This window comes from Leuresthes tenuis, unplaced genomic scaffold, assembly GCF_036924035.1.
Source record: "Leuresthes tenuis unplaced genomic scaffold, fLeuTen1.0.hap1 SCAF_4, whole genome shotgun sequence".
Lineage (NCBI taxonomy): Eukaryota > Metazoa > Chordata > Actinopteri > Atheriniformes > Atherinopsidae > Leuresthes > Leuresthes tenuis.
The window spans coordinates 12,632,834-12,704,922 of NW_027325358.1; the positions used below are offsets into that span (position 1 = coordinate 12,632,834).

General features: G+C 39.1%; 4 protein-coding genes across 5 annotated transcripts; 1 reads left to right on the forward strand and 3 right to left on the reverse strand.

Moving 5' to 3' along the window:
• Positions 1 to 11,850: 11,850 nt before the first annotated feature.
• gtpbp1l (GTP binding protein 1, like) lies at positions 11,851 to 22,367 on the reverse strand. Of its 2 annotated transcripts, XM_072384623.1 has the most exons (15): positions 22,293 to 22,367; positions 21,820 to 22,010; positions 20,402 to 20,513; positions 18,412 to 18,592; positions 17,740 to 17,923; positions 17,486 to 17,650; positions 17,209 to 17,332; positions 16,675 to 16,789; positions 16,382 to 16,526; positions 15,615 to 15,797; positions 15,243 to 15,378; positions 14,927 to 15,105; positions 14,644 to 14,790; positions 14,134 to 14,184; positions 11,851 to 13,541 (listed from the first exon to the last, which is right to left on the reverse strand). In XM_072384623.1, the coding sequence occupies exons 2-15, from the start codon at positions 22,006 to 22,008 to the stop codon at positions 13,428 to 13,430; spliced, it is 2,025 nt and encodes a 674-aa protein (XP_072240724.1). In that variant the 5' UTR covers positions 22,009 to 22,010; positions 22,293 to 22,367; the 3' UTR covers positions 11,851 to 13,427. The 2 variants fall into 2 exon arrangements, with proteins under 2 accessions (XP_072240724.1, XP_072240725.1); XM_072384624.1 differs by lacking the exon at positions 14,134 to 14,184.
• On the forward strand, positions 22,001 to 26,510 carry lgals2b (lectin, galactoside-binding, soluble, 2b). Its single transcript, XM_072384626.1, has 5 exons — positions 22,001 to 22,015; positions 23,436 to 23,510; positions 25,101 to 25,174; positions 25,304 to 25,475; positions 26,149 to 26,510. Exons 2-5 carry the CDS (start codon positions 23,508 to 23,510, stop codon positions 26,296 to 26,298), a joined length of 399 nt encoding a protein of 132 aa, XP_072240727.1. The 5' UTR covers positions 22,001 to 22,015; positions 23,436 to 23,507; the 3' UTR covers positions 26,299 to 26,510.
• Positions 26,511 to 28,431: 1,921 nt separating this feature from the next.
• Positions 28,432 to 29,688, reverse strand: uts2r4 (urotensin-2 receptor 4). Its single transcript, XM_072384625.1, has one exon. The coding sequence runs from the start codon at positions 29,544 to 29,546 to the stop codon at positions 28,473 to 28,475; it is 1,074 nt and encodes a 357-aa protein (XP_072240726.1). The 5' UTR covers positions 29,547 to 29,688; the 3' UTR covers positions 28,432 to 28,472.
• Positions 29,689 to 31,855: 2,167 nt separating this feature from the next.
• Positions 31,856 to 50,345, reverse strand: LOC140305672 (arf-GAP with dual PH domain-containing protein 1). Its single transcript, XM_072384630.1, has 11 exons — positions 49,933 to 50,345; positions 47,202 to 47,332; positions 45,355 to 45,446; positions 43,108 to 43,190; positions 42,917 to 43,029; positions 40,530 to 40,676; positions 38,939 to 39,022; positions 38,767 to 38,829; positions 35,702 to 35,773; positions 33,691 to 33,922; positions 31,856 to 32,371 (listed from the first exon to the last, which is right to left on the reverse strand). Exons 1-11 carry the CDS (start codon positions 50,009 to 50,011, stop codon positions 32,343 to 32,345), a joined length of 1,125 nt encoding a protein of 374 aa, XP_072240731.1. The 5' UTR covers positions 50,012 to 50,345; the 3' UTR covers positions 31,856 to 32,342.
• Positions 50,346 to 72,089: the final 21,744 nt, after the last annotated feature.

Below are 72,089 nucleotides of genomic sequence, written 5' to 3' on the forward strand. Positions count from 1 at the left end.
GCACTGGGAAGCGGCTTCGGCTGATGGCTGATGGCTGACCTTCACAACTTTGAGATTACAACACAGACGGGTCTTAAATTGTCAGTTAAATCATCAGAACAGTACAAGTGGTGGAGAATAGATTGGCTACACTGCCTTAACATACACAGATGCAAAAACATTGTGGATTTTTTTAAATCAATCACAGTTATAATGGATGGTGCTAAACTAAAACCGCAGCAACATTGCTACTTTGAAATAGAGTCAACAGAGAAGTTGTTTGGTAGACTAAACATGCCACGATGTCCCTGTCACAAAGTAATATTGGGAACATATTCTTTGTAGATCTTAAATGCTTATCTGCTAAAAGAACCAAACAGATCTATATTTTAGGAGTTTTTCATTGTTTATGTTTCAGCTGGAATGGCGTTTTATAGCAGTATCTTGTCAGGAACCCTTGAAATCACAAATCGATGCATAGGGGAGACCTTTAGTCTCAATTTTCAATACACTAGGTGAACATAGTGAAACTCTGTCTTGACCAGTGGTGGATCTACAATGTCACAGACCAAAGGATCTTCAACAGTAATAAAAAACGTAATGTTTTGCATATTGATTTCCACCTGAACGTCTGGTTCATCTATAGACTTAAAGGATCGTCGAAGCACCAAATATTGAGGGCTAATATCCAGTTGTGCAGTGGTCCCAGAGGACATCTGAGGATAAAATCATACGAGAACAAATGCAGAGCACATGACGTCATGAAGAAAGAAGAGAGAAACCATTTGACACATGCAGGAAGAGAAGAGATTATGAGTAAAAGATTCAGACTTTGGCTTGGACTTACAAAGAGATGGATGCAGAGTTAAATCTTGGCTAGAGCATCTGTCTCCTATTGGCCCTCCTGCTCCCTGTGTCTGGATGCACCTATTGAGTTGGACGAGAGTGGGCAGACACTAGTGTGGTGTGTGTGTTTATGAAAGACAGAGAGAGAGAGAGGCAGGAAAAGCAGCCGTAGGGATGATAACAGCTGAATCAGAGTGAAATGTTAGCCAAAAGTGGGAGCTGCCCCTCTGTGTACTGAAGCAACGTAAATACATCAGACAGCTTTCAATTCTCATTTTCTTTATCCCATATCTGTTACTGTGCTCTTTTATTTTGCTTACTGCTGTAGATAAATTACACACACACACATCTACAAAATTATATATTCAATAGCTGCCTTTACAGTATTAGCTTTACTGGAGATAATACTATTCCATGGAACGATGCCAGACTGGTGACTTCACAGTCAAACACACCCAAACACCAAAGGCATGTGACCGACTGCATTCTTATGTAGGTGAATGTAAATGAATCCTGACACAACAATGACACCTGCTGGTCAAATAAGGACTTCTTTACCAAAAAATGCACTTCTCACTCCTCTGCCGTCATTAAGAGTCACATTAAGAGTTTATACGTGATACACCCCAGTTACACACAGACTGTTTTTAATGTATTTTAATGACAGGAAAAGTACACTTTGATTATCTATTAACAGGGCTATTGTTATCGCTCGCATTTTGCAATTATCTCATGGTTTTATTTCTTCATGTTCACTACTGCAGCTCCTGACAAATCAATTTCAAATCTCTTCACCTGTTTCAAAATGTCTGAGCTTCATTTTGAATGCAGAACGTGCAAATGATTGCAAATGAAGAAACTGTGTAGCTCCGGTCAAAGAACATTTACTCTTCAAGACAGGTAATCAGCCAGTTAACCACGCAATATTGAAACTGAGAGTGGGAGTGTGCATATGTGTTTACTTTCCAACTGGGTGCTCTGAAGAGCATAAATTATTCAAACTCATCCAAGCTACATCTTTATACCTTGCTATCAATAAAAAAGGATATGGCAAATTGTTTTATAGGATAATTTACAGAAATGATTGCAAATGCATCCCATGTGCTCGAATTAAGAATAAATAGGAATTTCTGAGAAGACCGACTGATATAAATATGATTCTCCTGTTTAATATCCTGGAAGCTGAGGTGATGATGGTCTGAATAATGAAAGGCATAAATGAGTTTGTGACAAAACCTCCATTTTAGTCTTGACATCAAGACATGAATTTGACTTCATTGGGCAAATAAGTAAAACCAAAACTACTATAATTCCTGTCAAGATAACATATTTCTAAATCACATTTGACTTTAATTCATAATAAAACCTCTGAAAGAAGAGAGACCTTAAGTGCATAATTGGTTGTGAAATTCCTGCTCGTTTGAGAACCAAGTCTCTGTCCTTGACTGCGTGAATGTGACTTCCACTGGTTTTATGCTGAGTGTCTCATTTCACCAGCTTAGATCCTCTTTCATCGGCTATTCCTTCCAAATCAGCACATTTGGCTTCATTTATTGATGCCACATACTGGCTTAACATGAAAGGAAATATTTCTCAGGTATTGAAAAGAATAATCCTGAGTGTCTTATTATCTGATGTATGAAATAGATGTTTTATCCCTTTTTTCCCAAGTCGAAGTCAAGAGTTGTTTGTATGCTCACCTATGCTTTTATTGTATGTTCCCTGAATTACACAATTGATTATTCTGGTGAGGATGCAGTCAAAAGTTCAGGAATGGGGCATATAGAAAACTCAGTGATGAAATCTACAATTTTCACTTAATTTTGAAAGATAAAATAAGAAACTTGTTTAGATATCAGCTCCTCAGCTAATAAAATAATTTTTGTTAGATAAAACATTTTTCATTAAAAGACATTTCAAAGGAGGCTGGGGACACTGAGTCCAAATGCAGCCCAACAGAGACTGGAAAGTTTGTGGGACCCCAGAGGAAGCTATCAGGCACCAGATAGGCTGAGATAAGTAAACAGCTCTGCAGCAACGGGGCTCTGGGGGTGGAAGAGACTTGCCTTGAGTTCTTTAAAAGGGAAATCCAGTATTTTTAAACCTAGATCTTATTTCTGTTTTCTACTCACTAAGAACAGTTTGGCGAAAGTCGGCGTCCTTCGGAAGCCATTTAGATAACTCGCGATCCATATAACGGAGTGAACGGGGCAAAAACGATGCAGCCTCTAAATAAGGCATTATATGTCATTATTTCACAGCACCCAGCCCTTTAAGGCCCTGGGTGCTGTTTATCTGTCTTGGTGGACGTGCATATATAACATTGCATGGAGGCCTGGGACAATACCTCCAGACTGGATGAGGGTGTATTCCAACTATAAAAAGATCCATTACTCTGCCTACCTGGGAAGGTCTATGCTGGGTCCTGGAGCTGACTTTAGCAGATAGTCAAACCTCAAATTCAGGTGGAGAGATGTGTTTTTTTTTGTCCTGGTCATGGAACAATGAACTAGCTCATTACCATTGAAAGGATTCTGGAAGACTGCCCAACAGTCTTCAGGTGCTTTTGTGCACTTGGAAAAGTCTTTTATCCCTAGTGTGGTCCTGTGAGGGAATATTTTGGAGTATAAGATATCAAACCCTCTACAAGGGGCAATACGGCTCTTGTAAGACCAAGCAAAAAATCTCCAGCAGACACCGGGACTGTATGCAGCCCACTGTGAAGCAGCTGGGATAAGAGTTAGCATCAGATCTAAGGTCATGGTTCTTAGTTAAAAAATGGTGGGCTCCCTCCCCCGGGAGGAGTGATTAGTTGCCTTGTGTGGAGCCTTGGGATCCAGTTCAAGAGTCGGGGTAGAACAGAGTGGGATGTTGACTGATGGACTGGGGCGGCATCTGAAATTGTATTATATCAGTTTGTCAAGGTGAAGAGAGAGCCGAAGGTGAAGCTGTCAATTTACCAATCAATCTTCATTCCAATCCTCATCTACGGTCATTAACTGTGGATACATGCAGCCAAAATGAGCTTCCTCTGAAGGGTGTCTAGGCTCATCCTTAGATATAGGGTGAGGAGCTGGGTCATCCAACAGGGGCTTACAGTAGAGTCATCTGTAAGCCCCAGCTAAGGGAAATGTTTTAGACCTGTCCCACTGGGAGAAAGCCTCAGAGCAGACCAAGGACTTGCTGGAGAGATTATCTGGCTTGGGAACTCTCTTGAGTTAGACCTGATCACCATACAAAACAAAATTGATCAATCTGAATCATGACATGATTATTTTTTTAAAATCACTGCCTTAATGTAAAATGTTTCAGGATGATGAATTTTTCTCTATTTTAGAAACGATTTCATGATTGCCTTGTTGCTTAGCTGAGACAGAGTAATCGTTTTATTCTTGAGTTGTCAAACTCTGCCATTATTTCAAAGCAGGTAAGTGTTTCTAAGACACTCAGGGTGTCCTTTGATGTTAGTGGCAAAGTTCTATGGTCATGGTAATATTTCATGCTTAGAAGAAGAGTTTCCTAATTACTGGCTACATTTATATACACAGCAGTATTCTGATATTAACCTCAGTAAGACATTACTCTCAGCTAGACACTGCCGTTTAAAAGCCTTTTCTAATCACAGTAACCTGAAAAACGTCACATTCAGAGTAACCAATAATCAAGTTAAGCTGTGTGGAGTACACAACCTCTCACTCTAAATCCTAGCAAAGTTGTCAAGCCATAGTTCTCACACTGCTAAGTTACCATGTAGCTGAGTGACTTCTTGTGACCTGAGCGGCTTCTTTTCTTTTCCCAAATTGTCATTTGTTTAGGGCTTCTTTTAAACTTGTTTCTGTCATAACATGTGTAAAACACTGACTCCGGTGGAGTTCAGTGCAGAAAGTCAAAGTTGCACTAAGCTAAACATCCACTTGTGTGGAAAGGAACACACTCAAGTGGGCTACTGCTGCATATTTTGATGGATTAGGGTATAATTCAGACTTTAAATGGTGAAATCATTGCAATGGCATAGGGGAATGTAATGTGGGCCTGAGTCAATAATTGGACTATGCTCTGTAATATGTAAAAAGGAAAATGAAACAAAAATATCATTGTTGCAACTCTGGTACACCCTATAATCAGAATATGTTTCTTATTCAGACAAAGTCAGTAGTCACCAAATTGCTGTGCATGTACATATAGCCAATGAGGGGTTATATCTACATGAGGATGTAGGAGTAGGTGTCAGAAGAAAAAGATTGGACTGGATTCCCCTGTAAAATTTGGCTAATTTGGCTTACACACCTGTTAATAATTTTAACCCATCGTACTGAGAAGAGCTGATGGTCGTGACAGAGATTAGGCTCCAAAGATGTGAAATGGGCACGACAGTTTAGGGAAGGACATTCACAGAATGAAAAAACTGATATGTACCAAACTGTCCTCATTTCTAAAAGTCTGTGTTTTTACCTGTCCACACCTCAAAACTGAACACGAGTATCCTCAATACATTCCCCCTGGAAGAGGTTTTCTGTTTCCCCAAAGCTAAAACCACATCTATTTATGTATGAAACGCCAAAACCCCATATGTTTTAAAATATGTTTGTACATGAGAAACAGACCAAAAACTCAAATAAATTTTTTTCCAAAATGTTGCTTCTTTTACAGTTTTTTCTCACCTTACTTCTTTCATTTAGCCTCCGACTTATCTTCTGACCGTTTTTCTGAAACCATATTGTTTACATCATCATTTTTTTGGACACAAATGTTCCTCATTGTTCTCTTTTTCTAACTCATTCACTATCTCATTGTCTCTCTCTTTACACCCACACAGTTTTTGAATCAATACACTATTTCTTCTGCCCGTTTTACTGCCAGCTTATTTCTCTCCATCTGTGTATCAGTCTGTTTGTGCTTCCTCCCCGCACAGCATAAACCAGTTGGTTTGCCCACCCTCCATCCCTGTTGCTCTGGCAAATTGTCGTGTTTGTCATACAAACATTTATCCAAAGCAGTTTTTCACAGGAGCCAGACATTGCTTAATTGGCTGAATTACAACACAATACATACTATAGAGTCAAGTGACTAATGCCCTCTTAAAAACAAAAAAAAAAGAACATTGTATGTGTAACAGAGAAGTTAACTTCTTCATGAAAATGAAGCAGAGTTGACACAACAACAGTGGAAATGTCAGTTCCCTGGAGCTAAACTTCCTGTCCCAAGGCTTTTTGATGAAGCTACCCACAGACAACTTACAAAACAGTGGCCCAAAGCACACAATAATAATCAATACTGAGCTTAGTGACTGTCAGTGTGAGTGATTGTTTGCAGCCCTGGATGTTCACAGAAAACAGAATGCTAAAATACTTTGGAATGCATAATGGGACTGCATGGTCTATAAGGGTGATAGAGATAACAAAATGATCATTTAGCAAATGAAGACGTACATTTTTGTTTTTCTTATGTTAAAGCAGGACTCATGTGTTAAAACAGAGGGCACAAAAACATGCATGACTCCACATAGAACCCACATTCAATAAGGGATACATGTGGATATATGCAGAGTATCTGCAAAGCATTGCAGTCTATTTGGGAATGACTGAACATGAATATTGGATGAACAAAGATGTTCAGGGTTGACACAGCATCTGAATTTCAACAGGGAAAGAAGGACAGGGTGGTAACAGTGGCCATGCTGACAAACATGATGACAATGACACCATCTTGAAGCAAGCAGAAATAATTGTCTGTGTCAGCCTTGTGTCCAAACATTTTTGTACCCGCTGATGCCTGACTTTGTATTTGAATAATGGAAAGGTTTCTGTGCAACATCATCAGAGAGGTGTGTGTGTGTGCAACTAGGGGGCAGGGAGCAATGCTCATCACGACTTGTTTGTCAGGCTCCTGGAGAGGAGGAGACGAGGCAGGTGCAAGCGGCCAAAATTGTTAGAAATTGTTCGAATTTCCAAAGGGAATACAGCCCTTTGCAAAGAGCTGAAAAAGATTTTGGATCAAGAGCAGTAAAAGGCCGCAGTGCCAACTACTCCAGATGTATAATCCTGATCCCACATCATGGGATTGTATTTCTGGTAACTACACAGAGAATACCTAAGGATTAATCAGCACAGATTTTCCTTTATAGAAAAATTTGGCTTTCTTATGACTGAAATGCATGTTTCATGTGCATGTGTAGGTTCTCTATGGGTATCCCAGCTTTCAGAAACATGAATGTTCAGCTAAATGATTATCCAAAACTGACTTTAAGAGTGAGAATGAGCATGCATGATAGTTTCTTTCATTTGTCTCTTTCTTGGCCCTGTGATGGACTGGACAACCTGTCCAGGATGTACCCTGCCGCTGAAAAGATGGCCGCTGGTTTAAGTGAAGCTTCCCCCACGACCCTGAATTGGCAACACCAGTTATAGAAAATGCATCATCAAGATCGTTATCTGTAACAAGTCCAGAAACTCTGTGCAGGTATGGCGTTGCATCAATGCCCTTAAAGGCAACATCTTTCCCCTGAACATCCATGCATGCTTTAAAAGGACAATTGTTAAAAAAAAAAAAGAAAAAGCGAGGTAGATTAATGAAACTCTATTGGCACGAGCAACGAGAATAAATAAATGCTAAATGTTCACACATGGTAAATTCTCCTAACAAACTGATTTTCACTTGAATAGAAAAAAAAAATCATCATTTAGGAGGTGATTATCTAATGAGGCACAATTAGAAAGCCATTTACTTTGCAAACCAGTGGAGAATTCAAGGGGTTTCTCAGTCATTACTAATGAGTTGTGAGTGCTTTAAGATGAGGCTACAAGACGCAGACAACCGCACTATATTTAATCTTTTCTAAAGATGTGAAAGTCTTAAACTGTGATGTTTGCCTTATGAGAGAATGGCAAGATTACGACATTATAGTTCCACATCTTTTAAAGTCAACAGGAACAAGCTTTCGTCAGCCTTGCTGATGCTCATCAGTGAAAGTGAAATGATTCACATTGTTCCTTCGGCTCTCTGAACACCTACTGTAGCTGACCATCGACCATCTGCCACATCTAACCACCAGTGAATGTCTGTCGCTTCTGCATTTTTGGTGTGCACAGAAGGTAAATGGCCAACTTTGTCATAAGGCCTGAGGAAGCTTGTGGTTTTGTACTCAAAACTTATCACAAAAAGATGATTTTCATAATGGCTCTGAGGAGCACCATTTGGTTTATAGCTGACTGCATCCAATCTTGTTCAAAACCTTAATGTGAACACAAACACACACTGCCGGCGCTAATTAAAGGAATTGGCCTCTCGTCTCCAGAATATGCTCATAACAAAATTCAAGCGAAAGCTCTTTGCTTCATCCACTCAGGGCATTTAAACTGTTTTTACTGTTCATTAACTTCCTAAAACTGCAGACATTTAACAGTGAATAAATCAAACACACAGCCTCACGCTTTAATCAGCAATGTAGCCTGATGGGGTTCTTGTTATGAAATTCAGCTTTGTGCCTTTCTTTCACTCAAATTGTTTTGTTTGTTTTTTTATCTAAACATGCTGTAATCTCTGTAAATCTTTGTTAGAATAATTGAGCTGTTATGGGAATTCCATTCTGGTTTAGTAATTTAGTCAAACATTAATGCTACGCACACTGAATGTGAATGCATGGCTTTGTTTTAAACCACACAAACTCTTCCTGGTTTCAAGACATGTTTAAAATGCATCATTTTCAAATTTTGTCTTTTAAAAATGACTCTGCTTCCTCATCTGAAGGCGTGTCGATAAGATTGAGGAGGTCCTCGAAGTATTCAGGTCTCACTGTCATTGCCCATGTGAGCATTGAAGTTCCCCAGCAGAACGAGGGAGTCTCCAGCAGAGGTGGGTACTCTGAACTGCCATTTGGTGCGTAAGCACAAATAAGAGTCAGGATCCGTGCAGACGTGTGCATCTGTAAAAGGCTGGTTCCATTGTTGAAAGAGACTGTTAATTTGATGTGTTCCTACTAATAAAGGTTGTAAACACAGGTCTATAAAAGAAGCGATCATTTTTTTGAGGTTTTTCGTTGTTTTTTTTCTAATTGAACTGCTGGAGCTGTCATGTACTAGTTTTAAATTCTGAGACTAAAAGTCAGCAATTCTGATCTTTATAATCCTGAAATTGGCATGTAAGGAGATATTAAAGCACTGTTTCCAGCAGATGATTTGTTGCAGATGCCAAGGTGTCATCCCTCTGCTGAACCCATTCTTTGCCTCTTGCAACAAGTGAGAGTATCACATGTAAGAAATGGCATCTAGAATACAGTTGAGAAGCATTGCAGCATACAATCCTGGATTCATGTCTGGATTTTCTATAGTTTACCCTAACAACAACATATAAATCAATAAACAAGCGTGACAAACAACCTGAAAAACCACGCAGCCTGAACGGTTCTGCATATCTTTCAGGTGGCATGGCTCACTGAGAGGCCCTCACACCTCAAACAGTGTCGTTTCAGCCAATAAAAGCAGAGGAGACAGGGTGACACGCTGCTGCTGGAGTTTGATTCTATTCAGGGAGATGGATGAGCACGCAGAGGGAGTTTAGGTTCAACTGAGAAATGACGCAAGGGTTTGTTGTTAATTCTTCTTTAAACTATGAAAGTGCTACCTTGAAATACTCCCCCCTACATAATAACTGACTCACTGCTCTGCATCAGAGGCAACCTGAGAACAGTTTGACAGGTTTACAGAGCAGCTCTTTGATTGGATTTCCACAAAAACGATCAGCTGTTACGGACAACTACATTAAGTCCAATGGCATTTGAAAATGATTGTGCCACGGAGACTGACTCTTTCCGAACTACTAAGCAGATTTGGTCGAAAGTCATCAGCAGTGGGTGTGCAAAGTTTCCTTAGGCCATAGAGGAAGAAAAAAAAAAGATTTTGAAATATGACTCTACAACTCTCACACACACACATACAACTGCACATTTACATTAAATCAATTATTTACGAAGAAAGCAAATGATAAATCTGCAGTCTTTCCTTTCACACCCCAACACAAGACAATCAAGACCTAAATCCAGTCTCAAATCAAGACCAATGAGCAACATGTCAAATCCAAATTCATCAACTTTTGAGTTCTAACATTTTAAAATGCCATTTTAACAGCAGAGTAATCACTTATCACATTTGCACAAATCATGACCGCCTTTAAAATTCTTATTTCATATGTTCAGACAAGTTTATTGTCAATTTTCACGATACACCTTCATTTCCAGTTACTATAACTGCAGCTGTGCATCATGAATAATTGCTGTGTGAGACCTCTCTAAATATTTAGAGATTGTTCTTTTTCTCTGGCACAAGATTATCCCACAGGCTTCCACAGTGAATCATCTATAGATCTGTGTCTCCCACCTGATCATCTCCACAGACTCCACACTGTACAGGCTGTGCAATCATCTGCTGCACTTCAGACAAGAGCCGCCGTTCGTCCGGCATAGCCTCGGTGAGATGTTTCAGCTGCTGGTTTATAATCTTATATATCTTCGCTTGTGACTCTTTCAAGCGAGCAGCTTTTGTTCAGCTCGTGACTACTGAGATCACCAAATAAAACCGATTAGTTTTCTCAGCTTTATATTGAATAACTGCTTCATTATCATGCCCCATTAGTTGTCCATACACATGCGTCTAGTTATAAAGGATGATCGAGATTTGTAAAAGTCAATCATATGTATCCATTGCTTTATAAAATTGAAGAAAAGCATGTGTATGCACAAAGCGTGGATACACTTCTTTTCGATGTGGAGGAAATTCGATAAATGAAACTAGAGTTCTATTCTTGCTACAGTGTAGGCTGAGGCCAATCACCTATACGCCTTATTTAAGTTTCAATGAACTTAGGAAACTCACGCATCCATACTTTGCTTTGCAGCCACGGTGCTTGCAACTACACAGCCATCAACCATTCAAGATTCTTCTAGATTTCCCTGTCAACTCATTTGTTCAAATTAGCTGCATCTGTTGGTTTATTCAAGAGCACAACTCCATTATGGAGGCTCTTAATGAACACAAAACTGAACTCTGATCAAAGTTAAAAAAAAAAGAATTCATTTAAACAGGAGATGCCGAGCAAAGCAGTTGGCATTTACAGGGTTTTTGCCAGAAGCCAAGCCAAACTGACAGCTTGCAGGATTGAACCAGAGCAAAATCCAAGAGGTGAACAGGGCAGGTGTTGTAAGATTGGAGGTACTAGAGGCGACACTGTGCCAAGAAAAATCAAATAAAAGCCAGACATTACGACAGGAACATTTTTTTTTTTTTTTTTTTTGCTTTGGTAGAAGGCTGCAAGGCCCTTGCAATAGCATGATTTATGTGTATGGAAAAGAATCCAGAAGAGGAAGCGGGTGATGCTGACCTGGTCAGGGTAAAGACAAAAAGGCCAGGTTGGGATGTCAGAAATTTGCTCACAAGACTGTTACCGTAGCGTTTGTTTTTGTTTTTTTTTAAACCTCGCACCAGCTGATATGGGACTCATTTTTAAATCCATGATAAAATATATCAGCACAATTCTTTCACCAGGGGAACAGCCAAAAATGGTTGCATATACTGCCTCCAACAAGCAGCCAAGTCTTCCACCTGCTGGCAAGATGTAAGAGGCAGCCGGACAGGCCCCTAGAACAAGGAAGGAGGAGGGTTCCAGTCAGGGGATTCGACAGAAGAAAAACAGCTTTTCATGGCATCTTTATTTGAAATGCATTTACAACACAAACTGGCACCACTTAATTTAAACTGCATCTTTTCTTTTTTTTTCTATCCTCAGGGTTTTTTCCCACAAAATTAGAATTTTTGTACATCAGACATAAAATTTGTCTCTTCGACAAATAAAAATTCCATGCACTATGGGTGAAGTTGCAACGGAAAGAAGGGGGGAATATTCCAGCAGTATAACAGGTTCATGTTCCGTAAAACTTTGACACATCTTAGTTGCGTTGCCAATATAAATCGAACTGCCAGAGAAATCGGCAAACTATTGTGAAAAAACAGTTAAAAGGTGTCGTTTTTTTCCCCTTGCTTTAGATCAGTGTTTTATGTCGGCCTTCAGACATGATGAGATGACTTGTACACTACCAACCTCTGTTTACATCCATCACAGAAATGGTATAAAGTTTGAGAACTGTATCCAAAACTGAATGACAGAAACCCCTCATATCGGTACATTAGCTAAAAAATATAATAGTTTATCGCTGGTCATGTGAGAGACATTTCCTTCTTGTGTTTTACATGTTTTGAACTGACCCCTGAAGCTCTGAAATTTGTTTTACAGCCACTTATATATATAAAATTCTTTTTTTTTTCTTTACAGAGTACAAAAAGTAAGGTGTAACCTAAACTTAGTTACTCAAACATGTTCTTTCTTGGCATTTGACATGATTTATTTTTTTTTGGCCTCATATTAGTGAAATGCACGACATTTCTGCATTATTTGGTTATCATGCCGATCGAACTGTGCTCATGGGTTTCTGCCGGATTGGCCTATTTTTGAGCAAACAGAGCAGAGATGAATAGGACTTGCACCATGTTAAACATGACAAAAGCCACGAGACTTGTGAAAAAAAAAAGAAGGGGTCATTTAGCCCTTTTTTTTGTCTGGCTGCAAGAATTAAATCTAGTAAAACTGTAACAGAAGCGCTTAGATAAACGGATTCTGTATAAAATTGATAAAAATGGCCAATTCTATGGCATGATTGAATGTTGGCATTATGCCATTATGAGCCATTTCTTCTCCATGCACAGGTAGATGTTATGTAAGAAGAGATGTGATGTATTAATAGCTACAACTTTAGGGAAGGAAATTAAATTCTCTTAAAATGGCCGCAGAATTCCCATCATCAACACCATGACTCCATTACACCAAGAAGATCTTCAGCAGGGTTTTCTCAGAGAACTGTAGCTACCATCAAAAACAATGGGAGAAGAAACCAACACTCCAGCTACGTCTAATCGACACTTTGTCGGAGCTTTCCAAGCCCCCACCTCAATATGGTATCAGTTCCCTTTCAGGTCAGCTCCGATGCACATTTATAACCGTCAATTCTGGGACAAAGAACTTTCAAAGAAAACACTTAAAGCACAATCTGCCTCCTCGAGTTTATGATGCAACAATGTGTCGATTCCAATCCTCGTGCCATCCAAATGGTAAACCAATGACAGGTGGGGGAGAGCGGAAAGGGGATGTATAAAGAGGAAATAAAGTACAGCGAGAGAGGAAAAGGGTTTGGAGGCTGGAGACAGGGCAGCGGAAGTGACTCCTGTCTCTGCCGCAAGATCAAATTAACTAAAAGAAGGTGAAACATTTGTATTAAAAACAGAGTGCTATAGGACATAACTTGCAAACTAAATTAAATTTCAAACGTAATGCCTTCTTTAGCCGTTCACAGATGATTACCTCAACACAGTTTTCAACGAACGCAAGTGGAAAATAATTCTCTCCCTTGTGTGAAACAGCTGAATCGTTTCTTTTTATATCAAAGAAGCAAGTGATGACAAGCCAGTGTTCGTAGACAGCCAGCAGAGGGTCATACAGTCACTTCTCTTCCCTTAAAGAGATGACGATGAAGAACCAAAGAGGTAGCAAAGATTGTGCCCTTAGGAGGTGCCCGCTGCTCCCGCAGACACTGCAGAGGACACCGTTGGAGGATTCAGGCCTTTCCCTCGGTGTCTCTGACCACCTCGCCGGCGTCCTCCACCTCCTGACTTGAGCTGCGGACAAAGATCAGCACCAAAGTGAGTCACTTTTACGAGTGGAGCTGGTGGTTCGCGAGGATGACGATGTTAAAAGTCATTTGTGGAAGGTAGTGCAGTCCTCATCAGAGCATTTGAGATTAAAAAAAAAAAAAAAAAAAAAAAACGGTTAAGAGGGTACGAGGTTAAAGTTTTAAACGAAAACCGTCAAAACGGATTTCTCATGGCAACAGGATATGTCTGAAAAATCTAATTATAACACAAAAACACTTGTTAAATGTCTAATTAGTACTTTGAATGAACCGGGACATTTCAAAACTAGCTGCAGATAAGAGGGGAAATCCAAGCTATTATTTTTTTCTCTCTCTTAAAATGTGAGTAGTTTTTCAAGTTTCTCAAGGCCCAAGAATCCATTTACGCAAGTAGTGACCACCTGACTGCCAAACTGAGCAGTAAAGCTATGAGGTTAAACTGGGTAACTCTGGAGAGTGACTAAATATGAAAACAAGCCTGTACCAAAGTGAAGCATTATGCATGCTCAGATAAAAATCTGTTAAGAAAGCGGAGAAACAACCACACATGAAAACTCCTGCAGGCTGCGAGCCTTTACCTTGTTTTCTTTGTTGTCATCTTTACAAAGAGCCTCCTCCTCAGCCACTGTCTGACGCAGCATGCCAAGACAGGGAGGGAGGAACAGGGACGAACGCAAGAAAATTAAGTGTTAAAATTTAAGCACAACCAAAGAAAAACAGAAAAAGCAGAGGGGGGGAGGGCAGTGGGGAGCAGGTGGCAAACGAAGGGGTAGGCGGAGATGTATGTGGGAAAGGAATGCAGCGCGAGAAGGAAAACGGAGGTTAATTCAAAACAAATCTCGTGTGGGAATACAAAATGATATGAGGCAGAAAGGGCAGAGAAAGGGAGAGGGTGGCAGAGATTAGCAGGCAGATTTGAAAAGAAGTCAAAATGGACTGAACCACTCATTCAAAATGTTCATCGGAATGACTCAACGTGGACAAGAATCGCAGTTTAATGCAACTCCATACGCAGCCATAATAACTAGTTCTATTCAAATACAAATACATAGACGTTACTGATGTTTGCCGAGCATTGTTCTACTCACTGATGCCTGAGCTGTGTTTGGACTTTGCGGCCGTGCTGTAGATCCAGCATCCTCATTGGTTCCTGTGCCCTCTTTGTAATTCTTCTTGCTGGCCTGAGTCTTGGACTGCTGGGCCTTAGCAGCCTGGGTGATCACTGATTGGAGGAGCTGAAATCACCAGCAGTGTTAGTGTTTGTGACACCTGCCTAACCTTACCATTTAATCACAGCTAATATCAACACAGACGGATTATGCAACTTGCAGGTCTAAATTGAACTGGAGAAGTAACCATAAGCTCCAGCACCTTGGTGATGGTGCCTACAGCTTTGGTGCGTCCTTCCCTGAACACAAGCTTCTGATCACAGTGCAGGTACTCCGGAGTCTTAATGAAGCGAAAATGGACCGAGGCCTTGTCCCCAGTCCTGAGGCAGTCTTTGTTCATTGTCAGGATGGTGGCAGTCTGCCTAATGCTGCCACAGTGCACTAAAGAGATGCAAAGAGAATGTTCCAGTTACTCATGCCAAGACGTTTCAACAGGTCAGCCATGTCAATAAGAGACCAAAAAGAGGCTAAAATGATCCGTATCAGTGTTTATCCTATGGTGACACTGTTTAACTAACCCATGGCCTGGTATCTTGGCGATATCGTGGTTGGATGATGGAGCACCAAAATCTCAGCCTCAAACTCCCACGTAGCCTGAGGCATTAGCTTCGGGGAAACCATTACCATTCCTTTCCTTATTGAGGATCGTTTGACCTGAGACGGTGAACAGAGAGCGGGAAGAAAAGGCAAAACATTAAGCCGAGTGGTGCAGCACAATTACAGAAAACCCAACACACTACTTCATTTTGCTCCTTGGTATTTTTTCATATAAATTAAATTAAATTAATTTAAATAATGACCTCAAAATAAGCATCCTTTTCCAAAGGAAAATGCAGTGAAATGCTCTACAATGCAGTAATTAAGCCACGTTTTTTTTATCCCTAACAGACCTTTTTTAGGGCGAAGGATGCAGTCTGTCCACCTCGAACCTCTTTGACAGGCATCCTCTTGCGGTGTATAGACTTGACAGCGATCGGGATGAAAGTGCCAAGTGGGTCAGGGCCTAAGAGTAGGGTGTCGTTGAGTCGTATCAATCCACGTAACGTAGTGCCTGAAACTACTGTACCCACACCCTGTCAACAGAAGATCAACACACGGTTATGTTAGCGGACTGCGGGAGCTTGTGTTGTCTATGCAGACTGATAAATAAAGTCTTCAAATCAAAAAGAAATCACTGCTAATTTTATTTTGTTGCAATATTTTCCATCACGGAGGAGTGTAAATATAAACTGCGCACCACTCACAAGCCTTAGTGTCTGTCTTTCACATGGTGAAACTGTGCAGAAAAGCCTTTTTTAGTTTTTATATTCTGCTCTGCCGTTAAAAGCAGTGACAGCTTGGCTGTGCAAAGCCAACTCCTGCGAGGGCGATGTCCCGGCTGCCACATGCACAGCCCGATACACTGGTTCATGACAGTAAGTGCACCGATTCGCTTCAGGTTTTCAGATTTTTTTTCCCATGATTCCGCAGCTGACAGCGATTGCATCGGCGGTGACGCGCCGCGACAAAGACTCAAACTGCTTCTTCCTCCCCTCCAGGCTCGACTAACAATTAAACCTCAACCTGTCAACCCATGTCCTTGGTCCAGTGGTCCTGTGGCAAAACAACTTCAAGCATCACAACGCATTACAGAAAAAGCGTGAGCGCCATTCCTCACCGGTACGGAGTATGTGTCGTCTATCTGGAACTCTGCAGGTTCGTCATTGCTAAACATAGTCCGAGAGGAGAGGAGGTTCAAGAACATCTTCAGCAGGTCCATGTTCTCCCCTGTCACGTTTGAGATCTGGAAGATTGGGCACATCCTACAGAGTGGGAGTGAGTCAGAGGAGAAAGGGCAAAGTGTTGCATTAATGAAGGGAATCGAATCAAAGTCGGTCCGACTTCCACACATGCAGCTTCGACTGAACACAGCATGTTCCATTTTTCAGCCCAGCACCTCCGTGCCCTCACCTCTCCGAGCTGAAGTTTGAGGCTGTGACGATGACATCGTCCTTGTTCTGTACCAGCACCGGGATTTTCCTGCAGCCAGGCGACTTTAGTAACCTTTGTAATAATTTCAGCGTTTCTGTCGGTAAACACAGACAAAGACACAAGATGACACGTCTTCTACTACAAAAAAAAAACTGTTTCAAACTGTTTGCAAATAACTCAAAAGACATTTCAACACGTGGGAGGAAGAGATGGGAGACCATCTTTATTGGAACAGTCCTTTTTTTTTTTTTTTACTCCCCATATTAACTGGGGCATATTAGTTTAGTCTTTTTAAGAAGACTTTGCTTTTATTTTCTCTGCCTCTAATCATTGTTTTACATTAGAAATGCTTCCAGCGGTTTCCCCAGCTATATTTGAATATCCACTGCTGAGTTTCAGAAATGCAAGCTTAAGATCATTTAAAGCTTAATGTCTTTCCCAACTCCACAATGCTGTGTCAGCAGTGGAGATCATGGCTTGATCGTGGATTCCAATAGAACCGTGTCTCTTTACCTTGCAGGATGTTAGCTGGACACATATCTATCTTGGTAACCACTACAAACACTGGTACATTTAGGGCCAGTGCCAGACCAAGATGCTCTTTGGTCATGCCAACGATGCCCGCGTTACTGCCGACCTAAAAGGAAATATGGGAAAACAAAGAAGCAGCAAGGTGCGATCTGAATATGACCACAGGAACAAGAAGGTTTAGATACGTTTTTGATCAAAGTATTTACTCCCAAAGGTGAACATGCACAGCTAAATGCCACAATACGCTCTTCCCTCTTACCATTAGCATGCAGAAATCAGGCAGGTGTCCCGTCATACCAAACACGGTGGTCTTGAGATACTTCTCATGGCCGGCCAGGTCAATAAAAGTGATGACTTTTGAGGATTTCTCACAGATCTTGGTCCAGTCTAGACCGCCACCGTGGCTGTCTGGCTTGTTAACCACCTAAAAAAAAAAAAAACAGAAGAGCACAGGTGACAAAAGGAAAAGCCAGAGAGAAATAAAACTCCCATTCACAACTGGCAGAAGCTCACCTCTCCCTCATGGTCAAAGCCCAGGATGTCATTTCCCACACTGCTGGTCCTGCCACTCTCCATCTCATGTTTGTGTCTGAAGAGCTTTTGGCGAGCGAAGCCTCTGCCATTGTCCAGCTCACCGTGGGTCAACACTCCAAGCAGGGTGCTCTTTCCAGCGTCCACATTCCCCACAACCGCCACTCTGAAGAGAAGATTTGTAGAGTTAACTGTGACAAATTCACATTTCAGTTTAGAGGATATATATACACACACATCTAACATTAAAACTTTGAACTTAATGCGAGCATGAAACCTTTAACTAACTCGGAACCTTTTAAATTCCCCGTTGAACTGCTCTACCGATGACTCTTCTTTTCTGGTGTGAGAACAGCTTGATTGTGACAGAGTGCAGATGTAGATAAACACATATTCTAAGCTTTAACAATGGTTAAATTTACACACCCAGGCACTCGGATGGAAAACACACTAAGGACATCAAAACAAATTCTGAGCAGTGTCACAACTGAACTGTCTCTGCACAGAAAGTCGGGCTTTAAAGCAGCAGGTATGTTTTTGTCAGATGGTCAAACAGACGTATCTTTCTAAGCCTGAGGACATTCCCACTCACTTCATTCGATAAAAACAGATGACGTAGGTAGCAATTCTAGAGCCTCTTGTCATATTTCTTACCTGACTTCCAGGAAATCCTGCTCCCCCACACGCCGACGGATGAGGTAGTCCAGAATCTTTCCGCCCGTGTCCGTCCTCTCCCTCAGCAGGATTAAGTCGGCTTCAATCTGTTCACACAGCGACTGCACTGTGGCTACTGATGCTTCCATGTCCTTCTCATTCAGACCGTAGTCGCCTCCATCTCCACAGAAAGGAAGGAAACAAGAGTTACTCTGATGCAAGATCAAGACAAATGTAATGTCGCAATAGGAGCTTTAAAAAGAAGCTCCTTGGACCATGCCAAGTAAATCCAACATATTTCCCATCGCAGTTATAAAACCATAGAAAAACAGCAACAGGTTTCATTAAGTAAGTTGTTGGCACATATTTGTGTAAGCTGATGATATTTTAAAGCACATTCTTTGCATGAGAGACAGAAGGAGAGAGCAGCTTTGCCCTGCTCAGAGTGCACCCTCGGGACATTTAAAAAATGCTCGAGGTGTAGATCCGGTGTCATTTTGGCCAGTGTGAGAGGCCAGAGGGCTCCATTCATAAACGGGCGATTCACCTGCAACAACTTTTTGCTAAAAGCAAGACCATTTTTGGAACAATTTGTGAGAAAACGTAGCTGTGCAGGTAGAGTATTGGATAGTTCACGACATGAAAAAGGTGCAGACAGGAGGCCAACTGACACGGCCATACACACGAGCCTCCATCTTGAGTGGTGATGTGGGAAAACCAGGCGTGTGTGTGCAGAAATGGAAAAGTTTATGACCATAGAAACTCTTAAAATGACAAAATCATTTACAGTTACCTTCAGAAAAAAAAACCCACATACATACACATATATATTTATATATAATTAATTTATTTATTTTATTTTGTGTGTTCACAATGCCGTTTTTCTGTGAAAAAGTGGCTTTAATCTCTCCGTTTGAATGGAAACCACGAGCACCAGTTGGTCAAAAAGTTTAGCTGTACTGGACTGAAAATCAGAGCCATTCACTCAGCTGCTTTTCCAACCAGAGAGACGGCCATGAATACTGACATATGCATTACTGAACAAGTGGCAGTCCCTCTGCTGAGCACTGACAAATGACACCCTTTCACACATGCACTCTGACCCCCGCAGCATGCCACATGGGTCAGACATGTTGCTGTAACAGGCAAAAAAACACAAGTCTGGTTGGCAACAAAGACCCTCCCTCGTGTTTCTGTGTCAAGCAGAGGGTAACAGAATGAAAACCAAAGCACAAACAAATGGGATTAGCTGCCTGGGAGGCACAGCTGTGAGAGGTGATGGGTGCAACTGCTTTTCCTGAGATAAACCAGAAAAACGCTTTGCTGAGGTTTCTGCATACACATATGAATCGATATTCGCCAAAGCATGCGTCCGGATGCATTTGTAAATGTTCATTTATGATAAGTGAGGCGACACTGAACAAATTTCACAGGATTCAGGTGTGCCAAATCAGAAAATAAGCACAGTGTTTCCCCATTATAGCCACAGATGTTTTATTTTCATTTGGGTTTGAGATTTCAGGTTATTCTACAACAAAAACAACAAAAAAAAACCTACTCAAATGTTCAGTCTTTGGTGCCATCTGTGGGATCCTTTTTTCTGCATACAGCAGCTGATTAATAAAATCAATCCGGAGTCAAATCCTCCAAAAACAAAGAACTTGCACTCATCATTCTATAAGAGACATTTTCCAAATTCTCCTGTTTGTCTCACTGTCCTAAGAATAGTGGCAGCATTGAATTTCAACCAAAGCAATAAAGAAAAAAAAAATCCTAATATTATAGTTGTTTGGCCATTAGACAATTGCTATGATTTTAGCTAATTTTGTATACATCTCATCATCATGTATACATGAAGCGTTTTACTTTTTCCCTGTTAATTTGTGACATATTACAATTGTGTGGAAGCACTACCAGCTAATTTATGAAAAACCTGGATTAGGATTTAGATATATGCTAAAGTGAAAGATCCATCTTAAAGCTCTCTTACCTGAGCCCATCCCAACCACATAGATGGTCTCTCCACAGCCCTCATCTATCCGCTCCCTCAGATGTCGTAGTAACGAATCATACTGTTCTCCCGTTGGACTCACAAGAACCAGCTGAACAGGAGAAGATAAAATTAGGGGAAGAGACAACAGAAGAGACAAAAATCCCAAATCAGAACATTGAAAAGGGGCACGGAAAATGCACATTTTCATTTCTACTTTATTGCACCCAGTGCGAAGCCAAGATTTCAATGTTTTGCCTTGTTTGGATGGAGACTTTTAAAGGCCGGTAATGAAAGACATTTCATACAGGCAAGGTCAATAGCTTTGAGGAGGAGGAAAGATGGGCAGTGGATCTCTACTGTGTCAACAATGCTTCTCAAATAAAGAGAAGCAATAAACATCAATAAATCATTTAAGCAACTAGGAGAATTTCAGAGTATAATAGAAGACACTGTGTTCTGTGATCCCTCAGACAGCACTGCATCAAAAACACCATTCAGAAAAAGCTGATGCAATCACATGGGAACTGTGGGAAACCTTTGTCAAGCACTACATTTACGATAATTACATTCTTAGATGCCGCTTAAAAGTTTTCCTTTCAAAAGAAAAAGGAAAAAAAGCTGCTCTTCTAGAGGCGGTGTCCGGGCTCAGTGGCATCTGGGGTGGCTCACCGCACTTTCCAAATGTGTATTGTGGTCAGACAAATTAGTATTAAACACATTTCTTGACGTGTGCTCCGGACCCAAGACAAAAATCGGGGCATCTAGTCTCTCAACAACACATCAAGAAGCCGGGCTCTGTGAGGGCAAGGAGCTACATCAATGCCCTTGGCAAAGCAAAGCTCATTTGCACTTCTGTGATGGCAGCACTAACGCTGAAAAGTTCCAGCCTTCAAGAGGACATCTGTGCATTATTCAAACATAAAATGCAAAACCACACTCTGCACCCATCACAAAAGCATGGCGGAGGAAGAAGAAGGCACGGGCATTTGACTGGTCTGCTGTACAGAGCTGCCATCAACAGATTAATGTGGGAAAAACTTTGAGAAACGATGACAATCCCGTACTGTTGCATACTTGAAGAAGAATGCAGGAAGAATGCTTCATCGCCTGCTATTGTTCAATGTTGGTAGCGTTACAAAACAGTAAAAGCTTTACTGGCCCAACTTGATTTATTAATTTAGTTACCTGAAATGTATTGCAGGTCTGTCATGCAAAAAATTAATTCATGCAAACAAATCAAATATGTTGGTTTTCTTGTATTTTGCAAAGACAATGCAAAATGCTCTATCTGAATCGTCTCTGCAGCAACGACTATAACATCACCACCAGGCGCTCGTGGCGTGAATCAAAGCATAAATATGCTCTTCTGAAACACCTAAACAGCTTCGCTGATTACACTTTACTTTAAGGCCCACCTTGCTGCTCAGGTCTAGATGATCCGCGGCCTCTCCATTTGTGCCCTCGCTTTCTTCAAAGACTTCTCCACCGGATGGATCGTCGGCACATCCCCGGTCCGGTGCAAACATGCAAGCTGGCACTATGGACTCTGCTGCTGATATTGAACCTGGCAACATCGCTGGTTCTGTCGCCGTTAACGACGCCATATCTATAGTGAGAAACAATGCAAAGCTGCAAAAGTAAACAACCTGACGTTTTGCTATACAAGATAACCATTAGCCTTTAGCAAAGTGGAAAGTTAGGTTGATTATAAAAGCCAGCAAGCTAATGTTAGCCAAAAATCAAACTTGCAATGTCTGAAAAAGTGAAAACGAGATTCTAGTTTATTACTACATCCGTTACATATACTGTAAATGTTTATAATTTGTACTTTGAATTTGTAAATCAAGCAAAATTAGATAATTCAATCTGTTATCAATTGAAAGTATACCTGAAGTTAGTAGCTAGCTGCCAAGCTAACGTAGTTGTTTATTCTGGCTGGCTTCGATTTCTAGGCTCAGAATTGACACGCCCATTATAAAATACAGGCAGCGGATTGGCTATACCAGAGACGAGATTGTGGTGCGTTTGTAATAGCTGGGACATCCGAAAGTTTATATTGTATATCATATTTAATTTTATATGAAAAATTAAAAGAAATGAAAAATAACTTTTTTAATTTTGTAACTCCAATAAGATTGCACAGACCTGGCTAACAAATGTTATCTGATGTACGAACAAAAGAAAGGCTTACGCTGTATGTAAACGTTTTTTTTTTATTCTGTCGATATTTAAAACCATAGAAAACGTACTTTTGACACCTTTTTTAGTTCTACTGGTTGGAAAGTTAAATCAAATAGTCATCAACGGACACGTAGTTCATTAACAATTCTTTGGGGGGACAAATGCAACCTTTAAAACAGCTGCGAGCTGCCCCATGTGCCTGAACACTGAGTTTCCCCATTTCATAAAAGCTCACTACCTTCCATGACACGTATGCCATCATACTCACACTCACTGTAATATAATTATGAGCAACCGAAAATGTCAGTCTGAAAAACAGCCATGGCAGTAAAAAAATTTTAAAAAATAAAACACTGAATGCATGTGTTTACTGCACAGGAAAAAGTCCTTTAAAAAACGCCATTAGATACTGGTGAAAAGTTGCACTGCAGGGGAAGTGCTCTTATGCTCCCCATAAGATTGTTGAGCTTTAAATAGTTCTAGCGCATTTTAATTAATTAATTAATTAATAATAATAATAATAATAACAATAATAATGATAATAAGGAAATATCTATTTCAGCATGTAAAGGACAAGAATATCAGTAAACCAGCATATTAACAAAGCTGAAATGTGTAATTGGTTGGTGTAGTTTATTTTGAGAATACCTTTTCACCTTTAAAATGAAGACAAAATCTTTCAAAAAAAATTTCAGGGGAATCCTTTCCTCAAACCATTTAGAAATGCGTATTTATGTGAATAATGTTACTTTTCAGACATATTGTCGGTATCTATGCTGCAATATGGTCACTTACTATGGTCACTCTTACTTTTCCCAGGCTGTTTTTTTTCTATCTGCAACGTCACCAGCAGTTCATATAAAGTGCTCACCTGCCCACAGAGGTTGGTCACTCGAGGCACAACCCACTGAGGACAGCCAAGATGGTAAGTGGTGTGAGGAGCTTCATTCATAGGGTATTTGTTCATTTTCCACATGGATAAATTATCTGCAGCTGTTACATTTTTAGTTATTATACAGTACTAAGCTGTTTTAATGTGGTCTAATTTTGTTTAGATTTTGTTATGAGACTTAATATGTTTAAGGCATCTTTTTAAAGTATAAATACACAAATTATAGATAGATATAGCATTGTTTTCCTTATACATGTTTAACTTTGGGACAGAGTATAAAATATTGTCATATTCAAAAGTTTAAATATTGATAGAGTTGTAGAAAATAGAACATGTCCGATGAGTTTTTATGAGAGTATCTGGTGGGTCAGAAATACAGATTCACCAGATAAAGTAAACATGCTGATGATTTATTTTAAATCCTCGAAAAGTTGCTGGGTTGCCTTAACTCTTTCTTAAAAAAAAAACCCGTCATATTTCTCTTTACACATGTCTTTTGCACATAATTGAACATTTCGTTATCCATTAACATCATTCAGTGGACCTTTGGATGGTTATATCTCTCATGTGATGTTGTTTAGACAAAAAACAAGTCTGAGCAAGCGATAACTGATGCTTTTCGAGTGCAACAGGAATTTCTAAGTAGTCGAGTTTGTCACTACTCAGTTGTAAGTTCAGTGCTTCCTTGATTCCTGCACCTTAACACAACTATTACATGGTCTTAGTTAAGCAGCAGCCCAGGACCTGAGGACAGGTTGTGTTCTGCAACACACAGCTCCTAAATTATTTGAGTGACTCAGATCCCCACAGGAAATAATAAAGAATAATTTGCCTTAAATATTCTCCAGCACATTGCCCGTAAACCAGCACTAATCTGACATGGGGGTGGTATACACTGAGGTACCTGTGGGTGCGGTACAGATATGAGGACGGGCATATTGAAGGTCATGTTTGACTATCAGCAGATGTCGAGCACATAGACAGGTGGGAGAGTTGTGAATGGAATTTATTGCCTTATTGATTAAGCTAACAGGTTCACAGAATTTGAAGGTAATTCCTGGTATGCCAGAGTGAATTCAAATATTTGAACTCAATCAAAAGTTTTTTATTGAGTTTTCTGTTCTTTCTCTCTTTTCCTTTGTGTTTGTGTTAACATTTTCTATACTTTCATACTTGCAAATCTTATGTGTCCTGATTTTGTATAGAAATAGCAAGTGGATCTTCTGTTGTAGAAAGTTCCTGCGTGTAGAAACTCCCTCTTTTATGTTTTTACAGCGTCTATATATTTGAAGATCATCACCTTGATGAGCAAATAAGGCAACGTCCTGTTTCAGTCATTTTACAACCATGTGTACATTGGTTTATGCTGGTTGATCATCAACAGCTAAGATACTAAGATAACAGCAGCACCTATCATCACTCTTTTGATTACAGAGACTCAGTGTACACATGAAGCTCACAAATGGTTCTGCTTATGTTTTTCAAATTTTTTTCAAATTAAAATACTGAAACCGATAAAACTTGCTTTTTAATGTCAGTGTCAGTTTACCACTGTAAAGTTTGAATACAACATTTACCTCATCAATCATTTCCCATGTCCCTCTATGTAACATTCCGTCATAGAAAGTTCAGGACATGTCCATCAAGGCGGGGAATGACTTTAAGATCCGCATCAAGCCCAAAGATGACTGCAGTAGGTAAGTCCTCCTCAAGTTAAGGATGTGGATTTATCTTAATTTTAAGAGGAAGTAGCATACTGTCAAACAGACTCATGTTTCATCCAGCTCTTCCCTTTCTTGGCACCTCTGTTCCCACCTCTGCTGCAGATTTGCAGTCAACATCGGTCATGATTCTGAGAACATTGCACTGCACTTCAACCCCCGCTTTGACTCTGGAGGAGACACCAATACTATTGTCTGCAACTCCATGTCTGGGGGGTGCTGGGGTGAAGAGCAACGTGAGGGAAACTTCCCCTTTGCACGTGGGGAGGAATGCAAGGTGTGTTGATATCGTATAGGGGTATAGGGCAAGTATTTACAGTCCCAAAAAACCTTTTAGTCATTAAGAGAGAAGGTTCCCACTGAATGGTGGATAATTAAAGTACCGTGCATATGATATGAAATGTATTTACAAGAAAAAGTAAACAAACTCTTTTGCAGCAAGCAACCACAAGATAGTAACAAGAGCTGGTGATAGAGTGCAAAAATTGACCAACCATTACATCAATTAACTGACCAAGAGATATAAATCTCACAACAAAGCTCACTGCAGCCCAACGGAAGCTCACACAATCATAAATCATTATAGTTCATATACAGCCGTGTTGACTATGTTTGAAACAATATGTGCTGCAGGCCCTTGCCAGTGTTGTGTGTTTACTACAGACAGCAGGACCATTTTACAATGTCCTTTGCCATAAGGACATTATTAGTGGGCTTGGTATTCCGGCTGGGACACTGATTGGTCAACATGCAGCCGTTGAATGAGAATATGGGATTACAAAACTTAACAGCTGCATAGTGAGATAAAGTCCTAGCTCACTGTCTCTGGAAGATAAATCTTTTTTGAAAATGGTATTCTTTTATCTTTGTTTGTCCAAAAGATAAAAAAAATGATCAGAGACCAATTGTGCCATACCCTCTTATATTTATCTTTTCCTTCCATACTTCAGTTTTACATCAACTTCAACAGCGATCAGTTCTACATCAAACTTCCCGATGGAAGCATGATGAACTTCCCCAACCGCCTGGGAGATGTCAAGTACAAGTACTTTGATGTCGGTGGTGAGGCCAGGATTGTGGGAATCAAGATCAAATCCTGAACTTCTCCTAAACCCCCATCTGAAGCTTGTCATGATTGGTCATCTTTTATCCTACTGAAAAACAACACTGGAAATGTAAACTAACAGTGCACTGATTTTTTTTTAGTGGCAAGAAATGGCCTAAAGATGGAGCCACAACACATCTTATCTCGCTGTGCAAGATTAACAGCATATCAGTTATTGGGTGTCCCAATAAAAGCTGAAAAACACAAGCGTGTGGTCTTTGTCTTTCTGTCCCGCAGATACTGACACTTACCAAGTCATAATGAACAATTGGTGTATGTTACATGTTCCCAGCTCAGCACAATATTTATATAATACAGGTATCAGGTGTTAAGGATCTAAAATAAAAGCCCACTTGTATCAGGGTGAGCTATTTCTAGTATTGTGAGTACAATCCAAAAGGCTAGGGTGCTGCCAAGGTTTAAATCCACTTCTGTTCTTAACGGTCACTTATCAAAGTTGGCAATATGAACTGGTAATATACAACCAGAAAGGAAGTAAATTAGGATTAAAAGTGGAACTGAATTGTTGATAAGATGGAGCATTATGGCCTGCATGGTAAACATGGTCAAAAATTAGAGCAAACAATCAGGACGGAGCAGACGGCAGAGGGTGAAACGGGCCTGTGTGAGAGGAAGGTTAATATTCAGGAGAAGTGAGATGAAGCACTATTTTCGAAACAATTTACAGGAGGACTCAAAAGAGCCATGCACTGAGGCTGAGGAATGTAGCACAATGCAACCACATTCTCTGGAAGGAGAGGAAACATGCATGTGTGTGGTGTGTGTGAATGTAAGGTGAGTGGCAAATAGTAAAGCAACATTGTATCAGCCTTTTAATTCTACTTTCACTTCCTCATGTTCATTATTTTTTTCACAGAAATTTCTGTCACTGAAGGCTTTTTTTTCTGTATTTTTTGTTTTTCCTATTCTGACTCCATCTGTTTAATCTATAAAATGTCATTTGAACTAAAACATCAGCAGAAACGTGAGAATGACATCATGAATGCCAGAGGAATGAAAATCAAACACGGAGCTGTTTGTGCTGCTTGCCCTCCCTTTCGGAGGACCTGCAGTCAGACTTTAATGACTTTAGCATGAACATCCTTCTGTCGGGCTGCATTTCTCTCGGTCCTAAGTGTCACACAAAGATGACCTTCATCATGTACAAAATGACTAGAAAGCAAACCCAAAATGAGGACATTTAGTGGACTCAGCTATTATCAATAACTTACCAGGACACCTTAACCAGGGCCACTGGTTGAGAGATAAAAATATTCTGCCTTTGTGATGATAAAAGTGCTGGAAACTTGCTATTTATCTTCAATACATAGTCAGTTATGTTCACAAAATTTCCTTTGTTTTATAGTAATAAAAGCAATGGCAGCTACAATTAAAGATAAGATTAAACTCAGTTTGTATCTCTCAGGAATTGTAACTTCAGTCATTGGTAGAAGTCTCACAAGATGTTTCCCAAACGTAAAGTTCTTCATCTCAAATGAGTAACCGACCCTTCGAGCCACGAACTCTGGACACAGACTCAATGAAAATGTAAAAAAAACAAGCCAAAAACCTGCATATGTCTGCATATATTTTTATAGCGAACAAAGGTGATTCCAGTTGTTGAAAAACAAACAAAAAAACCCACAGATTATATTGAATCTTATGAGCGCCTGACACCACCCTCCTTCTCATTTGTTCTGGTATCTCAGTAAAATGACCTCTGACACGATCACAAGCTCAGCTGTTTGTTTCACTACTTCTTCAATACAGTACGATGGTCATAGTGTAGATTACAGTCCAAGATAATGTACTCTTAAGCCAAAACGGGCAGGATGATCTACCATTGGTGATCTCAGTTTGACTCCTGATAATGTCACAGTGAAGAACATAATGTTATTGGTAAACCAGAGGCTTCAAACCAAAAACAATATGGGACAATAAAACAATTGTCCAGATTTTATATTCCATCTATGCAACAAACAGTACAAACAGTACAATGGAGCATAACTTTGCCTATCAGCTAATTACTGAATACAAGTTCAGCTGACCCACATTTCTAAGTCAAGAGGAGTTTTAGGCTACCAAACACAAAATTATTTGCAATGTAGAGGCAAAATGTTCTCTCTCAGGTTGATGAAGTTTTAAAGCTTGACCGTCCATGTTCATCCATTAAAGGTCCTGCAGTGGTGTTGTCACAGCTGACGCAGGATCAGCCCTGCTTGACCCCACAGACTGACCTTTCTGGGCCAAGTAATCTTTATAGTTCCGAGTCAAAAGAGTGTATAGAAATGGATTGATGCAGCTGTTCCCATAGGTCAGACATGTGACAAAAAAATTGACATAATTATGAGCTGCTGGAGACAAAGCTTTGAGAGAATCAGGAGAGAATAGTTTGGCAAGCTGCCATCCCCAAAAAGGCAAAAAACAAGCCCAGTAAGCAACTACAATGCTTAAGATCATTGACACAACTTTTTGCTTGAGTCCTCTCCTTCGGACGGAGCGGCTGCTACCACCTAAACTGGCCTGCACTGTCCAGTAGCGTCTGGCTAGCCCAGCATACAATCCAACAATTACCAATCCAGGGATTAAAACGCTTGTAAAAAACAGGACTGTGATGTAAGACTTGAAGGCCTCAGGTGTCCATGTAGGGAAGCAGATTCTCTTCACCAACCCAGCTGCAGTGGGTTTGCCCTCCCTTAGCCGGATCATCACCATCATGGGAAGTGTCAGCATGAAAGCAAGCGCCCAAATAAACCCTGCTACAAGCCGTCGGTTGCGGGATGAAGATCTGTGTGCACTGAAGGGCTTGGCCACGGCACGGTAACGTTCCATGCTCATGGCAACCAAGATGAAGACACTGGCGTGCATGGTGAGGAGGTCGAGACTCAGCAGGATGCGACAGCCAGCCTCACCGAACAGCCAATCGTGGGCAAAGTAGGTGCAGACAACAAAGGGGATGGTGGAGAGGTACAGCAGGTCAGCCAGAGCCAAATTAGTGATGTAAACATACATAGAACCTGTCCGGCACAAAGCAGCTGAGCGTGTAATGATGAGCGTGTATGTGTTGCCTGCCACTCCCAGGGCACACATAACCATCAATGTGGCACCGAGCAGGGAGGTCACCCACAGGCCTCCACTGCTTCCAGCACCACTACCAGCTCCTTGAGAAGTGCCATCTCCAGCCCCTGGGCTCAGTCCAAGCCCCAGCTGGGGAGTGATGGTGGCATTGGGAGTGCAGTTCATTGCAGGTTTACAGATCAAAGATTAATGGTCAGACTCTGACCCAGAAGAGCCAGTTTACACAGTTCACACTCTTTGACAGTTGGCTGCCAAAAATGGAAAAGGTTTCAAGTTTGTTCAAACATTTCACAGAGGGAAGTGATGTGGATGCGGAAGGTAAAGACAGTCAAATCAACATTTTTGAGGATACGCCAGAACAATTCGGGTGTAAAGCAGACATTTGTTAAGAGTTCTTTGTTTTGATAGACTTGTTCAGTCTAATGTAAGAGAAAACATCAAAGGTAAGTAAGTTTGATGACTACCCACTGCTGTCATTCCAATTTGATGTAAATAGGGCAATCTAGCTTACAGCTTCAGCCCCACAGCTGCCTGAAGCTTACCATGTGCATTTCCAAATAATGTTTTCTACACACTCCTGATCCAACAAAATTTTAAAATGGACACAGCAATGATTCAAGCCATCAACATACCTCCAACATTTGAGGTGTTTTCAGTCACAGACTACAGAGTCTTAAGTAGAACTGACAGTAGGGAAGCAAAGTGCCTTACAAATGGACAAACTGTGCTCAAAGTCCTTGATAGAAAGCTCCTGCAGTGCCAAGACGTGCTTAAGGGGACTTCTGCTGTTGACATCTCTGGAGCAGCATGGGAGAAAAAAATCCTCTTCCCTTCTACATACACGCGGTGTTTTGAGTAACTCTTAAACATTGAACGTGTCCTGATTCAATGAGCAGCTGTAATGCATCCAGTCACGGTGTAACTTGTCTTTGTTCCTCTAGGCTTCTGTCCTAATGTGGGTATTCAGCGCATCACAGTGCTGATCCTTCTATTTCCCATATCCTCCATGATAATTCGTTGCAGTTCTTCTTTAATTATGGATTCACTTGGTGGCAGATGAACCCTTTCTCCTTGAATCTTGAGCCCAGTTTTGATGGAGCACTGCGGTCTTTGAAGTTTTCTTGGTTACAGTCCTCTCCTCCCTTCTCACATCTGTCCTCCTTCTTTCTCACCAAGGTGAAAAACTGGCATGGGCCTATAGATTTATGCGGTATTCCTCTCGGGCCTCAACCTGCCGTCTCTGAGCACCAAGGTGTAGTTTTAGACACCAAGAAATTGCTGGCAGGGGCGGCAACTCCACAAATACATGTTCAGTAACCAAAAACATTACACATATCTTCAGACATTGTGGGGTTATTACTAAAAAGCAATACAAGTTTTAGTTCAATTTGAATTTCTTAATTGTTGTCCATCTCATGACCCTCCTTACTCTTCTTGCTTAAAATAAATGATCTTAAGTCTTTCAAGGGGGGTACAATGAAAAAAACAAACATGAATATAAAAGCTTTTTATTCAAAAAAGGCAAAGAAACACTATAGGTAAAATGTAGTTTTACCTAAAGTTTCAGATAGCTGCTTGATTTTGATAAATCAGGATTGAAATTAGAAAGAAAGAGTTAAGCCACATGGAGGTGCTGTCACACAATACAATGACTTGTAGTTTGTCTTTAATAGGCAAAAACAGAAAATACATACATCTCGGCTTTAAAAGAAAATAGATAACATACATAAACTTTAATGTGTAGTTTAGTTGATGTAAGCTATAATATGTGTTCAGATAATATTTTCTTAAAGGGAAAGATTTTGAACTTACAAGCTACAAAGGTTATAAATTGAATGATATTACTTTTACTGGAAAATTATATATTTTTAAATTATTCACCCTCAATCTGACTTTCTATTTTCCATTCCAGATGGTCTGTACCTGTTTGACCCATATGACAATTTCACAGCAGACATTTTGTTGTGTTGTAGCAGAAAGAGCACACCTATGTTCTTTGGTCCCAGTAAGCTACAACAGTTTTTAAGTAAGCCATTGTGCACGCCACCACCACCCCAAAACCAAAGCAGATAAAGTAAACTGAATTTCGCCATCATTAACTTTTTAATTTGAACCAGTACCCCTCCCAAAAAAGTGGACATGAAATGATCTTCCTTAAACTGGCACATGTGACTACCTGAACCTGTTTAGCAGCACCAATTACCACATGGCATTTAGACACAATTCATGATGCAAGAAGACAGTGGCACTTATCACCTTCAAATCTCCACTTTTAAACATCTTGATGTCAAGATACAACAAAAGGAAAAATCACAACTCTCTCTCTCTCTCTCTCTCTCTCTCTCTCTCTCTCTCTCTCTATATATATATATATATATATATATATATATATATATATATATATATATACATACATGTGTGTGTGTATGTATATATATATGTGGATACTGTCACTAGTTCATACAGCAATGATGGCAGAGCATGTCATTAGCTATCATTTAAAAACAGAGGAGAATATTTTATACACAAAAAAGGCTCCTGATATAGAGGAAGTAGCATGATAGTATGTAATATGAACAGTAGCCACCATGACTGAGAAAAGCGAGGAGTGCCTTCCACACATCCAAGAAAACACTGGAAGAGAGAAAAGAGATCGGGTCCAGACTCGACAGTAAGCAAGAAAGTCATCATTTTGATGTGCTATTAATAACTTTTTTGCAATTGTAATACCAAATGGAAAACATGCCTGTTATATATAGGTGTTGATGATCCTATTTAAATATTTATCAATAATGCTTTTGGCCTATTGTATCGTCTTTTGGGGATTAAGCAACAGGCTCCAGTGTGACCATAGCAGTGATGGAGGTCAGACGTCAGGTCAGTGGAGGAGCTGGTGTAGATGCTGTGTCAGACTGATGATGGCTGAAAGGTGAGGAAAAGGTCCCATAGGCATCTGATCCATCAGTGCCTGTGCTTAAACAAAGCCTCCACTAGAACACAAACAATTTTTTTTTATTATTATTTCAAATTTTTTGAACACCTGAGCAAACTAATAATTCAACTAATAATTAAAATATCATCAGGTGAGATATTTTGATTTATCCAGTGCTTACTTACAAATCTCATCAGGTTTAGTTGTACTTAGTTGTACATTCGGTGCTAACTGGTATATAACACGATAAAGCAGAAAAGAATATGTTCTCCTCTTAATATTAACACGTTCACCTCAGTGTCAGCACACTCTGACTTATGCTAGTTATTACACATGTACTTCGCCAAACCTACTAAAGATCAAAAACAAATTATGCACCTTGACTTTTTACCATGTCACGATTTGGAATTGTAATACCAAACATGGTGTCACATCAAAACACCAGGCAAAAATGACGGAATCACCACCAGTCACTTGGAGGATGTACATTCAACAAAACACAGACAAAACTATTTCAATTAACACCTGGTTTTGCAGTACATACCTCTTTTTTTAAAACAAAATTATAGAAAAATATGAGCTTTTTTTTATCACGAGATGAAGTAGAGGAAAAAATTATGTGGACTATGGATGATAAGATGAAAGCGCTATCCAGTGATGACACATTAATCTGCATTGGGAGAGGAGATGATGCCAGAACCTTTGTTTGATGCAGGTCCAATGAAACATGATGATATATCATTGATGATATGGGGTTGATGTCAGGCACAAGCCAAGGTGAGTTAGCAGTCATTAACTCAACAGCAAATGCACAGGTGGATAATGAGATTTTGGACTTTTCTCATTCCATCAGTTGAAAGAAGATTTGGCTTCACTGAGACACTTTTTCAGGTTGATAATGAATCTTCCCACAGGGGAAAAGACATGGCCAGCAAACACTTTGGGTCTCAATACAACTGAAAACTTATTGCTGAAATGCTTCATCCCATTTAAAGCCAGAGGAGGTGCAAAAAAGTACTAATTTGTTGGTTTTTTTGCGCTAATGCATTTCTAATTAATTTTCATCTTAGTTTTTCTCCTTTTCTTTTAACAAAATAAAAAAAAAGTTGAGTGAATATCTCTCAAGAGTGCCGATTCTGTAATCTTTGCTTGAGGTTGTATTAATAATCAACAAAATAATGACAACTTTCATTTTGACGATAGCATACTCTCAAAAATCATCAAATGTTAAGCCAGCTCATTCCTAATTATTCCTAATTCCTAATTATTTATAATACAGTGCTACGTAAACCAGAGTATTTGGTAAATAAGTAATCACAAGCTGGATATAACCACTAATAGCTTATAAAGAACTACTTCAGCGTTGTGAATTCTTACTTGTGTATTCCTGTGGGGACATCTGAGCACTAATGACATCACTGAAGTGTTTCAGCCATTCCTGCTGGTCGCCCTCTGTCTCACAGGTAAACAGGAAGCAGCGGTCAGGTGTTTCTATTGTGATTCCATACTGCCAAGCACCGTTGCAGTGAGTGCCAGCAGGCAAGCCGGAGGAGACGCTGTAACCATGGTCCCTGTTCCCCAAGAAAACTTCGCCTTTGGCAAAGGCATCCTTCAAACAGAGGGAGAACAAAAGGAACGAGATCCGCTGTAAAGAGCAGACTTTTCATCGTGCTTTTGGGAGAGCATTGTGTCTTATCTTTTCAGGAACAGGATACTACCGTATTTCAAATGTAAATAGTTTAGTTCATAAGTAAAGGAATTGGGCTCTTATATCATACCTCTGGTTGGAGTGGACAGAACGGATCAACAACAGTAAATGAACTAAAGAGAGGTTTATATGTAACAAAATAAGAAAACTCTACCGTATAACACTCAAGGAGCAACAAAGTGAGACATTATGGAACTACTGTTCTGAGAGGGTTAATGTTGCTTCATTAATGTAAAAGTGAAATCCAATTTGATGTGAAAAGCTTTTTATATGATGTGTTACATCAACCATGCATGAGTAGTTGGACTTAAATAAAGAGAAACAAAAGAGGAAAAGTCATGCACTTAATTTGAAGTCTGTCATTCCCTGGAAAACGATGGAAAATTGTCACTGCCCTTTGCACTACATCTGCCTGGATTTAGGGTATTATGACTCAAGAACAGCAATTCTCAAACACAACTATCTCAACAACAGCTCAGTATCACACATGGCTTTAAAAGACCCCCTCGCTTCTTTATTGTGTCGGGGTTTCAGATTTGAATGTGATAAATTAGCACTCAATAATCCAAAATAATAAAAAGTCATGATCAGAAAAAAACTTGTTTTTTGCAATATTTCACATATTTACAAAGAAATAAAAAAATTTAACACTTTTTTTTTGGAAAATGTATTCAGACCTTTTTTCTGCAGCACTACTGATTGTGAAGAGGATGTCAAGTCTTACTGCAGTGACTGTATAAGATAAGGAAAAATAGCAAAGCTTCAATCTGAAACCAGCAAAGCCTTTTATCCGTAAAATCCCTTAAATAATGATCCAATTTTCAAAATTTTTAAAAAGCTGCAAAATTCATGAATTCAAAAATGCAAAAAAACTCTTTTGGTAGTGAAGTCATAACACATATACACAGTGAGTCACTGTGTTCACAAAATAACAACATGTATAATTAAGTTATTACCTAAGAGATCAAATTACACTGCTCTGAGCAGCTTCCTCCTCACATTCCCATCAACGCGACTTCCTCTTTCCTTCATCTTACTTTATCTTTTTTCTCTCTTTCTTATTGTCCAACTCTCTGCGGGTTGTTGGACTTCTTAGTCACTTAGCCCCTATAATTATTGCATCTCTCCACTGAACTATTACATCAGCAGCAAAGCTGCTTTTGGCTATCTGATGTGTATTCGGTCCAGACTTGAGTAATCTGAGCTGCCTCCTCTCAAAGCCTTTGGGAAAAGTCTCGACAAAAATACACCCTCTAATAATTCACTTAACATCTACAACTCTCATCTCGATAGCAGATAAATTAGAAAAGATGATATCTGCAGTGTTGTCTGTAGAAGTAGGAGTGTAGCTTATTGCAGCTTGAAGATTTTCTTTAGTCCACAGAAATCCTTTCTGAGAGGGTCCAGGCAAGAAAATGCCAACTCTCCACTAAGTCGCAACTTTATATTCCCAACAAAGTCTTCTGCGTCTAATTTGCTTGACAGAAAAAATCCCCAATAGGAAAATAAAAACTTTCCCTGTGCTCTCGACGATGATTATTTGTACAGTTTGAGAGCACAAGCATGTCATTAGGTCACATATGTATTCTCCACCAGGCTAAAACCCACACCATCTAAAAGCCTAACATATGGAGGTCTTTCTGATGCGGGTAGATGTTTGCGTGTGTAGAGATACCATACCAGGGGATCTTTGAAGTACATGAGCCGTCTGTGATCCAGAGTGAACCAGCGTTTCTTGAACCCTTCTGTTTGCTACGTAGACGAACAGGCAGAGAGACATGGGATCAGTGAGACAGAAACAAAGTAGCACTGTGCTTGTACCTAAGGTGGTGTCTGTCTGTTTTAAAACCGAAAAGTGAGTCATATACCCGCTCTTGAACTGCTATAAGAATTCATGCATCAGTTAGTTGGTTGAGTTAGTCTAATACAATGTTCCCAGAGCCTTAACTCAAACTTTGTCCGATCAATAGTCAATACATAATGATGTAGAAAAGCATCGACATCAAAGGAACCAACAATAATTTTGCTCCCAATTTATCAGCCATTGCTAGTGGACATTAAGTGTTTTTTTTCAAGTCAAAAATGTTTTTGTTTTTTTTCCAATATCAAAAGCAATGCTAAACTTAAAACTACACTCAACACCAGCCGATACGAACGTCTGCATGTTTACGTCTCGACTAATGGGTCAAATTCTTGAAATGTGTGCGACAGGTGGCTGTGTCAGCTGGGTCTGAAACATGAGGGCCAATGAGAAAAGCTCTTAAGCCCCCGTCACACATGAGAGACACAACATTAATTATCATTTCATCATTCGCTTACAGCAATGGCACTCAGTCATGTATAAACTGGTCATCTTTCTGTTAACCTTCCTCGCCCCATATTCAGACACGCCTGTGACAAAAAGACCACCATGTGTGGGTGATATCTGCAGTTTCGCAATGACTGGACAGTGCCTGAAGGGTGGTTTGCTACAGCAGAGACGTAGTTTTTCGACAATATGTCATATCGCCGTGACAAGTCATATTAGTGTGCCAAGTGTGTTATAGTTGCATAAAACATAGGATGGAAACAGTTGAAAAATATCCCTTTTCAACATGTTTAAGCTTTGTGAACATTACACCATAAGGGTTTAATTAATTCACACGACACCAACACCTTTAGTTGCTACCAAATTAATCGAAAGTTGTGCATGTGTGAAAGGGGCTTTCAAGCACTAACAGCCACAAGAAAATGACTCCAAATCATCTCCCATTCCAAAGTTTCAATGCCTTCTCTCCTGAACAGTGTCCATGATTAGATATAGACATTAGACCTCAAAGGGAGGTACTCTATTTGCAATCTTATTCAACCACTTTGTCAAGCTTACTTTCCTTTTTTGTGATTCTGTACTCTTTTTTTTTGGATTGATGCATGAAAATGCATTAAACCTAGTCTCAAACTTTTGAATATGATATGAAATCATTCCACTCACATTTGAATGGTTTTCTGTCACTTCTTAAAGCTGACAAATGGACATCTGCATGACTGCACACCTTCATGGCACTAATATTTCATTTGGAGACTTGTCACGGTTGAACGTTAACATCAGGGCAGCATTTCCAAATCCGTTTTCAAAGGAACTGTAGAAGAAAGTGAAGCACAGCGCCTTTGTAGAGTTTATTGGTGTGCACAAGCAACTTGAGTTCTTTTAAAAGCTGAGCTTCAAATAGCAAGGACACTCAGGTCCGGTCCTCGACTGCTGCCAGACTGTCCTCATAAAAGTGTTTGATATTCACATTGTGCCATGAGGCTGAGTGACTGATTGTTCTCTTCTAATTTCGCCAGTTGACTCTCCACAAATATGTCTCTCATCTGTGTGAGGGAAATGAATTATGACACCCATTTAGCAAATCAACCCAATGCAGCAAGTTATTGAGTTCTTTCATCTCTCAGCCTGACAGACGGAGATTAAACCGAGAGTCTGTGTCTGTCTGAAAGCAGAACCGGTTGTGTCGCAGAGCATCAGGTTGTTGAAGGCTGCCCTGTGTATGTGCCCTGAATGCAACTGTATGCGTCTGCTCATCCTGATATAAGAGCATTGGTAGAACCCGTCATGACGACAGGTTTGTAAATGTTTCCTTAATATTGTTACTGCATCTCTGTGTTTGAAGTCAACCCTTCAGACAGACTGACAGACACATGGACGGAGGCAAAACAGGTACAACGGGTACTCTCAGCTGACAGTCAGCATGTCAAACAGAGATGGGAAACAGCCACACTGACAGCGGAGCTTGTTAGCGTCTTAGTCCAACTCTATTCATTTAAAGAAAGAAGAGAAGAAGATGGACTCACTGAAGGAAATACTGTGTCCAGCTTGATAAAAGTAAACTTAGACCCCAGTTCAGTTTGTCAGTATGAATACTAATAATACTATTAATAATACAGCTTTTTTTTTATTTGCTGATACTGTAAGCAGACTGTTAATGTCTCAATGTGTGATTTCATACTATTTCTACTATACTATTATTTAACAGCAACAGCAGATTAATTGTTGTCCATCGTGGAAAAAAAAGTTCAGCCCTAATTATACTTTATTACCTGTAAAACTATGAAGGAAGCTCAAGTAAAGGAATTAATATCCCACTCATGTGTTTTTATAAACATACAAACAGGAGGATAAACAGTGTTTGCTCATATTCAGTTTGACACACTTTCGGATTTTAGATTGATTATTTTCTAATTACATAAAATTAAATGGCACATTGACCACTGGACCAGCCACTGCACAGTGATGTTACAGATGGTTTCCCTCACGTTTGTCTATACTCCGAGGAAGGAATTAAAAAGACACACAGAGAGATAAAGTAGCTAAGAACTCTTAATATTTTTGAAGATGATTTTTGGAGTTTTTTACCTTTATAAAGGGCAGACATGAAAGTCTCCCTTACAGTTACTGCTGATCTCCATGAATACTACAAAACTCATTCCTGTGAACATGGTTTAAGATTAAGACCATAGAAATGCTAAAGTCATCCACAAAGGAATTCTGTCAGCAAATGTCACTGGAGTCTACCTATGGAGAAGTTTTCTACCTTGACTTCTTTTTTTAAAGGTCACTTGGATACCCTGGGTTGATTTTAACATAGCCAAAAAGCATTTACTGATATATTAAAACATCAACTTGTGTTTCAAACTGTTTAAATGTCGTGTTGACCTGGGGAGAAAAAACAACAGAAGGATCGTAGATTTAATAAAGGTTTACTTGCCCTGGGACCTGTTTTTTCCATGAATCCTTCCTTGAGAAAGTTCCTTGTAAGTTTGGGTATTAGCTGAAAAGAATGTAAAAAAACAACAAAAAAAAAACAGATGAGGATATGATAGAAATATACATTTTAGGTAGGTGGATGTTAGTATGTGTGTGCAAGTGCGAGTTTTCACCTCAGCATCAGTCGCCCCAGGAAAGGCCACCTTTAGATAGTGAAGTTGAACAGCTCGAATTGAATTAAACCAGTCGACAATCTCCTGATGAACACAGCAGTTAAACACAGAAAGTGAGCAAAATGCTATTTTTCCACATTTACTTTGCATAACTACATACATTCCACATATTTAATGTATTGATGATTTATTGCAGGTGGAATTGTGCTGGATGTAGTTTATTTAGTTTAGCTTGTTTCCAAAAGATTTTTTCATTTCTGATTTGTGATCCCTGCTTTTTGAAATTTCCCGTGTGTACAGTTTCCTCGTCTATTTATGTAACTTACTGAAAATGTGACAACCAGTATAAGAGGGTGTCATTAAGGTGTCCTGAAAATTCCCAAAAAATACTCTAGTGTTTACCACGTGCACATTTTTTTTTTTAGATTAACCCACATGGATTAGAGTCAAACAGAGGAACTTTTTATTTCTAAATTCAAATCAAACACGCAGTGTTGATTTTTCCCATTTCAGACAGTCTCCAAAATCAGGTTATTTCTTTCAGTTGTTGCCTTACAAAAATGCCTCTTCTCACTTTTACTACTATAATTCACTACAGCTTCCTCTGTTGTCGTCAGCTGAATAAAAACCCTGCAGCTAAACAAAAAGGCATGAACACATCCCCCCTGTGCTTTCCTCCCTGCACAGGCTCCATCTTCAATTAAACAATGACTTCTAAAATTTTACTGCTCACCTTCAGTCTTAGATGCCCTTGCCACAAAATATATCAGACTTACTGACATTGTATGTTAAATTCCGACCCTTAAGATCATTGAGATCCACAGATAAGTTTTGCCTGATACGTTGGCAGGTTAAACAAGGCTGCATTTTCTTAAAAAATAACACCAATCTAGCCAGATCATAAACAGCAAACTGCTTCTTTTGTGAACATCACTATCAAAAACTGATTGTCCAAACAGGCCATATGGACAATATTAGACACCAAGAAGCTATGGAGCAGCCTCTTCATTGTCTCCCCACTGTACTGAAGTCTTGTCACGATTTAAGCTGTTGCAAAATCATTACATCATCTCATAAGACTTGTGGATCTTACACTTTGACATAAACAAAAGCTTAAAGGAGTGATTAGAGACCCGTTCCTGTCAATGTTTGTACCACCTGGTGCCTGCCCAGACTTCCTGCAGTGAAAAGGCAGCTAATGACTTCCCAAAAACAGAAGTTATTTCATGACTGTGAATGTGGTTTTACAGTAGACTCATTCAGTGTCAGATGTCACACTGCTGCATACAAATCCTTAGCTTGACGAAAACAATGAACTGCTTCATATATTTCATTGTGTTTATGAATTACAGAGAATGATGGATGTGCTGCTTGAATGTCATCCAGTAATGGATTCCATCAGCCAGCAAAAATTCATACAGATGATTTGTTAAGGCTTTGGAGCATATCTCACAACAGGAGCCAGGTAGTTTCTACTCATCTGTCTCTTAATGTGACATGTGACAAATATCTGATGTGAAGGCCACCTTGTCATGTTGATTCATTACCACACACAAACACAAACACACACACACAGTTTAGAGATGCACACCTTGCCACTGTCATGATAGACAAACATGTTACGGGTGCTGTAGTCTTTGAGGTAGGTGATCTGCAGGCCGTTGGGGTTTCCTATCTTCTCTGGCTGGAATGTTGCATTAATACTGTCCACCTTGATTACTGCTTTGGGCTCCTTAGCCTAAATGAGAAAGGAAGAACAAGCTTGCGTGAAATGTGAGGGAAACCTATACATTTGCTTACCATACAGGAAGTTTAGCTCTTAAGACTGATTGCTGCAAATGGGATGATTTCGGATTCAACAGATTTCATACTGATGTTATAATTGTTTAAGATAATGTATACAGGTATACAGGTAGGATATGGCAGCCTGTCAGTCCAATTAAAGTCTAAGCTTGAACATCTGGGCATGGGTATAAAGGGACATCACTATCTTCCATCTTCATTCTAAAGGTCTGTTCTTTGAGAGGCAGAAAAAAGTACAACATAGGACAAGAAATGTTCCTAATTCAGAGTCTGATGTGTTTTCATTGTGCCCTTTCGTAGATGCCAAATTAAACTGTCCTGAACTGAAATAAGTTGTATTAGATTTTATCAAATTCCAAAGGGACATTGATACAATTAAAATTAGAATAATAATAAAGTAATAACTCAACAAAGTATTGGAAAGTTGAAAAGTAGCAGTGAGGAAGGCAGGCTTGAAAGCTCCAGAGCTCACCACTAATGCAGTGTTTGTAACTTGGCACCAACTGAATCGATGACGCAGATAAACGCTCACTGTAGACAACATAGACAGAAACTCATTGTCAACAGGTGGACATCTTGGGTGGAAAGATGCTCCGTCACAGTGAAAAGTTCAGGATTACACAATCTGTTGCGTAATCCTGAATGTATCGCCTCCTTTATTGTTACCATTCTTACTGCAGTCTCTGTCTGCTCAGCAGAGAGCACAGTGGAATGGCATTACAGTCCAAAATATGATCCTGCAGCCACATGTTTGTGAATCACATGCTGTAATACTGCATTTCCAATATTTCTGCTGTCCTTGTCATCTCTCCAAACTTGTCATGCCTTGTCATGTCATCAAGTAAGATTTCTTTAAGCAGAAAATGCTGAGAAACCTGAAAAACACTTCTGAAAATTTACATGCCACAGTATCTTGGTTTCTAGCATGAGAATAAGGCGTTCCAGGTTCCTAAAAGCAGGACAAAGTGTTAACTGTGATCCTTCAAAAATCCAATCATAGCCAGGATTCTGAGATCAGATGTCACAGAGATTAAATAAAAGAATATGGACTGAGAAGGTTCAGTGGACTGAGGCCAATTGACAAACTGGCTTTCAATTTTACTCTATGTCAAGGCATTAAATCCTTTTTAATTAAACAATCATGAATTTGTTTGGTGCTACTGCTCAGCCACTTAAATAGTCAATAGTCACAACCATAACCATAAAAATACCTAGAATTATTATCTACACATTACTGATATCCATCATTTTAGGACTGAAACTAATTCCAGCAATCAGTTTGTTGACGCTCTATGTTAATCGGCCATGACTTGAATTTTAATGACTATGACAGCAGTCTATGTTTGTGTAGTTCCTTGGTCACTGACTTTAACAGAAAACAAACCTGGCAACCGATTATATTTGACTCTTTTTCTCCCAAGGCAAGTTTTGATTCTTGAACCTGATAAATCAGGTGGAGAAGGTAAGACAAATTGGCTGAAGAGTGGTTAGTTGGACTTGAGCCTCACCTGTTACTTATACTTGAATAATTTACACATCTCACAGATCCACAGAATCCCAGCAAATCTTTAAAAACCTGAAGCACCTCAGAGGAGACAAGTGGTACTTTTATTTTTAGAACTTTTGAGACTCTGTTTTCTTTCTTTTTGTTCATTATTTTCATTCTGTGCCTCAGCAGCATAAACTGAAGTACATGAAGCGACAGAAAAATCTAATCAAATAATACGTTAGAAAAACAGATCTTTTTTAATATATATTTCCGACTTTTCTTTAGCTGCTTTACTGTGATGAACAAAGTGCTCCCAGTGCTTCCAGGCCTAATTGGGTTGGGTGGTGTACTGTATAGTTTAGTGAATCACCCACACTGACAGAGGGGGCAGACTGCTGATTAAGCCTGTCTGAGCACACTCCAATGAAATAGAGTGAGCAAGTACTAATTTTGTTGTCTGTTGGCAACTATATATATATACAAAGTCAACTGTGTTTATTCATGACAAATCACTAAATCATATAAAGTGGTGATATTGTCTGCAGTATTTGTTATGGCCTCTCAAATTTAGCCTATGATTGCATTTGTACGTGGTGATGAGCTGCACACAAGCTGAAAGTTATCCATCAGTTAATTGTGTGTTTATCTGCATATGGCTGCCAGAAGTAACATTACCAGCTGCTTACGTCATATTTAGTGAAATATTTCAGAGTGCCCTCTCTCTCTGAAAGGACGAATCGCCTGCTCAGGAACTGTCCGTTGTCCCGCCCCCTCTTCATCAACATTCCATCCCTGGTTCCTGCAGGAGGCCAGCAAAGGTAATTTGTTAAAATAAATGTGTTTTACTGCACACGTGTGTAAACATCTGTACACTCACCTTCTTCATACGTCAAGGTGTTACTTGGCTCGGAAAACTCTTTCCTTTCGTACTTTGCTCTAATCCACTGCTCCCTCAACACTCTGAACACACACAGATAAAATGGAAATAGAGCTAATGTGTATTTAAAATGCAAGCTAAAAGCAGATGGACAGTAAAATAGGGCTGGAATGCATGCAGGGAGAAGTCTGATACATTAAAGAAGGAACCCAAGAACCCTAACCCAAGACTTGAAGGTTAAAGATGTTTCAACATTATTTCTCTTTATTCTTTTTAAGACAATGCCAACTATTGCAGAGGAGTAAACAGCTTCGAAATGCAACTGTCTCATTTAATCTGCATAAGCTGACAGGCTTCTATTTGTATTTTTTGCATTTTGTATTTGCAAAAAGTTGGCTGATAAATACCTACTTTTGAGCACTGTTTTCTATAAGCAGTTATTTTCCTAAATTGCCTGGAGAAGCAAACAGTTCAGCAAAAGAACCCAAGAAAAGCAGCTCAGACAGAGCATGTATCACATATAAATAAGTCGGTGTGTCCTCTCTGACCCTGACTCGCCTTCCTCTTAATCCATTTCTAGTGCTAATCGTCACATTTGTAGCTGTGTTAGTGTTTGTGAAACAACAAGACAAAGGGCATGGAGATCGTCCAGCATTTCTTTACACAATGCCGAGCTACTCTTTCCATTCAACACAAACATACACTACAGTTTCAGTCAAGCAGAAACATAATAGGGAAAACTTTGGCAACTCACTATGCGAGGGCTGTTCTTCCATTGCTTCACATTCATACAATTCCTGACATGCTTTTCTAGAAGCTACCTCTCACAAACTTAGACACAGACATTGTGTGTCAGCAGGCAACCGAAAGCCTGCCTGCAGACAAGAATATAGTTATCAGAAAGTTGACAGCCAGTTCACAGCCAGAAATTTTTTCAACACAAATAGTGGGTTTTAGTTGGTTTTGATTTTTAGCAGAATCACAGAACTTTATGATTCACTTTGTGATTTTAAACAAACGTGACTGGCGCATCTACATCTTTACAGCTGCTTTAACTGCAGAGGATCAACTAAAGTTGTTGCAAATTATGAAAGATGACAGGTTAGGTAAACAAGACTTAGGGATATGCATAAAGTTTATGGCTGTAAACTTCAGCTTTATCACCAGCTTGGGTGTTCAGTATGTGTATGCTTCCTGAACCGTCTTTATATAGACGCCACAGTTCCGAATGTGAGGTTGTACTGAGAACACAAGGTCCAAAATCTGAATAAATAAAGCTAATCCAAAGTTCACAAGCGAGTTTCACTACCAGTGAAAAGTCTAGTCCAACATCTGACCTCAATATAGAGGGAGCTCTGAACTACGAACTCCTATTAATATTTTCATACTCAGGAATCACATACTTACTTTCCACTGTGGGAATATTTATCACTCTGACTTGTTTATGTGCCCTATCATCCAAATATTAATGTGTGAAATAATAGAAATCAGACTAAGCTGCCTTTCATACATAGAAGTGGATGGAGAGAAATCACAAAAGTTTAGAAGACTAGAAGAAAAGCTATTAGGATGGAGAAATGCAACCCTCTTAAAGGGAAAGGGTTAAAGTTTCCGCCCAGGCTGAAAACAAGGCAATGTCCTTTTACAAGGACGGTAAATTAGCAAGAGACTGTCATGAACGCGGTAACACATTTAAAACATTCACTGACACGAACTGGATGATTCACACGTCCTATCTTTTTTTTTCAGTACGAGATACTGAGATGCAGCCAAAAAGTTAGCATTCATTAGTGAATGCTAAGTTATGTTTAAACTGAATGTAAGTAGATAAATCTGCTGAAAACCAATTTTAGTATTTGTTGCAACAGGATTATAACAGTAGGTGCAGTCAAATTATTTCTTGAATGTTAATTTTGCAATCTCTGTGCCGCTGTGCTGAACTTTCTCGGGAGCAAAACATTAGCTTCGAACGCAACCGAGAACATGATATCACAAAATAAGCTATTTGTGACAATAATAAAATAACCTCAGATGCTATAACTTCTAAAGAATAAATGAGGGTTCATTTTGAGACTTAATTTCCTGTGTGTGCCTGTGTTCCTGTAAATACCTCATTTTAGCTTTTAAAAAAACTATAAAAACTTTGACACACATGGGTAGACAAAAAATATAGTATATGTTCAATAGCAAAAAAGGAGATATAATGCATGATGGTTTGTGCAGAATGAATAGAATGTGTTTACTTACTGGAAGTCCTTGTGGGTTGGTTTGTAGTAGTACACTGGAACAGACGCCTCATATTTTCTCCTCATTAGCTCATTCCCATTCTCAGCCATGAACTAATAAAATACACACACACACACAGACACATGAAATCAACAGATTACTCAAGGATGAATGACACCTCGGCAGAACAAATGGACAGTAACATAGTTATAGGACAAATCTCATATGGAAACCAAAATTCCTCAAATAAATCTTCAGTGATGTTAGTGGGAACCAATAAGAGCCAAGATGACAAATATTTCGAGATAAAGATGTGCAAAAAAACCACGCATCCCTCATCCCGATTTCTGTGGAGCCAATAAAGGGTGGGAAATGTACGAGGCTAGAATGTGATGCTCTAATATTTCACATAATTCTGCTTCCTTGAGAGCTTTAGAATACTTTCATTTCTCTCTAGATGCTTCTTATGTTCAACTTTCGCTCCGCAAAAAAGCTTCTTTGATTGTTCATCATCACTCGTTGTTTTTTTATAAGAAAGGAGGTGTGCGTGTCATGAGGTGATGGATTTTTTTCTTATTGCAAAAATCTAAACAGACACAATCTATCTTTCAAAGCAGAGTTGTTTTTATGTGTCTTTCGATATTACTTAGTGGATTTCTTTATGAAAGTTGCTACATGCTGCCAATTTTATGAGTTGATGGGGTATCATATCACAAAGCAGGGATTCTCAAACCTTTTGGGTCATGATCCTCTGGTATAATCAGGTTCCTGTTCACGCCCGTAAAGCCTCCTGGTATAGACACACACATACGTATATATATATATATGATCTGACAGCTACGACTCATCTATCATGTTTTTTCTCTTTTAAATCTCTTAAAGACGAAGAGAGTGACAGTGCCTGTCTTATCTTTATAGGAAGCGCTATAAAATAATCTGTTTTAGGCTCTTGTTATCGGTTTTAGACACGAACTTGGTAAGGTATCGAACTTTGGTCTGATCTTATTTGTGAGCTAATAGCGCACAACTGTAGCCATCTGCAGGCATCTGTTTACATAAATGAAAAAGATCAGAGGGACTTAATATACATTTTTTCTCCAGTGTGTTCAGACATCTTTTACTCAGTCCCAGTACCATGGAGGAATGATTCTGACTGACTGGGAAAAAAAAAACAAATCAAGCATTTACTCGTCATGGTTCTGGAACAGCTCTATGCATTTGTGTGTGCCAAGGAAAGGTGACACATTTTACAAGAATAGCAAGAGGTTAAGAAGGGAGTCTAATTTCAAGTCCCCCCCCGCCCCAAGTTTGTTTTTCTTTTTTAAACCCATGGCTATTCCTGACTAAACTTTCCTTTGTGCAGGCACTAAATGTGCTAAATGCTCCCAATGGGAAATATCAGTGCAAATGATTTAAACAACTAAGTTACATGTGTGTCCTCAGAACATCCCGAAGCAAGGGTCCAGGTCAACATGTTTATGAAGCCAATTTTACGCTTATATTATTCATTTATTTATTCAAACTGAACACATTTCTCAGGATTTGTTGAAGTTTAAGGGAAATAACTTCTGGCACTGAGGGACACATGCTTAGTCAGCCATGGATCAGGACAACAACAAGAATGAAAAAAGGTAAAACCAAAAAGCAAGCCAGATTATCATAGCTCTGATCAGTGAGCGCAGCATCAACGGTCTAAATGTCTTAACGTGGCCCTAACGGCATCTACCTTTGGGCCTAATTAGAGGTGTACCCGATTTGAGTACAAAATGAATGTCCTCAGCTACTTAACATTCACACACAGCCTTCACTACAGGGCAACACATGAACACTGAACTCTGGAGGTGGTGCAGCTGGCTCTGGCCTCTCACCTGCAATTCGTGGTCCTCCCAGCGAGAAAGCCTCAGGGACTTGACCTTGCTTATTTCAGGGATGTTGCGGTGGATCCCAGAGCAAGCCAAACAGATGAACACTCCCAGGGAGCAAGAGCCCCAACCGGGGTCTGCAGAGGCAAAAACAGGGGAAACAAATCAAGCATGGTGGCATAAGGAAAAGAGGTCAAGTCATGAAGTGAATAAGTGGGCAAAAATAGTCATAAAGACAGGAGGTTGGATTGAAGGATGTACGGGCTAAGAGAGAGGAGAAATGCTTCATTTGTAGTTGTGACATCATTCTTTTGTATCATTGCAAGTGAAGCTTGCAACATAATATTACATAATATTACGTTCCTGATTAATCTGTTAATTATATGTTAATTCAGAATCTATTCAACAAACCAATCACAAAGGTCATCTCAAATTATTCAACACTAGAGGCGCAGGGGTTTCTATAACTAATGAACTAAAATGGAGAGTGCCTCTGATATAATACTTCAACATACACATCAATCCAAGACACAAAGAATTCTGATCAGCATATCAGAGAGAAGACAATGAATGCTATCACGTTAGATGTTGGATTTCAAACTAGGATTACGTTTTGAGTCTCTTGTTTATCTGCTTTAACCCAGACCTAAGCCTTCATCTAAAAAAAGCTTCTAAAATATGAGGATTTTCTGGAAAACATGAGGATTTCCATGAGGATATGTCTCCTAAAAGCCTTTATTCATCATGGAGCATGGAATATGAAAACTTTTTTTCATATAAATTACTGATTTTGGTGATATTAATTTGATTATATGAATCTATTGCCTGGGGCCTGAATTGTTTACACGTATACAAATGAAAGCCAGAGTTAAAGATAGCTAACTCACTGTTGAAAAAAAAATTCACCTGTAACATCCCCATCATTATTGCACTCTTCAAAGGTATTTTAAGGCTCTGTGCCGTTGCTTGAAAGCAAATCGAAGTCATGGCTAGGACAGAGGAAAGGACTTCACCTCAATCAATATAGGCATTTTCTTCATAAGCCTAACTCAAACCCCTGAGCCTCACAGGGATCACAGTTACACAAAGCTAGAAATCTTTAGGGTTAATCCATCGCTCTTTTTTCCTCTCTTAAGCCAAAGAAATGAGAAATGTTTTCCTTTCTCTGGCCACACCTCTCTTATCATACTGGCAACATTTTTACACCCTGCCAGTAAACAGAGCCTGAGAATGTAAAAGAGCGACTAGACATTATCAGTTCAAATTACAGACGTCTAAACCAGGGGGCGGTCTTTCATTTCCCAACCACAGAAGACAGATTAGAGACCAATGGACCTGGCTGGTTAATTCTCATGCCCAAGTTCTTCCATGTCAGTGTTTCACAATTAAATGAACACACTTGAGAAAAAAAAAGAAAAAAAAGCCTTAAACTTTCTTTAGTCTCCAGTAAACATGGAACCATTTTGGCTCAAAATGTGACTGGACATAGAGGCTGGTTATATGAACACGGTATAAGACCCGTCTTTGAGCAAGGCAAGTCAATTCAAGCAACTGCACATACCTTCAGAGTGCCTTCCTTAAATAAACATAGATGATAAGATGAGGAGATAACCTAGCAGTATTATATTTCTCCAGGGCATCAATACAATGTCTTTCTGGTTTTCCGAGATGTAGCATGTGCATGAGTGCCTGAACTGTAAAATCTAAATATAATATTTCTTCCAAGAGGCATAAAAAATATCAACTACAAATCCAGCCTTAAATCTTTACCACATTCTAGTCATTGTATAGTAATTACATAATAGTGAGGCTTTGGATATACAAGTCCCTGATGGATAAAAGATAGATGGATAAAAGTAAAAACATTCAACTATACATACAGCCAACAGCTCATACTACACAGTTATGGACACAACTGTTCAATGTTAGTGAACAAGTTAGCTTGTGTGTTGCTGATGTTAAAGTTAAAACTGTGAGCCATTTTCAGCAATTAAAGGTTGTGATTTAATTATCTACCTATCTGTTTTGCTATTCTCCATAGAAATAGTCAATAAAGAAGCAGGTAGAAAATGAATGTGGATACTTTTTAATTTGAATTCACTGTGGAGTCCAGATTGCAATTAGTCTACTGTACATTCCTGTCAAATTTCCTTTGTGTTAGTACATTAAAGCATCTGACTTGAAGACAGAAACTCTTCTTACATTCACTTCTCACACTTTTCACAAGGCAATGACATTTAGACGATAATTAGAATTTCTACAAGTAACTAAAACATAAGATTAGACAAGATTATTCATTAGTCCCACAGTGGGGAAATTCACAATGTTACAGCAGCAAGGACGGGAAGGTAGTTCAAAAATTGGCATCAATGAATGACTTAAGACTACTTCTGCGTTTAGACTCAGGAGTTTAATATGTGCAAACCCTACACTCAAGCTTGTGTCGACTTGTTGAGCTTGGAGAGTGTCTTCTCTTAGACCCTCCACATGGCAGAACACGACCAGTGCAGCTTCACCTGAGCAGGTAATCTTTAGGTTTCTTTAGGAGTTTCTAAGTCATTTTTGTTAACACATTTCAAACCAGAATAACACCAAGAGCATAGCCGCATTTTTGTCAGAGAAGTAGTAAACTGCAACGCTACTTGTAGACTACTGGTAAATCTACCACACCTCTTCGACCTTATCAGCAAAGTCTCCTCAGAACATTTTGTGTATAAAAAGCTGTTCTTAAACCTACCCGGTGCGCCACAGTCCGCGCAGACGTCATTCCCAGGCTTTTGCAGGATTTCTCTTATTGCTCTCTCATTTACCGACATTTCAGCGTGTAGATCGCTTATTCTTCCGCTTGCAAAGAGGGAGAGAGAGGGCGCCGCAAACAGCAAAAGTGTGTCTATTTGTGCTTCACTCCCCCACCTTGGAGTGCGGACAAGTCCGCACAGGTAGGCCTAAAAGCGCTCGGAGCGCAAACGAGATGTCTCGATTGGTGGGACAATGAAATCAAGGCCTCCGTGGAAAGTTATCACGGAAAAACTTATTGTCTCTGGTCGGTCCTAAGTGTTCACCTTTCACGTCGTCCTTTAGAGGTCTAAAGCCAAATTTCACACTGGTCCCGGTGTTGTGTAGAAATAAGCACCCCTGCCACGAGAAGCATGTGCACAACGGAGCGGATGAGACTCCGCACTAGGAAGTGAAATGCAGAGGTTGTTCTAACTTGCTTTTCCGCGTAATACAAGGATAGATCGCATATCGCTGTGGGCACGGCTCAAATTAAGCAGAATGCAGATATTCGGGCTCCAAGCCCGTGATACACATGGGCAGGTCTTTCATTACGTATATTATTATTAGTGTTGTTGTTAGTGTTGCTCTGTTCAGACTCATGGGAGACTAATTCCCTGCCGTTTAGCGGCGTGCCAGAGAAATTTATATTGGATTTTTTTTTTCAGCGTGAGAAATGCCATGTGTGGCGTGTGAACTTGTTGAAATGCGTGTGTCTCACGCTCATTGTGTGAGACTTGAGAACCCTGCGTTTTGTAGAGCGGTTCATGAAGCAGGCATCTTTAATGATGAACATCTCTGTTGTCAAGCTTAGGTTAGGAACTTTATGTCTCTAACCTTCATCAGATTACAGACTGTGGTTCTGTTATGTGGCCTCCCTTTAAACAGCCTCCAAAGCCTAGCCATTTTCACCTGAAAGGCGTCATGGAAATATATAATCAGCTGTTTTTGCTTAGATGACTGTAATGTCCTTTATTCCTGCCTAAGCCAAGATTCTGTTTCTTTCTTGCAACTGCAAGACCAAAACCACATATAACTCTCATATTACCTAAATTACTCTACTGACTTCCAACTAAATGTAGCATTCATTTCAAAATCTGTAAAGCCTGAAATAATCTGGGTCTATTGTATATCAATAAACATTTAATGTCTTCTCTTAGATCCCTCAGTCTTTTTGAGCTGGGCTGGCTAGGTACAACTGATAACTCGAGGGTACTGTTTCCTGTTATGGGTCTATTATAGACCTACTCCGGGAGTCAGGTTAGCAAACTCTCCTGGGTGCTTTGTACATGTACAATACTTGATCAAATCGGAAAAAGAACAACAACAACAACAAAAAAAGGTCAAATTGACTTCATGACAGAATCATGCATCTTTGGCTTCACTCATCATTACTATTGCCCTTCTGGCTTAGTGGGAGAAAATGTATGCTGCTAGATTCCAAAGTCTACTGAAAACCATTCAGAGTGCATACTGTTAAGCAAGAGGAAATCCCCACGGTCTGCAATGCCTGTGCATTAGTAAAATAATCTGCCATTAAGGTAGTAACCACTGAAATCTTGTTGAATAAAAGTACAAAGCACGATAAAAGCATGAACTATTTAAACATAAATCAAAGCAGTCATATCAAGGTTGATTTACCACAGCACACCAAGGCTATGACTGTAGATGTGCCATATTTGGCCAATAGATGGCAATAGTTAATCATTTTTGTGCTAAAATGATTTCAAGGATTCGTTCTGTGTGGTACAGGTTGCCAGTGCTACATTGTACCTTCAGCACCATGGAGAGTGTGAAAACCTGAAAATTCTAACTCATGGGAAAGGCTTCATATGATGTGCAGTAATACTAATCTGCAGCTCCGGGTTGTTATTCTATTCACATAAGGAGCATTTTGCACAATAATCTTTGAAGTCATTGACGAACGTTCTCTCAAAGGAATTTTCACTACCCCAGTTTGGTTGCCTAAGTGTGACAGATAAGGCAGTCTGACAGTGAGCGAGGACTTGATGTCATGTTTGCGATACAAAATTCTTCCCTCTGACAGCGAAAGGCTAATGCCCTGTAACTGAGCTCATTTGTCAACACCAGTACAGCAGACAGTCATCTGTGAATTTTTCATCCTCATCCCTAGATATTCTCCTCTTCTCTCTGTTAGTTTGGACTGAGGTGATAAATACTGTATGGCTTTGTGTTGTTAGCCTCTAACTGGTAAAGGCTAACATCTCTGTGTAGGATGGGAATGCTGTAGGTTGCTTTCATTAAGTCGAATGGTTTTAAAGGTGAAAATTAATAAAAGCCAAACTTGGTACTTTGCTGTGTCCCCTGTGTCTCTTATTTCTCTTTATAACCTTTTACCAATTTTAATAACCTGAATTTTTTTGCTCTGTTGTCAGTTTTGACTCAGTTGTCTGCTTATACGTTGAATCTGAATGAGACTAAATGTATCACACTCTTAACATCGCAATTAATATCAAATCATGGATAGAGTTTTGACTGATGCCTCTATTCCTTTGATATGAAACAATGTGGTTCTCGAAATGCTAACAGTATTTCCTTCCTATCCTCTTCCCTGATGATTTATATGCACGCAGTTGGTGGCATTTTGAAGGCTCACCCGGTATGACAGTGACTAAATGGCAGCATGTCCGGGCCATTAATATGTGTCTCGCTAGGTGCTTCTGACATATACATCCCCTGTTTTTGACCCTTCCTTTGAATTTGGGCTCTAAGATAATTCTATGAAGAAACTCTTTTCCAACTTTTCCAACAAAGTTTAAATCAATCCTGTGACCTCGACCGTGTAGTTCTGGCTTATAAGAGGTCTTAGGAAATATAAAAAATTGACTTTATTGTGGTTAAGGAGTTCGACAGATAAACAGGAACTTGCACAAGCTGACAGAGGCTTTATTGCTGTAACAGGCCTTGAAGGCAAAAAGGAGAATAAAAGCACATCCAACAGGCTTTGAGAAGTCTATAATACACTGAACTGGTAGTCTCACTGGAATTTGAAGTCCTTACAAGAAATCAGACAGGACGTATAAAAATAAGATCATTCACTCATAAATCAAAACCATGTACTCATAGATGATTTTATACAGCGTGTACTATGTCAACAAAAGCCTTAAATATTATCTGCACATGTGTAAGTGTTTGTTTTAGTTTCAGTCTATTACAGTATTAAGTATCCTTGTATAATTGACTGTATTTACACAGCAGGGATTTTTACCCTGGGTTACCCCTACACCTCCAAAACTCTTTGACAGATTGAATTTTTTTTTTATTACAGTAGATGCATGTTCATGTACAGTAGTCTTCCAAAGGAGAGTGCTTCTTGGATGTCAGCAGAACTGCTAAAATAGGATTTAGTGAGTGGTTGTTGTGAAATCATCTTTGCAACTTTGCCTGACAGCAAAAATTAAGATTAGTTTTAGTATTTGAATCAAAAGCCCTCCCAGAGTAAATGTATGCCAGTCACATAGCAACTGTAGTGATGGTAGGTCTGTGAAGTTAGGCTTGGCTCCTAATTGTCATGAAAAGTGAGCCGTATTTCATCCTGTTTTGTGAAAGTAACAGACTGACACAGAAAGATGCATAGAAAGATGAAAAAAACATGAGGTGAGAGGCAGCGAGGAGTTATGTCAGCACACAGTGCGGAAATGGTTGCAAATTGTTGTCACATAACAACTGTGATTTGGATTTATAAAGATGAGTAAAATGACTTTTTTTTTCTCAAGCTCATGAAGACGCAAAATGTAATTTTCTCAGCATTAGAAAAGGTAACGGTACTCTGTCACCAAGTAGACAGAAAACCTGTCTGTGCTGCCAACCTGCTTGTGCCAGTGCATGATAATATCAGGTTGACATCAGTTCAGCTCTGTCAGTATTTTCAGTTGTTCAGACCTGAAGATGATAAGTTGCTAATCCTAATTATTTCATCTGTTCATTATGATGTTGCACTCAATATTAAATTCTGTTGGCAGAACCGGGGTTAGGGGTTAGGTTTGTGAGTTTGACTCATTAATCGCCCCCTGCCACTCATTAGCAGCCCAGACTTTGTTGTGAAGATTAAAGCTTTGCACACTCACTTAAAATGAGGTTGAGACCCTGGGTAGGCAATATGGTACTCTCCTAATTTTTGGTGTGTGCACAGCCATGAGTTCCTGGGTGTGTCTTTTTGTGTGTGTGCTGTGTCTGGTACAACTTGTTGAGTGTGTGGGCATTTGGGGAAATACCCGTTTTCCTACTTGTTTGTGTTTGTTATGTTGTGGGCCGAGTATAAGATGTCCATTGCATCCTGATCTGATCTTTGGGGTTGAGTTTAGAGAAAAGGTTAGGGTAAGAGTTATGGTTAGAGATGGTTAGAAGGGTTACAAACTAATAACTGTTGGGTTGTTAGATTGTGGGTGGTCACAAGAGCTGGATGAAGGAAAAAGAGACACAATATTAGTAGAAACAGATCACTGAAAGTTTAATGGAAAAATATGAGGGGGAATCAGATTGTGTGAGACATTGAAAAGAGCCAGAGAAGACATCAAAGAAAAGACAAGGATGAAGACGGAAGAGAAGAGAGTCAAAAAAGGACAGGAAAGGGAGATGATAGAGAGTGAAATACATGGAGACATAGAAAAAGAAGCTTGAGTGAGAATGGGAGTAAGGGACATCATAATAGACATAGACAGGGACAGATCTCAAGTAAAGGACAGAAACAGAAGTAAGGAATAAAGCTAGATGGGAGACGGCTGAGAGACAGAGACTGGAAAACAGGCCAAAGACACAGAGACAAGAAAAAAGGGAAAGAAAGCATATTACTTGTGGCAGATTCTGTCACGGAGTTAATGGGGTTTTGCCACTTCCTATCGTCTCAGTGCCTTTTGAACCGTGGCCTTTGCATACAGAAAGATCATTAACTCTCAGCTCTGCTTCCTTCAGGGTCTTCGTCTCCTCTTTGGTTTGCAGGACGACTTGTTAGCAAGAGCCTGGTGCCCGCCTCCCTGCTTTTGTTTAATTCTAAACTCCATACTTTATGCAACAACACAGTTCTTAACAGTCTAAGTCATAAGTTACATAAACAAGAGTGCTATTTTCACAAAATAATTAGTCTTATCTTCCCATTCATTGAAATTCTGCCGTTTTGTTGTGAGAGTAATACTTAATCAAAAGTGGAGAAACAGGAGGGGAAAAGGAAAGGAATGGGCAAAATACAAATTTTAACAGTTGGACACATTTCATATAATTATTTAATTATTTACCTCAGTCCTGCCTTTATTAATGTCAGTGGCAAGCATCAGTTGGGCAGAATGCTTCAGAACAATGTGCTTACTTTAGACATTGGTCAAAACAGTGCCAAAGACTGAGAATAAATTAATCAATATATTTACGTATTTCACCTTTAAAATCGTTCTTAAAAGAGAAAATGTAGCTTTTGTGTTCCATTAGTTTGGATGGAAGACTGTTACGACTGAGTTGTGAGCAGTAATCAAATGGAACCATACACCATGGCGATGTAACCATACTGTAAGTATGGGAGTGGTCAGCCGTGTAATCTGTAGTCACATATCCTCTTCTCCACCACAGCACTCCCCATTTCACGTTGGCCGACTCACTTCCTCCACATAGAGCCTGAACATGACTCACATAAAATGATTCAAGTTGTGTGTGTATTTACGAGTGTCATTAAACAACTGATATTTGAGTAATTTGGGGAAGAGAAAATGGGAGAACAAGTCCCCTGTCTTCATATCTAGGCTTGAAATTGATTCAAAGTACAATATTCATGCTCACACAATTAAACAGCTCGACTCCGGTAAGATACGGGAAGGATTAGGTGCCACAAACAAGCGGAACAGTCTTGGCTGTGTTTCTTTCATGTTCATCTTTTTAACAGGAGAAACTTCCCCACTCCAGTGATTTTATTGATTAAAACAAACTTATATATTTACACATGCTCCAAAAATACTGCAATTTCTTCCCGCCTATATGGGTGGTCCATGTGCAAGAAATAACTTTGTCATCTGTTACATCTCTTAATAAGTTATCTGAAGGTGCACTAATCAGCACCAATCAAAAACCCTTTGACTCCCCTTAGCTGCAAAGAGCTTTTAAATCTGTTTTGACTCATTATTTTGTTCTTCCACACAACAAGCTCCACTTTTCAGCGAAACACAAAATAGACTAAACATAATGACTGCTCAGGAGCAAATGGTGGATAGCTCTGACAGTTCACTACTCGTTAACAGTAACAGAAAATTCAGAAGTAGGTGACAAACGAAAGAAAGAGCTGAAAGGAAAGTGACCATCCATAAATAATCCAATACTTAAGTTAATGTTGTTGCATAAGAAATAGGCAGTTGCTAACATGTTGCATAACAGTAAATTAAGGTGACATTTTTCACTGCTTTTTATGTTGTGCCTCACAGAGACATTTATATAGTTTCCATCAGTATAAAACTGTGCCATTTTATTTATCAGTCTAAAATAAAAAAAGAACTGCATTGAAAACAACCCGTTGCTATGAAAGTTTTTTAAATCTTTGCTGATTTGATTTCCTTCACTAAGTTAAAATATTCGGCAATGATGTTCCTACAAAGAACACCGAAGCATGATGTTGCTAATGGGGACATTTGGTGTGAACAGAGAAAGTATGAACTTGTACTCATTGTACATGCAACATGACAGTAAGAGTAATTAATGCATACACCTGCTTTAATACTATGTCCCTGAAAGCCTCTCATGGAGCATCATAACATGTGTCGAAATAAGTCTGTGTAGACCACATTTCACTTACTAGAACAATAGGAGTTAGGATAAATACCTCATCATTATCATCTCAAAAGAAACCTGAGAAGTGTATAAAATGATGAAACAATGTGCATATTGTGACATTTTGATGTTGGATATGGATTTTAGCCGACCAAGGAGGGCAAATAAGTCTTAGAAGTTTGGATCACATATCACCAAGTTTTCTAACTGAAATTAACATTGAAATCCTGGTTGGTGCTCATTGGGTAGTTTTATTTCTTTTGATTATATGATAAATATTTGTGTATGCTGTGGTTGAAGTTAGAAAAAGAAACTCCTGATAGTTATTGGTTGTAGCAGGATCACAGCATTATTCAGGAGGATTCTGTGCATCTTGTGAGTTTATGTTTCATGCCACTCTGAAGATTTTGTTGAACGAAAACCTACATGGAGCGCAGAAATAACAGTTTTAAAAAACAATGGCTCTTCCAGAGCTCTACAGTAGAGCTGCTGCTCAACTGATATTGTTGTATTCAACACCTTAAAAAATCAGCTTGTGATTGTTTTATATTTGAGCAACAATAATCAGCATCACTATGTTCAAGACTGCACTCTTGTTCCTTTCTCTTTAATATAACTCAAATGTAGATTGTAGATTAATATGCAACATATCCATAAATCCATATTTTGTTCATTCAAAGAAAGGAAGAAAGAGAAAGTCTATTTCCCTGGGTTACCGTGCAGTTAATCATTTCCAATTCCAGTTCAAACCACTTGTTTCACTCTTTCATATAGGCTCTCCTGCTGGATGTATTCCCTCCTTTTGTTTATACAGCTTACTGTTTATTATTTTGTTGCTGATGGAGTCAGTGCGGGGGGACATGACAAACGGATTACATGCTTAAGCCATGGATCTTGAGATAATGCATGGCCTCTATTTACAGAGGCCATGTTAGTAGCGCTAGAAAACAGCAGTTTCTTTGCATTAGTATCAAAACCACTGAATGAAATGAAATTTTAATTTAAAATGTTGAACCAAATGACTTACTATATTACATGAGAGTCAAGGTTAAGCTGAGTCAAACTAAAAAGCTGAATAGATGGATGTGCCTCACAGAACAGATACGCTTCTATTTTTACCAGTTCAGCTTTCTACACAGGTGGTGTAGTACAGGTGGTGTTTTAGTTGTGGCATGCACGTGTTATTTCCTGCCTTCACATGTATAACAGTTATGGTTGCGTATTAAACTTCTAAAAATCACTTCTAAAACATGGGCAACCTCCGTATTCTGTCTCTGAGGGTAGAGCAGATTTGGCTGTAGCACTGAGAACACATAAGGTCAGGTGAAGTCAGTTGAGAGCTGGAGCTTAGCTGACTGAGCAGGTCAGAGCTGGCACTGGCTGGGAGAAATGCCTTGTATTTGATGAGACTGGCAGAGAGACTCAAAGAGTCTCTGTATTTTGATGCTATGCCCCCTTGCACTCCCACTTGCTTTTAGGAGCAGCACAGCAGTGCTTGCATTTGAGAGCACCACCGTCTCACTGCCGGACCTCATTATGCCCTCATGGTTGTGTTTTCTTCTCTCTGTTCTCTAAAGATTTACCAGTATACATTCTTTTTTTTTCGAACCTTAATGGTCAACACTTTTCATTGCAGCCCATTAGCCGATCCGTAACTAAAAGACAGAGGATAATGAGTATTACTCAAAAGGTTTGTGACTTGAGGAAAGCACATGAGTGAGACTGCATACTAAACCCATCTTCAACTGAAATGTCTTAGCTTAATAAATGGATGAGTTGTTGGTGTGTTTTCACACGAGATCGACAGAGATTGTCTGAAATATGTGCAAATGATTTTTTTCTCTTTTCAGCAGTTCTTTTTCTGTCACGCACTTCACAGTGGGAGATTATCCACTGGGGAAGTGTCCTCACAACAGGAAATACTTAGGAGTGGCACATGTGTTGAACACACTAGACAGAGAAAAAAAATATTGTGAAAATCACAGTTTTTTCTTGACAATATGTCAATAAATGTGGATGAGGCTGCAAATGTAATGATAATTTTTATGTTGACATCAACACTGTGCATGTTTGGATGTATTCATAACATTTGAGAAAGCACATGCTTAACCTGTTTACATTTTTTAAGGATTCAATGAGGCATAAAAATACATCAATCCATTTTCTATACCAGCTTAGTACAATTCAGAGTCATAGGGAGCTGGAGTCTATCCCAGCTGGCATTCCTGAGAGTTGAGGTAATTCCTGAACAGGTTGTCAAACCATTGCAGGTAAAAAAAAAAAGAAGCCTTTTTCTACCTCTGTTTCATAATAAACCCCTTCATAATAAAACATTTTAACAGTTGAATGTTCTTAATATGAAGCTGCAGTAGTGTCGACAGGGAGGTAAAATGAAATTACTGGATTGCATGAATTCCTTGGGGCTGCAAAGTCAAATTTAGATACATTTCCTAAACCAAATTCTTGCTCACTGCGTGATGTGTCTGTTGAGTAAATAACCAAAACAAAAACAGTCGCACATCTGTAGAGTGGCGAAAATTTAATATGCCATGTTCGGTCTTAATGTGTTTGTCAGGCTATTAGATATCCTTTTCACTGTAGAGCCAGAGGGTCGAAAAAGATGTGCATCTATTCAATGGGAAATAAAATAGAAAAAAAAAATCAAGAACCATGACCTGAAAATAGGTGCTGCCGTGCAAATAATAATACACTATCAGAAAGACGGAAGTCCTGCAATTTCATGCAACTTTTTCTGACCTTTGCAGCACAAAACTCTCATTCATGTGACCATCTTTTGTACAGAATTTATATGTGACACTTTCTCCACTGTGTGTTGTTTATATTATGTTTCTTAAAAGGGAAAGTGGACTTAAGTTTATCACCATGGGATTAACAGTTGAATTCCTAACCGACATATTGTTGTCTTTGATTTGTGGCAAACGGAGGTTCATACTGGTTGTGTTTCCTCGTCCTGCTTTACAACTGGTTTTAAAATGCATGTGGACAGCTTTTAATGCGTCAGTTTACACTTGGTATTAAAATCCATCTCGACCCATCTGGAATGACCAAAAGTGACATTTATTGTAGTATTTTGACAAACGGAGAGGAGAACCTCATCTCCCCTGCCAACATGATTAAAGAAAACATACTGTATACATAAATAACTACATTGAAGACATTAGAGTGACTGCTTTAAAAAAAACTTGTATGTATAGAAGATTAAATATTTTTACAATGCCAACGATAGCGCTGGATTGCATACCCTCTCCTTAAAGAAGCCAATAATCTACTGATGAAGGGAAAGCCATCTGGCGTTATTCATTATGCAGTCATGCAAGTGCACAGCTGAGATTATTGACAGTTTCCACAGAAAAATCAAAGAAGGTGAGTATTTAGTAATGTCCAAATGCTCAGTGATGCCACACTGTGGCAATTTGATGTGCATAGTAAAAATGAAATGGTAGGGGAAAATGTTTTTTTATAGCACATTATAGGATGAGTCAGACATTTAGTTATTCAGAATTAACTGGTGATTACACTAAGTTTACACTGGGTTGCACTGTGTTTGCAGGTTTGTCCCAATGCCCACTGGAATTTACGGGATACCCTAAAAACACTTCAAGTTTAATTGTATAACATTAGAATTGATCTGTTGACAAAAATCCAATGTAATATTTATAGTTGTCATTTTCATTAGTGTAGAATCTTTGAGCTTTCATCAACTTACAGCAAGCCTTTTATAAGAGGAAATATGCTATGGGTCAGCCTCATTGCTCCTTTGCCATTTCTTGCTGCCATGTTTCTATAATTGCACAAAAGGGACAAACCAAACACTGAATCTTATGATTTGCTTCTGTCCACTGTTGGTAGGTGCATTAAAAAAAATGCTGTGATAACCTAAAGTATATCACTGTATTTAATCGTAGTTGTAAGTTACTGTTAACTTTACATCTTGTAAAGGAACAGTTAATGCTAATACAATAATTCTTGTCTCGCAGAAGGAATATAACTATGTTACAGCAGCCTAGAGAAAAGCTGTTGTGCAAGTTCATACTTCATAAGCACTAGTTCAAACAATTTCATGTTCATAGTTTCCGATTTGAAATATTTAACTATGTTCACAGTCCTAAACTGAACTAGTTGATTTCTCACTTCTATATGACCTCTTTTGAATTATCCTCCTTATATAGTAAATAGTGTTAGCCATTAGAGCAGATGACTGAATTTATGATTCAGTCATTAATGTTTATGTGTTTATGCATTTGACAGAAGCTTTTATCCAAAGCGACTTGCAAATGAGGATATAACATTAGAGCTAATGTCAAAGTTAACAATAAGCTGCATTGAAGGAAAACCACTAGTCAGGTTCTGTCAGAGGTGACAGGGATGACAGTGTAGAAATAAAGTGCAGGCATAGAGGGAAGTACAGAAATAGAAATGCAGTAGAGGGGTTAGTGAAGTACAGGGTAAGTGCTAGGATAGGAGATGATCTCTGAAGGGCTGGGTCTTCAAGAGCAGGGGCACAAACTCTATAGCGCTCGGTAGGTCATTCCACCATCATGGAACGACACAGGAAAATAATTAATTCTCCATACCCATCCATATATTTATCCTAGTTAGGGTGGCAGGGGAGGGCTGGAGCCTATCCAAGCTGGCATTGAGTAAGAGGCAAGGTGCACCCTGGACAGTTCTCCAGTCCATCACCAGACCAATACAGAGACAAAAAATAATGCACACTTGCAGAAGCACTACTGTTTTTCTTTTCTTTCAAAAGTCAGTAAAAACATCCTATTAAAAAATATCTAGAACAGTGTAGTTGAGGCCTAAGAAATGAGAGCAACAGGTGTCTGAAAAAATCTGTTGTGGGAGCAACATCTCAAATGAAATTACACTGTGAACATGCAGCTGTCTGTGTTGAAGCTTAAACAAAAGTTCTGTTTACATTACAGGTGCTCTCCACTGGCTTTCTGCCACACAAAGTCATTGATTACATCATTCAGATTCAGCTGTCTGGCATTAACCCTTTTACTGTGATACAACTCACTTCTGAAACTTTCACTTTTCTCAGTTTTCTTTGTGCTGTCTCCTGATATGGTTGCATTATCTGCATCTACAGTATTTATGGCTGCGACTAGAACAGAAATGATTTCAAGTTCTATCGCTTCCATCGAAGCACGCAGTCATGCTCAATTTAACTTTCTCATGCATGTTAACACTGGAGGAAATGCACAATGTGATGAATTGGAAGCACTGCTGGTTGTCGAATTCAACAGCTGCATGAAGGAGGGACCGGCAGTATAACTCATTCACACATTTAGGATGGAGCAGTTTGTCTCTGGAGGAGTTTTCTTGTGCCATCACATTGCAATGCATGGGGTAAGAGACACTTGCCCAGGAGTGATAACTTGGCTGACATCCTCCATCTCCCTTCCCCTGCACTTGAGAAGGGAGGGGGGCATCCCAGGACAAACAAATTTAATTCTTGCAAGATGTATCTATCTATACAGTGACTTTGAGCCATGTAATATTGTATCGTGATGTTATTGCATTCATTCTTAATTTTATCTTTTTCATTGGAATTCCTCTAAAAAAATCATCATGAAGGAGAAGTCACACTCTGTAAATGATCTGTTACATGTTGGTTTTATAAAACACAGCACAGTGAGTGCCCACTAAAATAAATTGGTGGACTTTCCGATGGTAGAATTTCACTATTTTTTTGTGAAGTACCTCACTGTGTTGGTTGCATTAAGTGGGTTGCAAACTGTAATTGGTTCAGATTTCTCTGCAAAGATTTGTCAACACTTTCATCTCGATCTTCTTTCACTGGATATGTCACGTACAGGCAGTCCTACTGATTGATCTAATCCCAAGTTGCACCTTCATTTGCTGATTTGTTATTGTAAAATTCCAGTCATCCCCTCACATGGATATTTGGTGTATGTAAAGCTAACTTCAGCCAACTGGAGCAAGTCTCATTTGATTGAAAAAATATTTTGTTGTGTTTATGGTAGGCTAAATATTGATACTGCTATATTAGATAATTTCTGTTATTCAATTGCAAGTGTGTGTGTGTGTGTTTGTGTGTGTGATAGTCTGCAGTTGTAACTCTTTGACATTTGAGTGTAGGAAAGGAATGTCAAACTGTGCTCTGCCTGGGTAGCATCTGTTTCCCTCAGATACTGGCACACTATTCCTATGATCATGGTAGTATGTGTTACATTTGATGTGAGATATGTTTAGCTGCCAACACTGGAGTGTGTGAGTAAATTAAAAACATCGTTTTCATATGTAAGGCTGAGTACCACCTATTGAAATGTCTGCAGAAACATAAATAAACACTATGTTTTTTCCAGTTTTTGTATAATAATGACCAGAGAAAACTAACATGAAATTCTTAATGAACAGAGTACTTCATTTTGGTTGGTTAATATATCAGGGCAAATATCGTACATACATTTTAAGGCAAAATTTGCTATCTAAACCAGTGAATATGTCATCATAGACACCAAACAACAACACAGTGAATGTTAAACTCTAAGTAAAAAAAAAAACTGCTGCTGTTAGCAAGCAAGCGTGAGCATTATTATGCACTGACACTGTATCCTGCAAGGAGGACACTGTCAATGATCACTCTGCTGTCAGGAGCAATTCACTACGAGGGAGGGTGAGCACTCTTCAGATTCAGGACACTGTGATAGTGGTCGAAGGTTTTCAATCCCAGATACAGCTGAACATGTTTGTTTCCAAGCGTGAGAGGGAATTTCACCTGGATCCTGACATTTTCACCCAGTGATATGTTCAACCTTGATTTTAAAACCACATGCTTAATATTGAGCAGGGCTCCCACATGTTGCCAAAATATGTGGGTAAATTGGGGGTGTCGTGGCAAAGGATCCTCCATGGCCTGTGGTTTCAGGCAAATCACATTGCAGCCTGATCGAATTGCCAGATGACACATATGTCCCTACTTTTCGATGAGCCATTCCTGAGCAGTTTTACAACAAGGCAATGCAGACTGTCTTGCTGGTACAGGGTACTGATGTCGAGGGACACTGAATGCCTGAATGCAAAGTTTCCCAGCAGAACATTCAAATTGTTTGAATTAAGTTTATCTGTCATCTGTTTAAAGTTTTAACTGATCAATGTAGATTAGAAGACGGATAAATTGGGATTAAATGGATTAGAAAATTGGGCTCAATACCGAAAGAAAAACACTGTGGATTGCTCCCATATCAGTGTCACAGAGCTTTGGTCATGAAGTTCTATCATCTACCTCCAGTTCAATCTCCAACATTCTGTTCATCACTCTTCTTCTCAGTTTACGGGAGTTTCAGACCTCCAACACTTCCCCCCGCAGGTTTTTTGCAGTATCCACAACATTTCTGCTTTGTCTGTATCCAACCTCCCTCATTGGGAGTATCTATCATTAGTCTCCCATATCCTTTCCTAACTCCATGTCTCTGTCCTACTTTCTACCTCATCATTTTGCTAACAAGATTACAGCGATGCTCTGGGAGATGCCTGTAACATTACTTCACGTCAACTAAATAATTGCTTTGCCCCTGCCTGGTACATTTATCATCACAAAGACCTCACCTTCCGCCATCTCCCTCCTCACTGACATGCCTTTCACGGCTGCAACTATGGCTTTCATTATTAATGACAGAAAAGACCACAGCCACAGGATTCATCAAGTATCCATCTATTTTTAGGGAAGCACGCATCTCTCAGTAAGAGAGAGAGAGAGACTAAATACATTGTCATGCTTCCTTTAAGAGAGCAGAGTAAATTAACCTTTTTAGAGTGGTGCGATCAGTGTGTTTAAAGTAATCAGACAAAGACTGACAGTAAGACTCTCAATCTTAAGAATCTCACTTCACTAAATTGATTCATTTTCTCTTTTGTGTGGGCGTGCTTGAGGAGATCCACGCATACGTATTTAATTTTACCGCTCCATACATTTCTGCAACATTGCTCTAATTTGGAATTAATAGCTAGAGACAACCACATCGAATCTGTACAGAAGAGACAGAAATAAGGCTTAAGGGGAAAAAATAGAAAATACTGACTGTGTCTGACTATTATGATGTGAAGAGAGTGTAAAAACAGAACAGGGCAGTCGAGGAAGACATAAAGAAATACTAGTTTTAATCACGATTAGGTTTGACTTGCTAACATCACACTGTCTCCTTCATCTACACAAACTGTCACCAGCATATAACACACACTACTTAACTCCTTTTGAAGTTTGTTAAGATGACAGTTGCCACTGTGTGCGTGAAAAGTCAAGGTCAGCCAGGCAAAACCGTATTATGACTGCAGCACTCAAAAGCACAGTGGATACAAGTGTGCCCAGCTGCTAAAATGTTAAAACGTTAACTGTTATTGAATATTAAACAAGCTAAAGCCCGCTAAGGAGACATCCACACAGATTATCAGTTTTTTCTGTGAAAAGCACAGCATTTTACAGCACAGAGGTTTATCTGAGTTATGTAATATGGATGAAAAATGATTCCTGATCAATGTGACTAAGGGAGACATTGAGAGCCCCCTGCATATTTTTCCTATAAGAACATTTTATGCATTTTGAAACAGGAGAGTGAACCTGAATCTGAAGTTTAGGCTTAGCCTTAAACCCTTTACGATATATGCCCTGTGTGTGAAATACATACAGGGCAAAAAGGAAAAAGGAATACTGGCAAACGTGTGTGATATACTATGTGTTTGTGTGTGTCATACTGCATGCACATATGCCAGTGAGTATACTGTATATGTGGGTGTGATTGTGTCCTTGAATTTCTACATGCATCAGGGATTTTTATATTGCAAGGATAAAAAGGGAAATCTTTAAAAGCGAGGACAGCCTACCTCCCTAATTCCTCAAGGGGATGAACTTGAGGTACAAAACACATTTATTTTGTCATTTGCATAACATAGAAAGCTGACAGTGTAAGCAGTTTTGGTATGGCATGCTTTATTTTAGAACAAAAATGAGTAAATTTCAGGTTAGCTAGTTGGTTCGATTTTGTCATATGGAAAGTAAAGGAAGATTATCTGTGTTGCCAAGAGGCTGTTGGACTCAAGTATGTTGCCAATTTGTGGTTAGTTGGTTTGAAAATCAAAAAATAAACCCCAATCCCAAATAAAATTGGGTTGCTATGTAAAATGCAAATTAAAGACAGCAATAATTAGCCAAACCTATAAACCAACATTTTATTCACATTAGAACATAGATAACATATCCAATATTAAAAGAGAGACATTTTGCTGTCTTTAATTTGATTACAACAGTATATCTCAAGAAGTTGGGATGGAGGCAACAAAAGGGCGATAAGGAAGTGGTAGTAAAAAAGAAACATATTGGTGGAACATAGTTTACTGGCAATACATCAGTAACATCACTGGGTATAAAAGCTCAAAGCTCATGCAAAATAGACAGAGGAAAAGAACAAATTGTTCGGTGGCATTGACACAGTGTCCTCCTGATAAAAGAGGAGAAGGACCATCCTGCATGTTATCAGCACTTCAAAAGTCTGCATGTGGTGATATGGGGGTGCTCTACCATTATATAAAATGTTGCAGTCTAAAATTTTTTAAAACTTTTTTTGAACTAATGAATGAATGACGTCTCAATAAGCTGTATGAGAGCCCCCTTTTCAGTAAAAATACTGCTGTGTGGAGATGTATGCCACACTCTAGATGACAGCCACTCTGATCACTTAATGCCCCTGCACCCACCAGGGTAGGTATAAGCAGAATATGTGGGCTGCAGGCTGAACTGGTGTTTTCAGCTGTTTTGCTGATAAGACATCCTCTGGGAACTGTGGTGAGATTAAAATTGTAAGCCTATTTTTAATATGTATGGAAGAAAAAAGAACTTGAGCTGTAAGCCAAAAGCTTTAAGAAGAATTGACTAAAAGTTTTTGTATCAAAATAAGCAAAAGAGAATAAAGTACAGTGGAAGTGGATTAAATAGGCCAAGTTAAGTTTTCATTTCGTATAGACTGAAACATCTACTGAAAACAACATCAGTGGACAGAGATCTTATGGCAAATTAACACAGTAAGTAGAGATGTCTTATTCCCTCCACATAGAGCTAAGTTAAGAATCCATTACATGTTTGTGTGGATACAAATTGCTTTTATTAACTTCGCAAAACAGGGCACACCTTGGTTTTAAATTGCAACCTTGTATTTAATCTATTTTTCTCTTCTACTACAGTTGGTAGCTAATTGGAACAACGCTAAGTGCAGAATAAAGTTTGAGAATATATTAGAATTTTATTTACAATACCAATAAAAACATTCCCAGAGATCATTATGGTAACAAATTATGCAAAAGTTTGCAAGTAGTATATAAAGTTGAATATAAAAAGTCCAGTTTCTGGACTGGGAGATAAAGGACTGATGTCCTGTCCAGGTTGTGCCCTGCCTCTGGTCCAGTGGCAGCTGAGGTAAGCTCCAGCCCCCAGTAGCTATAGAAAATAGACATTTTAGCTTTTCTATTTCTAGTTTTATGTTTCAAGAGGCAGATAATGCACACATTCCAATGCACAGATTGAGTCACATTAAAAAAACATTCCATTTTGTGAATTAAAATTTTGTGATCCTGGTTATTTTTCTGTGCAGTACATCACTTGTACATCACTTTTATCTCTGCAGTAATCTTGAATCTGCACTTCATCTCGTAAATTGGACGTGGTTTTCAGTTTAGCAGAGAACTAAATAATGTCAGATATTTTATATCCTAAGCTTTTAGAGGGGTTTGTTACATTTCAGAAGAGAAAGTCTGATTATCATGAGATTTTATGCAACAAGTTAATGTAGATTAGCTTTAGCCAGAAATTTGCTTTTTCTCCTTTGATGACTTGATATGTTTTTGTAAGGTTCAATCTCTCCTTGCTTTACATTCTTATAAATTTCTGCTTCACAATGTATTAATAACATCACCAAAAAACTAATTTTGTTGGAAGCTGATGCTGTTGAAAATGCTCTCAATAAGGTTAGCATTTAAGCACATTAGAGCCGTTAGTGATCTCGGTTTCTTGTGGTCTGCTGTGAAATTGATCTTCCGCACTTTGAAATTTCTGTTCACTAACCTGCATGATTTTGAAACCGTTTTCTCAAACGGTGTTGTGGGACGTTTGATTGCATGCACTGACAGAATGAGAAAAAATAAATAAATCTGTCATTATTTATGCCTTTCAGAGGAAGTAGCTATTTCAAAATGGCTGTAATCCACTTTTTATCCATCTCTACTTGCCAAGCATCACTATAAACTGACAAGCGTTATGAAAGTAGGAAACTGAAAAATCTGATTGGCTTTTGGCGACCACTGACAGTAACAAGTTCAGCTTCTGTCAGTTTGACAAGCTGATAATCCTATTCACCATCTGAACATCATTGGAAATACCGTGGTTGTCAGCAGTACAAGTACCAGAATGTGACAGGGTTTCATTCTGACACAGTTTCAAACTTCGATGTTCTGCTGACATCCAACAACCATTGTGAGAAGGGAAAATGCGTATTATAATGAGAATGAAGGAAAAAATAAAAATCTACATGTGAACACAAGCAAGAAATAACAAAATGTGAGCAAACATATCCTGACAGATTATATAACACACCCACCTCTTGAAACTTTTCTCTCACTTTAACGCTCTTACACAAACCCCCACCAAACTAAGACATTTACTCAAAGATTGACAACCTACATTTGATAATAACCTACATGCTGCCTTTTATTCAAAGACTAAGGTGACCTGTGTTCTTTGAGTAAACAAGCTGATAGTTTGAGGAAATATGGGATATAGTGGGCGCAATTAAGTCATGGTTCACTGATCTGATTGATTCAGTCCAATTGGTGTGGTTATATCAATGATGATTTAGTGGAGTTGTATACTGCTCAAACTGATTAAACATGTTTTGCTGCCGCTATGTGACAGTCTCAGATATTCGTGGATCAATCTGAGCTCTTGCTTGTGATGTGAAAATGTGAAAATAATAACGATATAATAATGATAACTGATATAGAATAAAAGGAGTCTGTATAACAAACAGTTTGATACACCAGTGAAAAAAAAGTACCAAGCATCTGGACCCCAGATTTGTTTTTGACATGTGTTTTTACATGTGTCTCTTATTTGTCTGTTAGCAGCGAATGATTCTCATGTTGCTTTGGAAAACAGCTTAAAACTGCTTTTATTCAATTACAGCACTAGCTTTATCTATCCTACTTTCTTAAAACAAGATGGTCCCATATCAAGACAAATAGCACATAAGCTAATTATTATTTTTTTTTAGAATTTCATGATTAGATCAAATTTGAAAATAATTGCCCATCTCTACTTTTCACTTGTGACTCCTGATTAATTTTGCCGCCTTTCTCTTTTTGTTGAGACTTCTATCATACAGGATTCAAAAACTATTCTTTTTTTCATCACGTGAACAAGGTGAACACTGGAAGCCTGTGGTCTAATGACACTACATCATTTATATGAATGGGTAAAGGGAATTTTCATGGTGTTGCAATGTACTGCAGCAAAACTTATACTCAGCTTTATATCAAGTTTCCTACCTCATTCTGGTCATCTCTATGCCGCTGCTCTGCATATTTTGTTGCCCGCCTGTCCCCTGTCTAAAAACTGATGATTCTAGAAAATGGTGAAGTTTAAGAACTGTTTGGTTCTACAGCGACTCTAAAGGTGGTCTCTGAGTATGTCCCTTAACTCTCCGGCTCTTTTCCCAGCAGACCCTCCCCGCTGCACCCAGCAGATGTTTTCTGTTAATTAACAAGCTGACACGGCATGAGTCGTGGTTAAAAAATCTTATGCCATAGAACTCTTTCATTTCATGAATTATGAAAACTGTAATCGATGCTGGACTTCAGCTGTCCATAACAAAGAGGTGAGGGAAAAACACAGTAGCTGAGGAATAGAAAAACACCCCTTGAGTTGAACTCTTTTTTTCTTTGGGAAGCCCTGGAAAGAGAAATTCAGGTCAAGAGATTTACTAAAAAGCACCTTGTGCTGCTATTCCTGATGAGAACAATTCTGCAGGCTGCTTCAAACTTGCAGCTTCTGCTTTAGCTCAACACTGGACCTTCGCATCATTGCCGCTTGCCACACTGCACAAAGTTCAGTGACCCTGAGGATCCTGCTTCAGACTTTGAAATTAAATAAAATGATTGATCCCCATGGATAGAGTTGCTTGTCTGTGTAATGTTCACGTTTTTCCTCAATTTTTGCTTTGTTTGTTAGCATTTAAAAGTATTTTTTATGAAAACTAAACTTGCTTTTCATGAACTGGGAAAAATGAAGTACAAGCCAATCAACACAGCAAGTTAGCATCAGGTCTGATTTAAGGTCTGTGAATTATTTTGAGCTCATGTTGCATTCTCCATAGTTGTCCATTAGTCATCTTCTCACATAACTTTTGGTGATTTTTATCTCTTTTGTATTTAAGTTAATCCACTCCAGCAGATTGGTTGAAATTTGTGTAGTTACGTTCCATATACTAAAACAAAAAAATGAATTTCTTCCCTTTTAAAATATCCCACTTTGGTGGTTTTTTTCTTGCCAATTTAACCTGATAAGAAACTGATAAGTAAACAGACTAATCTGGAAAAACATTTTGCATTAAAAGTTTATTTAATTTTTTTGGTGGTGACTGTTGAAAGGCTCGAGCAGATCTCAACATTCACTCCCTCTAAATTATCACGTAGCGCTTTCTCCCAAAACTGAAATTAAGAGAACAGCGGAGCCACAAACACTGCCCTACAATTTGTGGATGTCTAACTCGTAATTCCACGGTAATTTAATAAGAAAATGACAAGCATGGGAAGTCATGCTCGGTAGGCAGAGAAGCTGTTAATCAGAAATTGGAGTGCTTGCAGTCTGCCGCAAATTGGTTTCTTATTTTCTATAATACTCTTGTGTGTCAACGTATGTCACTGTGTAGCTTAATAGAATGCTCAGTAATGACATTCACTTGGACATAATGATGTGGACGTGGATAGGGTAATGTATTATATGGGATCCAGAAGAATTAATGCTTGTCAAAGCCTCTCCTTCTTCTTAAACAAAAAAAAACAACTAACATATGCTTTTTGCCCACAGAGGATGTAAACAGTTTATCGTGGTGATCTATGGGAGTCACTATCTTGTTAAACAGTGGCTGAACAGAGTACCAATATAGTATCATACTCTCTTTTATTTATATCTACTGGACTAGTCTCTGCAGATTGATCCTTTCCATTACACACTGACCCACACAAGCTCTTCTCCTCCACATATTCCCCTGTCAAGCAATTTGGTTGGAGAATAGCGGTTTAGCTGGATTTACAAATTATGTGACGGGATTTTCACAGGGATGCCCTCAACTGTTAAGCACACCGATGGGCTCATGGATAAGCGCACACACCTCCCCTCATTCCACTGGAGGGCCTACAGAATTGTTGCAATAACACAGTTCATTTTCAATCTGCCTCTTCTCTTTAGTGCACTTGATGGTGCTGAAATGAGCTACTGCAAAGTCCCACATTCATGTTATTTACAATTCTCATATTCATTTAAGAATCCGTAATTGAAAAATTAGAAAAAATTACTTAGAAAACACAATAATATCAAGTCTAAAACTGAAAGTACAAATTTCAAACCATTTAAAAAAAAATAGATTCATAAATGAAATCTTAACAAAAATAATAATACACTCACACTAGCACTTAAAGCAGCATTTGATCCCAAATTCTCACACAAAACTGAATAATCCTGGCTAAAACAGTCACAAACAGTGAAAATCTGCTCGCAAGAGCCAAGTAAATCTGAAAGTCATTTTGAGCATGAACAGGGTTCAAGTGTGTGGAGCTCTGATGGCTACATAAATGAGGGGAACACAGTTTGGATAAAAGCATAAACTGACATGAAGTAAAACAAGCCAACACCCCCAGAGATGCATGGTATTCAACTACTGCGTGTTGTTCTTTCATTGTTGACATTGTTTTATTGATGGGCAGAGAGAACCGCTCTCCCTCTCTGTATCTGTCTGACTTCAGCATTACTGCAGGCTACCACCTCAAATTCTAATCAACACCCTTGTTTTGTCCAAAAACACCCCGATGACAACATGTTCTGTCACACTGTCTAGTTGTTCCCAGCTAATTTCCCTGACCTCCCTCACATATTTCATGTGATCTTCCTCAGTCTTATAGCCTGTTCTTGTTTTAGTGACCTCCTTAGTTTATTTTTTGTTCTTTTGTGTCTGTGTGTGTGGGTATTCAAATTGGTTGATTTGAATACCCTGTATGTCTTATAGTCTTGCCTTTGGGTCCTGACCTAAATTTATTTGACTGTTCAAG

Bases quoted from the DNA above. Each gene is read 5' to 3' on its own strand.
- gtpbp1l (XM_072384623.1), bottom strand. From the start codon at position 22,008: ATGGCGTCGTTAACGGCGACAGAACCAGCGATGTTGCCAGGTTCAATA. The intron at 16,527-16,674 runs GTGAGGGCACGG...CCCACTCTGTAG, and splicing joins TCAAACTTCAGCTCGGAGAG to GATGTGCCCAATCTTCCAGA. The intron at 15,106-15,242 runs GTTAGTTAAACA...GCATCTCTTTAG, and splicing joins GCCAAGATACCAGGCCATGG to TGCACTGTGGCAGCATTAGG.
- lgals2b (XM_072384626.1), top strand. The intron at 25,175-25,303 runs GTAAGTCCTCCT...CCTCTGCTGCAG, and splicing joins CCCAAAGATGACTGCAGTAG to ATTTGCAGTCAACATCGGTC. The intron at 25,476-26,148 runs GTGTGTTGATAT...TCCATACTTCAG, and splicing joins CACGTGGGGAGGAATGCAAG to TTTTACATCAACTTCAACAG.
- uts2r4 (XM_072384625.1), bottom strand. From the start codon at position 29,546: ATGAACTGCACTCCCAATGCCACCATCACTCCCCAGCTGGGGCTTGGA.
- LOC140305672 (XM_072384630.1), bottom strand. From the start codon at position 50,011: ATGTCGGTAAATGAGAGAGCAATAAGAGAAATCCTGCAAAAGCCTGGG. The intron at 40,677-42,916 runs GTAAGCAGCTGG...TTTCTCATTTAG, and splicing joins AATATTTCACTAAATATGAC to GCTAAGGAGCCCAAAGCAGT. The intron at 33,923-35,701 runs GTATGGTATCTC...CTCTGTTTGAAG, and splicing joins TGTACTTCAAAGATCCCCTG to GATGCCTTTGCCAAAGGCGA.